The sequence below is a fragment of the Lepisosteus oculatus genome, unplaced genomic scaffold (assembly GCF_040954835.1).
Source record: "Lepisosteus oculatus isolate fLepOcu1 unplaced genomic scaffold, fLepOcu1.hap2 HAP2_SCAFFOLD_181, whole genome shotgun sequence".
NCBI lineage: Eukaryota > Metazoa > Chordata > Actinopteri > Semionotiformes > Lepisosteidae > Lepisosteus > Lepisosteus oculatus.
Genome location: NW_027167723.1, coordinates 41,719 through 92,882, shown reverse-complemented (window position 1 = coordinate 92,882; position 51,164 = coordinate 41,719). Strand labels below are relative to the sequence as shown.

At 45.0% G+C, this 51,164-nt stretch overlaps 11 non-coding genes and 1 pseudogene across 11 annotated transcripts; 7 read left to right on the top strand and 5 right to left on the bottom strand.

Annotated features, from left to right (window-relative positions):
* Positions 1 to 2,792: 2,792 nt before the first annotated feature.
* On the bottom strand, positions 2,793 to 2,874 carry trnas-cga (transfer RNA serine (anticodon CGA)). The gene has a single exon. It is a non-coding gene; the product is annotated as a tRNA-Ser (tRNA).
* Positions 2,875 to 14,193: 11,319 nt separating this feature from the next.
* LOC138226851 (U1 spliceosomal RNA) lies at positions 14,194 to 14,363 on the bottom strand. Its single transcript, XR_011184727.1, has one exon. It is a non-coding gene; the product is annotated as a U1 spliceosomal RNA (small nuclear RNA).
* A 5,261-nt stretch (positions 14,364 to 19,624) lies between these two features.
* On the top strand, positions 19,625 to 19,741 carry LOC138226865 (U5 spliceosomal RNA). The gene has a single exon (XR_011184739.1). It is a non-coding gene; the product is annotated as a U5 spliceosomal RNA (small nuclear RNA).
* A 230-nt stretch (positions 19,742 to 19,971) lies between these two features.
* On the top strand, positions 19,972 to 20,113 carry LOC138226863 (U4 spliceosomal RNA). The gene has a single exon (XR_011184737.1). It is a non-coding gene; the product is annotated as a U4 spliceosomal RNA (small nuclear RNA).
* Positions 20,114 to 21,453: 1,340 nt separating this feature from the next.
* On the top strand, positions 21,454 to 21,595 carry LOC138226862 (U4 spliceosomal RNA). The gene has a single exon (XR_011184736.1). It is a non-coding gene; the product is annotated as a U4 spliceosomal RNA (small nuclear RNA).
* A 3,775-nt stretch (positions 21,596 to 25,370) lies between these two features.
* On the bottom strand, positions 25,371 to 25,489 carry LOC138226861 (5S ribosomal RNA). Its single transcript, XR_011184735.1, has one exon. It is a non-coding gene; the product is annotated as a 5S ribosomal RNA (ribosomal RNA).
* Positions 25,490 to 27,267: 1,778 nt separating this feature from the next.
* Positions 27,268 to 27,431, top strand: LOC138226848 (U1 spliceosomal RNA). Its single transcript, XR_011184723.1, has one exon. It is a non-coding gene; the product is annotated as a U1 spliceosomal RNA (small nuclear RNA).
* A 635-nt stretch (positions 27,432 to 28,066) lies between these two features.
* On the bottom strand, positions 28,067 to 28,185 carry LOC138226873 (5S ribosomal RNA). Its single transcript, XR_011184745.1, has one exon. It is a non-coding gene; the product is annotated as a 5S ribosomal RNA (ribosomal RNA).
* Positions 28,186 to 29,973: 1,788 nt separating this feature from the next.
* LOC138226844 (U1 spliceosomal RNA) lies at positions 29,974 to 30,137 on the top strand. The gene has a single exon (XR_011184720.1). It is a non-coding gene; the product is annotated as a U1 spliceosomal RNA (small nuclear RNA).
* A 2,331-nt stretch (positions 30,138 to 32,468) lies between these two features.
* On the top strand, positions 32,469 to 32,579 carry LOC138226872 (U5 spliceosomal RNA; annotated as a pseudogene).
* A 1,667-nt stretch (positions 32,580 to 34,246) lies between these two features.
* LOC138226857 (U4 spliceosomal RNA) lies at positions 34,247 to 34,387 on the top strand. The gene has a single exon (XR_011184730.1). It is a non-coding gene; the product is annotated as a U4 spliceosomal RNA (small nuclear RNA).
* Positions 34,388 to 41,598: 7,211 nt separating this feature from the next.
* On the bottom strand, positions 41,599 to 41,680 carry trnas-uga (transfer RNA serine (anticodon UGA)). The gene has a single exon. It is a non-coding gene; the product is annotated as a tRNA-Ser (tRNA).
* Positions 41,681 to 51,164: the final 9,484 nt, after the last annotated feature.

Here is a 51,164-nt window from a genome sequence, read left to right as displayed (position 1 = left end):
ACATGCAGAACAGAACTGGAGAGCAGCTGAATTTGTGCTCAGTAGGGTGGGGAGGACTCAGCATTGCTATTGTTCTAATTGGCATGAACTGCAGGGGATCTGAATCAGAACATGTCAGTTAGTTCGATCATTGCGTCAATATGTAGGCCACATTAATACAGAATTATTACTTTGTCTGTCTCGTCTTTGTATATAGCTGAATGTCCCTGACAATTTCATGTTAGTTTTTAAGAACGACATTGGTGCTAATATATACATATATAGCATATAAGGAACACGTAAACGTTTAGTCCATGCTGAAAAGATAAGAAAATCGCCACAACGTTTCATCTTGGAATAAATCTTTACTTGTTGTTTTGCAGCCTACCCATTCTGACCTAACTCCTCCCTTGAAATTCCCTAACAGATAAGGGTACGTAACGGCTCATGCGATGCTCAGTTGCAATTTGTCCCAAAACAAACAAGAACAGCAGCTGAGGGTTTGAGTTTGAACATGCACTGTATTAAAGCAGCTTTTATTTCCATTGATAAATGCTAGATATTCCTACAGAGATTCTCCAGGTGAGTAAGCGATTCCTGTTTCTGTTTCTATTTCTGTTTCATATATATATACAGTATATATATATATGTTACATGTGTCTCTGCAATAGTATAAATGTGTTATACACTATCAGGGGCTGCTTTTTTGTGCACCTCATCTACAACAAGGGTTTTTTTCATTTATGTTTGTGGACCTTCACCATTTGAGGAAGTGAGTTAGATAAGAAAGTTACAGGTATGGTGAGCAATGACTGACAAAGGCACGTACTGCGTATTCCTTACAGAAGAGTAAGCAATTTGTTCTAAAAAACACCAGCTAAAGTCAAACATCGTTAGCAATCTTATTACTTAAATAGAATTAACATCAATAAACTGTAAGGTGCTGGTACATGCGAGTAGATTTGATCTTCTATTAAACAAAAATGCAATTACAGCTCTAAAAAGGTCAACCTAGACTTCTGTAACAGATCTGTTCAGGTCATCGCTGTTCCTCTGACCTTGTGAGTCTTTGGAATTTTAAAAGTGTATTTTGCTTGCCTTTCATGTGGTCTGTGTACAAGTCACTGTGGCGTATGCGGTCCTACACAGCCTTGCTATAGACGTGACGAGCCTCCGCTATGTTGCAATGGAGAACAGGTTCAGTACGGAGCTGCCGAGAAAATTCAGCTGGAAAGCTCGTTGTAGAAAAGCATCGGTATCTGTGTCCAGCGGCAAAGCGTCCTTCGTGGGTGCTGAAGAATCGATTTCACAGGCTGCGGGTCCAGGCGATTTAGAGTGTTAAAGGTCCCAGCGAAAACAAAACAGCGCTGGTCCTTTTTCATGCACGCACGAGAGCAAATGCAAAGGACACCATAGTCGGCAGGATTTGAACCTGAGCAGGGAGACCCAAACAGATTTAAAGTTTGTTGCCTTAACCACTTGGCCACGATTACAGTGAATATGCCAGCTGTTGGCTTCTTGCTACAATCGAACAGGGAGTGCGAGGCGGCGGCGGTGGCGGCGGCGGCGGCAACTTTTTTCAAGTTCGCTCTCCGTTTAAGAAACCTTTTACGCCATACGTGTAAGCAGACACACACCTCAGAGTACTTAAGGGTGGCTTCAAGTTGGAATGATAAAGTCTCCCCGTTCGGACATGAAAATAGAACTTTCTTAGACAGAAAGAAATCAACAACGGAGACATGTGGACGACGATTTCAGTCACTGCACTTTGAATAGCATTTTTACTCGAGTTACAGGAGATGCACGAATGGCCCTTGACCTACGCTCTTACGAATGCCTTGGAACATTCAAAGAGAACAGCCCTCAAGTCATGCGGTTTATTATAATGCTGTTGCGTGTCGAGGCAGTATTTGACTCCGTCCTACCGTTGAGACACGGGGCGTACTGTAAATGAACTGCACCTGACAGCTTTAGAAAAACACCTGGGCTCAGTACGGTGCTGAGAGCTCAGCGTTGCTGTTGTTCTAATTAGCACGCACTGCATCGGCTATGACCCGAACTTTTCAATTATTCCGATCAGTAAGTCAACACGTAGTCCACATGAAAGGTAGAAATATTCTCTTGTCTGTCTCTTGTTTTTATAGAACTGAATGTCCCTGACAATGTACTGTTAGTTTTAATTGAAGAACGGCATCTGTGTTCAAATATACCAGACAAGTTTACGTAACTGCTCATGCAACACTCAGTTGTAATTAGTCAAGAAATAAAGTCGAACAACAGCTGCGAGTTTGATTCTGAACGTATGAGATTGCAGCGCCTTTTACTTCCATTGACAAATGATAGATATTCGAAGAGAAATCCTTCAGACCAGCAAGCAAACCCACGGCTATTTCGGTTTTCTATCTAGGCAACGTTGGTGTCTGCAATAGCATACATGAAAGGGTGATGCAATTTCTGTGGCTACATTTGTTGCACGTCATGCACAGTAAGAGTGTTTCTAACACCAAATAAAAAGTCAACAATTAGCGATCACGCCTTCTCCTCAGTTAACCCACTGAAACCTTGCTGTTAACAGTTCTTTACTGCGTGCTTTACGAGCACCTACATATTGTGTCGGTTCTTTCAGCTTTATTCATTAGGTTTTCAAAGGCATAAGTAGAGCACCAGAGGTGCGAACACAAAGTGTGTGGTTACCTGAAGAATTGATTTCCATGGCAGCGGGGACAAGCGATTTAGCGTTTTTATAGCACGAGGAAAGGAGAAGCGGCACTACGCCTTTTCAGCGAAGGCACAAAGCGACGTGCGGCAGACGCCGTAGTCGGCAGGATTCGAACCTGCGCGGGGAGTCCCCAATGGATTTCGAGTCCATGGCCTTAACCACTCGGCCACGACTACAGCGAGTTCGCCGCTGCCGCATTCCTCCTATAATCTAACACGGAGTGCGAGGTGGCTGCGGAAACTTTTTCAAAGTCGCTCTCCGTTAAAAAAAAAAATACCTTTCACAAAATACGTGCCGGCAGACAGACACGCCTCAGAGGGTTTAAGGTTGGCTTCACGTTCAAATGATAAAGTCTCCCCGTCCAGATGTCAAAATGCAACTTTGGCAGACAGAAAAAACATCAACAAACCACAAATGTGGACAAGGATTTTACAAGCTGCACCACACTGCACTTTCAAAAGCATTTACATTCGTGTTAGACGCAGGAATTGCCTTTGATTTGCGCGCTTACGAACGCCATAGAAAACGAAACAAAACTAAAGCCTTCAGCTCTTGCATTTGATTATAATGCCGTTACGTGTCGAAGCAGTAATTTACGTCATCCCACCACTGCAACACGGGGAATAGAGGGAAATGAGCACAAGGTGAGATATTTTTAATCTGTAAGGCTTCTGTAGTTTCTTTTTGAAATCATTGTTACAACATATTATGTAAAAGCATGTTGAAAAGAATCTACCTGCATTCCAGCGGCCCTGAGCAAGAGGCCGCTGTCCAGGAGGAAGAGATGCCAGAGGCTGCTCTAGAAACTGAAACAGAAGCGGATAAGGAAGGGGAAGATGTGAGCTCTGAAGAACTCTATCAGCAGTAAGACTTTTTATTTTTCAGATGTATCTATTTTTTACTAAAATTCTATTTGTCTTATAGGTATAAAATGTTTAAACCGGTGTTTTATATCCTTACAGGCCCTGAGTAGTTAAAAAGTATCAGCAGGCCGGAAGAGAGTGGCCCAAGCTGGACTCTATAGAAAGCACTCCCTGGATGCTCCTCTCCTGATTGGATTCAAACAGTACCTTACCAAGGATCTGGGAGTGGCAAATTATTCTCAGGAGGTATTTATTTTTTAAAGGCATTAAAAATTAAGCAATGGTATCTTCATTGTAAATGTTTTTGTTTCTTAGCTTAAAATTCACCCATGTGAAATGATGTCAGCCATAAACATCATGACTCTATATTTCCTACCTGAATCTATTCTACTTAAATTATTACATTATACACAATTTGAGTTCATTTTAAAAAGTAAAAGGTAATGAAAGGAATGCATTTTCATAAGAAAGATAATACCGATATGCATGTGATAATCTTCCTTATATCATGTAGTGCGTCATTTGGACACTTTGTGGGCTTGAAATACAAAGAAAATCATGTTCTATGGTACAAGATAAATACCAAACTTAAGCTTTTATTTTAATTAGATTTGTTTATAAAGCATAAGCAATCATTTATTACATCGCTTCTTGAATTAAATCTTTTGACAAGAGGTAAGACTTCTATTTTACATTTAAACCCATGTTTAGCTGTGTTTTTTAGATTTAACTGAACCAATTTCTGTGTGTGATAATGTCCTTGAATTCTGACAACATCACACTAAATTACATGATATAAAACAGCTAATGTTTCTAGAGATAAAGTTTCTGGGATGCTTCTAATTACTTTTTATTACCAGGGACAGTTTAATTCATCTTGTACAGTACTGAAAGACCAAGATGCTTTTTTTAAAAGTTATTTAACATTTTATAGAACTTTGTCTACTATGGCAACATGATGAGCTTGGTGAAACTTGGAAAAATACTGCTTGGCCACTTATCTTAATATAAAGATAGGATAAAGGTTTATCTTTTGCACCTACCTGACCCCCAGGGAAGGCCAATGCTTTCTAAGTTGATGGTTCCCTACAGTAGACTGTACCTTATCTTCAAAGATAATGTATATTGACCCAAATCAGTTTTGGAATCCAATCTACTGACAAGATGGAGCACATCCTTTTTTCAGGATTTTAGCATCATACGTTTGGTATATTTAGTCCCTAATGCTGAAAGAAATGATCATAGAACATTTGGACACTTTGTGGGCTTGAAATACAAAGAAAATCATGTTCTATGGTACAAGATAAATACAAAACTTAAGCTTTTATTTTAATTAGATTTGTTTATAAAGCATAAGCAATCATTTATTACATTAATATATGTGAAAATAACATTTTAGCATCATACGTTTAGTATATTTAGTCCCTAATGCTGAAAGAAATGATCATAGAACATGACATCTAACCTTACCTGTGGCGTCTTTAATCCCTATTGCTCAATGCACGGTGAAAGCATTACATACATGTGTCTGACAATGAGGAATGGGCCCCTGAGACAGTCATTTGCATGTTTCACAAACGATCGTATATTACTAGAGATTCTGTTTGGGATTCAGATGTGCATTCGGACAGCAATCCCTTTCAAGAAATGATATGTTCTGGATGAGGTCAAAGGTGATGGAACACTGTATTTAGGATGTGTTTGCAGTGATTGTGTGTCTCCTGCTTCAACGCAGTGATATATAGATGTGCTCCTGTAATTTATTGGTACATGCCCAGGGCAGTAAGCAGTCTGAGGATTTATTTCCAGACGGCATAGAGCAGTGAAGCAGTGAAGTAGTGCAACACACTGGATCATTATATTATTAGAATCTATTCTACTTAAATTATTACATTATACACAATTTGAGTTCATTTTAAAAAGTAAAAGGTAATGAAAGGAATGCATTTTCATAAGAAAGATAATACCGATATGCATGTGATAATCTTCCTTATATCATGTAGTGCGTCATTTGGACACTTTGGACTGTGGGCTTGAAATACAAAGAAAATCATGTTCTATGGTACAAGATAAATACAAAACTTAAGCTTTTATTTTAATTAGGTTTGTTTATAAAGCATAAGCAATCATTTATTACATTAATATATGTGAAAATAACATTTTAGCATCATATTATTACATACAGGTCTCTAGCTTCAACACAGTGAGATATATATATGCTCAGTAATTTTTTGGTACATGCCCAGGGCAATAATCAGAATGAGGATTTATTTTCAGACGGGCTACAGGTAGTCTTGTGAAATACTTCAACACACTGGATCGCAGATTTAGACCCCCTGCACTCTTACTCCTTAAAAACCAAAGAAATGAAGATATGTAGCAATCACATTGTAACAGGGGTGACAGTGACTTAATGCTTATACTAGTGGACTTCTGGTACCTTTAGGGTACGGTGTTCCCTGAAGGGCTCTCAAACCCCGCATTTCAGATGCCTAGCTGTATCGCTGATGTGTTGCACCTCAGAATCACTTTTAAACCTTACCTCTGCTATCTTTAATCCCTATTGCTCAACGCATGGTGAAAGTATTGCATAAATGTGTCTGAAAATGAGCAATGGGCACCTGAGAGTCATTTTCCTGTTCCACATGCAATTTCAACATTTTCCTTGAGAGGTGTCAAGCCAGCAAGCCACTGCTGTGGTTCAGTGGCCAGTGTGGAGTTCAGTGGCCCTGTTGTACACAGAAAGCACATTGAGCTCCTTGGACATGAAAAGTTCCAGATAAAAGCCATTTGTCACCCTTTCTCTTGGTGTTGATGTTGCTATTATATGTAAAGGTGGCAACTTGCTCAGCGAGCAGGCGGAGCACACACCGAATGCAGATGTGTCTGAGTGGTGTGTCCAAGTGGCTGTCAAAGGACAGCTCTCCTGGGGCACCGTGGCTTAGTTGCTTAAAGTGCCTGTCTAGTAAACAGGAGACCCTGGCTCCGAATCCCAGCGGTGCCTTTTTTGTTCTTTCTTCTCGAACAGAACTGGTCATTATGGACAACCGCCTACGGCTAGACTTAATTAAATGCAAGCATTCATTTCCTGTCTTGAACGACTTGTTTTTCTTATAATGGATGCAACTTGCAAAACATGAAATACAAACCTTGCTAATCAGCACTCGAGGCTGGCAAAAAAAAAAAGAAGTCAGCAATGTTTTTTTCTTTAACCTTAACCCTTCTAATGGAGAAGAGTTAAACGACCGAGTCTATGCAGCTTAAACGGTCCGCACGTCGGGTTCTTAGCTGAAAGGGTGGTAAATCACGCTCACCCCAGTCCTTAATCTTTTAAAGAGGATACAAAATTGAACCTACAGATGCAGCCATTCAAAATGGGTGAGGTATTTCACGGCATACCGCGACACGCCCACCGGGGTATCACGCGGTATCACGTGTGTCATGTGACTAGCTATCCGGCGTCGCCTTGTAAAACCGCCAGGGGGAGCTTAACCTCTCATGTATAGCATTCGAGCCTTTAATTTTGAACTGTGTATTACAGCATGTTAATCATCAGTCATTCAAATGTTGGTATATTTTATGAAAGCAAGACTGCTCAGTTGGACAAAAGTACACAACCTACCTTTATCAGAAATATTTATGCATCAAAACCTTTACTGAAGATATTACTAATAGTATTAATAATGGATGACTTTGGACAAGCTGTATACTCAAAGTATAATTTCTTTAGCACATTTGTACAAGCACTTGGAATCTGTCCAAGCCATACTTTGTCAGGCATTTTGTTTTACTTCAACGGGGCATAAAAACTTCCTTGCTTTTAACAGGGCGTTTCATAATTTCTAGCTACGAGAATGATTTAAAATGCGACACCTATCATTCAACTAGAGCTTAAAATATCACAAGGAAAAATACACACCGGTATTCCATTTCTCCCTAAACATTGTAAGCTTCGAAGTCTTTAACTAACGTGATACCGGATACGTCAACAAGCATACTTTTAGAATTTGATTAAAAGGGAATATAATATGGAATCGCGTATCTAAAGAATTTAATAACGGTATGATTATATCCGTGTACTGCGGCAGAGCTATGTAGGGCTGTTTCGCCTACCTGGTCATGCGAGCTGTCTTGTAGCCTACTGGTCTAGGTGCGTGACTACCAACTGGCAGGTTGTGTGTTCGAATCCAGCTGGTGCTGGACTTTTCATTTTTATTTATTTATTTTTTAATCGCGTAACATAAACATATTGCCGTATGCAAACTGTACTGTATACAGTATGTATATGTATATTTAATGTCTTAACTGTGCCCGTTTAATTGAATTTAAAAAAAATATTTAACACGAACATTAAGCTGTTTACATCTTCCGCCTGAGAATAGTCACCCGTTGCTACCCAACGCAGAATGGTGATTGGCTGACACCATCTGACACCCCTCTGATTGGAGAAAAAAGACGTGCTGGTGTGCTATACCAGGAAGAGGATTTCTTTCTATTCAAAACGTGTATTTTAAAAGTTTAAGAAGTAAAAACCTTACAGCGTACACAGATTTCTAAACTGATCAGGATCGTTATCTTTGTCTTATGCATAATAATGTTCACCGCTCTGTCCAGCAAATTAATAATAAACTTTATTTTATATAGCGTTTTAAACGAATAAGTAATTAGATTGCTCATAAACCTAATCACTTGCTTTTTCTTTTTATTTAGGCTCAGATTTCAACTATAGATCGTATTATTAATAACCATAATAACAACCAACCAACAAAAACAACCATATAAACATAATGGTGGTGCTGGACCTTCCAGTTTTATTTATTTATTTTTTAATCGCGTAACATAAACATATTACCGTATGCAAACTGTACTGTATACAATATGTATATGTATATTTAATGTCTTAACTGTGCCCGTTTAAGTATTGAATATTCATATCTAATTTTACCACTGAAGGGAAATCTTAACATACAGTATATGGCTGGTCTCGGTACTTTAAAGAAAAAAATACACACCAGTATTCCATTTCTCCCTAAACATTGTAAGCTTCGAATGAAACCACTAAATAAAGACATAAATATAGAAATCTTAAGATTTGTTTTATTTAATGTTGGTAGCAGGATGAACTGTCAGAGTGTATATTTTGTCGCAAAGTTGCTACAAGATGTTAACAGTGAAAAAGGTATTTAGAAATGAGTTATTTCAAGATGAAAAAGAAAACATGGTTTAATTACGACCAGAATCGGTCTTGAGATATTTTTAACTTGATTTACAGTATTTGAGAGGTATGTCTTAACACCGATACTACAGTGCTTAAGTACTGCTCACGTATATGTTTCTAGGTTTATATTATGCATTTCATACGGCCATATTACTTTTGAGCAACTAATAAGAAGCGCTAAACGGTATGCGTTTTAGTTTCGTTTTGTGCTGGAACCCGTGGATTGATTAGAGATATCAAGTACATACAAGTCATTTTTTAAATGTTGTAGTTCGTCTTGAAAAAATGTTACGAGTACATCATCTATCAACAATTAGGTTCTGTTTCCATATTGCGGATTTTGGTTAGGTACAGTATTATCAAATCCAGTGGCGCTGTGTGTTACTTTACTGAGTCCCAATCTGTGATTGAAACCTGTAAAACCGGTTTAATTCGTCACAGCCAGCACTCTTCAGGTGTGAGGGTCTTCTGCTCAGAATGAAACGCTAAAATGTTTGTGTATATTCTAATGGTAGTGGGGGCAGGGTGTGTGGGAACAGGTTTGTTCTTCACACCTGAAAAATTTCTCTGAAAGGATTTTCTTCGCAGTTAACCGATCTTGTTACAGCATGTTACAGTTTACTATTATTAACCATATTAATTTTAAGTGCTTAATGTAAAATCTTGTAAAAATATATTTTCATTGTTCAAATATACATTAATATACATTAAGTCTGACTATCATATAATAAGTTAAATACAAAACTAAAGAAAAAATAGGGTTAAATATAATTCAAAATATTTTGCTAACAATGTTAACTGTTTATGAATAATAAAATGTATTAACTAAGGAGTAGGATGGCACAGTTGTTAGTATGTTTTTTGTTTTGTTTCTTTTTCATAAATACAACAGTAGTACCTGATGTCTCAGTGGCTTTCAAAATTAAATTATGCATGCAAACCTGTGAACTAGAAAGATAACTAAGATTTTAATACTAATTAAATGACCGCGGACACTTCCCACCCCCTCTACATTCTCAGAGTAGAACAGACTAACCTTCTAATGAAAGACGGTCCACCCCCCACGGACAGGAAAAGTGCCCACAGGCACTTAAACTTAATATGGTCAGTAACGGTAAACAGTAACATGGTAAGAAGGAGCACGTACAAACGTTTTCGAAATAACCACATGTAAGACTCTGATCCTAAAAATGTTTAGGGAGAAAGTGGAATACTGGTGTGTATTTTTTCTTTAAACTACCAATACCAGCCATATACAGTCTGTAAAGTAGGGATTTCTATATGTCTTTATTTAGTGTTTACATCAGTGACAAAGGCTAAACTTTTAGCTTCAGTAACGTGTACATATCTCCCCTTTTTATAAAACGACATGGTTGAAAACTGTTCCAGAGCCACTGTTGTTTCATCAGTGAAAAGTACATCATGAAATGCCTCTCCCTGTTCAATCCACTGGAAAAAAGAAAAGGAGCATAAAGCTTCTGATGGTCATAAACGATATTCATTTAGGAGCAGCATCAGAGGTATGTTTTTAACTGCACTGCATTGGAGAGAATACCATAGTGTGTTTTTTTTTACTCCCTGGCGGAAACTGGCTTCCAGAAGAATCAGTATGGCTCAGAGATTAAATAAAACTTCACAGACATTAACGAAGAGCATAACGCGTGTACTGTATACACTGCAAGTACTGTACAACCCAACTCTCTGCAGGAGTGCTGGCTGTGACGAATTGAACCGGTTTCACGGGTATTTTCAAAGTAGGAGGCGAGATTTCCAGCGAAAGACACCCCCCCCCCCAAAAAAAACCCAGTAAATACAGTACTTACTAGTTAAAGGCTAGGCTCCCGACTACGGCGAAAGGAACCCTTCTTTCATTAGAAGACAATGAACATATTTTAGCCCTGAATGAATTAATAGCAAACATGGTTTACATAAAAGACATTTTTCCAAGAAAGTTTAGCCTTAGTCACTAATGAAACCACTAAATAAAGACATAAATAGAAAAATCTTAAGATTTTTAAAATACATGACTTTGCTAAAATTTATTTGAAAATAAAAACAATTACAACCGCCAGGGGAGAGAGAGAACAGGGGAGGGATGTTGGTTTTGCATAAGGGGCGGGGCTATGTTTGGGTATGTTTGGGAATGTGTAGTTACATGTTCTGGCTGTTTGTGAATTATCGTTGTTGAGTATGGAGTGTTGTGGTATTGATTTTTTGTAATGCTTTATGTTGAAAATTGAGGTGGATTTTGTTTATGATAAACAGGATAAACTGGGATGGGAGGAAGGTTTGGTTTTGCATAAGGGGCGGGATTATGATAATTGGAGGACTTTGCGAGTGTAAAATGGTTTGATTATTTGATTTTGTATTGTGGTTGTTATCTATGTTTTTGGTTGGTATTATGTTTATATGGTTGTTTTTGTTGGTTGGTTGTTATTATGGTTATTAATAATACGATCTATAGTTGAAATCTGAGCCTAAATAAAAAGAAAAAGCAAGTGATTAGGTTTATGAGCAATCTAATTACTTATTCGTTTAAAAAACTATATAAAATAAAGTTTATTATTAATTTGCTGGACAGAGCGGTGAACATTATTATGCATAAGACAAAGATAACGATCCTGATCAGTTTAGAAATCTGTGTACGCTGTAAGGTTTTTACTTCTTAAACTTTTAAAATACACGTTTTGAATAGAAAGAAATCCTCTTCCTGGTATAGCAAACCAGCACGTCTTTTTTCTCCAATCAGAGGGGTGTCAGATGGTGTCAGCCAATCACCATTCTGCGTTGGGTAGCAACGGGTGACTGTTCTCAGGCGGAAGATGTAAACAGCTTAATGTTCGTGTTAAATAATTTTTTAAAATTAAAATTCATTCTATACAGCAATCGTATATTTGGGTACCGTTTCATAAAACTTTCATGCTTAAAATGTTTAGGGAGAAATGGAAGACTGGTGTGTATTTTTTCTTTAAACTACCAAGACAAGCCATACACGGTACAGTTTACATACATACAGTAATGTTTATGTTCCTAAATTAATATCGTTTATGACCTTCAGATGCGTTATGCTCCTCTTCTTTTTATGCTCAGCTACTAAAATTTCCCTTTAGTGGTAAAATCCATATAAATATTCAAAACTAAGCGGATTAAAATGTGCACAGTAAAGACATTAAATGATTAAATCTTTGCACTACCAACCAATGCACCACGAGTGCCCCTGTCGGTCATTTTGGCCAGCCAATCACTTGCCCTGCGGTACCCTCCGGTGCCCCGCGGTGGCTTGTGGGTAGGTTACCGTACCGCGGGTTTTTACCGCGCATTTTGAATGGCTGCATCTGTAGTCGCCACATCACATATATCCTGTTCAACGATAAAAAGGTAACGTCTATCCTCGCTCCAGAGTCAATCTCACGTTGAGGGCATATTTTTTTCCACTTTACCATGAGTCCGGCTCGGCTGCACAGAGGCGAGAGCAGAGCAATGAGGTCACGGGGACAGGGGAGTCACACGCTGGCTGTTTGAACACGGGGAAGATCACTGAGGGATCCACAGTATGTGGACCCTCCGTGCGCCATCAGTCCACACTCCGGACTCTGAATCCTGCCATCCGAGTTAAGATCTCGGCGGAACCTGAGGCGCAGTTCCTTCTTAAAACGTAATCTGGTGAGCATTTCTAGAATCGTACTTGTATAGATGCAGCCTTTAATGTGTTGCTAGGTTAAAATTGATGACTTCTTGAACTTCAGTAGGCAACTGCCCTCTTGAGTTCGGATTTAATTTCTTTATTACAGGGGCGCTTTTATGAAGACAGAGTCATGTTCAGGTACTTTGCTTGATGGAGGAAGCTCATTTCGGACTCTGTGATCTGCTCACCTGGAAAGGTCTGCTGTACTACTACAAGAGAGAAGTAGAGTCTGGAAGAAGGGACAATTTTATGATGCTTTGGAAGATAATGTTTTTTTTTTCTTTGAAATCGAAATGAATCAGAATATCAGTGCAAAAGACAAACTCTTGGTTTGGTTTAAAGAGATATGGTTTTAAAACAGACAAAATGTTGAAAACAGGTGTTTCTTACTTTTGGAAAAGAATGGACCGGGGGTAATATTTTACTAGTTGCAGTACTGATCTCACTGGGTTACAGTCCTGCAGTATCACACCAGGGCCAGTGGTGCAATGGATAACGCGTCTGACTACGGTTCAGGAGATTGCAGGTTCGACTCCTGTCTGGCTCGGGTCGTTTTTAAACGCATCGGGCTACTCCCTAAGTAGTCTGTGCTACTTACTGCATTGTAATCGTACCCAGTAAGAGATTTCCTTCATGTAAATGAACTGCACCTGACAGCTTTAGAAAAACACCTGGGCTCAGTACGGTGCTGAGAGCTCAGCGTTGCTGTTCTAATTAGCACGCACTGCATCGGCTATGAGCCCGAACTTTTTAATTATTCCGATCAGTAAGTCAACACGTAGTCCACATGAACGGTAGAAATATTCTCTTGTCTGTCTCTTGTTTGTATAGAACTGAATGTCCCTGACAATGTACTGTTAGTTTTAATTGAAGAACGGCATTTGTGTTCAAATATACCAGACAAGTTTATGTAACTGCTCATGCGACACTCAGTTGTAATTAGTCAAGAAATAAAGTCGAACAACAGCTGCGGGTTTGATTCTGAACGTATGAGATTGCAGCGCCTTTTACTTCCATTGACAAATGATAGAGATTCGAAGAGAGATCCTTCAGACCAGCAAGCAAACCCACGGCTATTTCGGTTTTCTATCTAGGCTACGTTGGTGTCTGCAATAGCATACGTTGGTGCCGCAGGCTTTGGGAGGAAAACCTGCAGGATGGAAAGGTGATCTATAGCCTCATCTCTAGAGATGTTTTGTTGCTGTGGCATGTGTGTGACCCATATTAAAAAAAAACAGTTTGTAAAACGAATATCGAAGCTGCCTCTAAATCTGCAAATGAAGATAAGTCGATAAACCACTTGTTTTTCGTATAACTAGACATATATTCATTTGTTACTGATTTCATTCATTGAGCACGGATACAATAGAGGTACAGCAATTCACTGTTTGACATGTCTGGTACAGAACCTACAGAACCTAGCAATCAGAAAACGGGTGAAACTGTCTTTAGACTCAGCATACAGTACCGAGGCCCCCCATGACCAAATAAAGGCTAACCTCGATAATCAGCCTAAAGAACGCAGACTACAGCAAAACGACTGACTTTGAAAAGGGAATGAACCTCCGGAAGGAGTAGTGGAACTAGCTTGAGATGTTTTTCCGGACCCCTAACTAAAAGCCACCGAGAACCAGCAGCGGCGTCGACTCCTTTCGAACCGGGATCCTTCCGCAGCCACGCAGTTCGTGGTGTCCTAACCCTCCCGTATCTGATTTTGGACCAAGCACATCAGGGGAGAGCGCGAACGCAGTCCCCCACTACCAGAAATTATGCAGTCGAGATTCCCACATTTGGGGAATTCGCAGGGGTCAGCACAGCCGGAGTGCAATGGCCGAGCCTCGCCCTGGGTGAACCGATTTCGATTTTTAAGAACTTGATTTTCTTTTCACAAAAAAATACAGGACATCACAAATCAGAAAGCTTTACATTAATATACATACTTAAAACAGTATATATGATCACATCTCATTACATTTTGACACGGTAACAGTTACATAGCAACAATTTTCTTTTTTTCTGGTGCAAATCACATTCTTTACTTAAACATGATAATGTTTTTCAAAGTTTCTTGAGATATTGACCTATGCTCTCTATTTCCCACAGATTTTCTGCTTCCTCCCTCCCTTCTCTCCACAGATCTCTGAGGTAATAGTTCTCTCAGGTGATGAACAGGGCCAGGCTACCTGCTGCCTTGAATGGGACCTCTATGCCTTTGAACAGCCCCATGTTCCTCACTCTCCACAGGGCGTCTTTCCCACTGTTCACCACGGCCCAGATCCTGTCAAACATGTCAGGAGGAAGTTTGACAGGAGAGATGCCGTATATGACGAAAGCAGCGGTCAGGGTAAATTGGGGCGAGAGAGCCTGCAACCAATCTTCAAACTGTGCCCAGAAGGCCTTAGCAAAAAAGCAGGACCACAGGAGATGGGTCACAGTCTCCTCCTCGCCGCAGCCCACCCTAACGCAGCGAGGTATGGGGGTGAGGCCCCTACGGAACAAGAAAGTTCGTACCGGTATGAACTGGTGGACGACACTCCAGGCAAAATCTCTGTGAATGTTGCACAGAAACTTAGAGGATGTGTGTTTCCACACCTTCCTTGTTTGGGCTGATGTTAAAATGCCCACAGGGGTCTGCCTGTTGTTCTGGGGTGCAATGAAATCTTCCAGTTTTTGAACTGGACATCTCGGAGGGGAATATGGCCAATTGGGTGAGATCTTAGAAAACTTTTAACTGTCCCATAAATTGCAGGGCATGTGTCAGAGAGTGGGACGTCCAGCTTGGGTCTGACACCCCACGCTCTGAACACCTCCTTACCTACCCAGAGCCTGGAAAAATAAGTCCAGGTACGCGCTGCAGGTGCTGTTGCAAAGCCTCTCAGCACAGAGGCCAGGAAAATGCACAGCAGCTTCGTAGCAATATCTGGGACAGACTTCCCCCCTGAGGGTAGCGGCCTGTACATTATTTCCCTTCTGAGTCTTTCCTGCTTCCCACCCCATAGAAATTGAAACATCAATCTCCTCAGCACCGCCGCAACACGGTGTGGGATTGGGAAGGTAGAAGCCAGAAACTTCAAGACAGGCAAGAGCTCGGCTTTGATGACCAGCACCTTCCCTGTCATGGTGAGGTCTCGGTCCTTCCATTGCATCAGTTTTTTGTTTAAGATTGGCAATTTGTTCTGCCAATTTACTGTTCCCATCTCTTCTCCAAAATACACCCCCAGGACCTTAATTCTCTTCTCTTGCAGCCTGAGATCATGTCCTTCTTTTGGCTCCCTCCAGTTCTGATAAAAAATCTCACTCTTAGATTTGTTAATTTTTGCGGAGGAAGCCAAAGAGAAACGCTCACAACACTGCAGAGCTCTGCTAATTAAGGCATTGTCAGAGAGGAGCAGGGTGAAGTCATCCATGTATAGAGATGTCTTTACCTCTCCTCCCCCACTTCCAGGCACTGGTATCCCATTAATGGCCTGATCCTGGCGCAAGGCACAGGCTAAGGGCTCCATAGCCAAAACGAATAACAAGGGGGATAATGGGCAGCCCTGCCTCACCCCTGAACAGACTTCAAAGGGGCGTGATCTATTGCCATTAACCATTACTCTGCTGTTGCTACCTGTGTACAGCAGGTTAATCCACTTTCTCATGATGGGGCCAAACTTCATGTGCTCAAGTACCGATGTTAAGTACTGCCGGTTTAGGCGGTCAAAGGCCTTTTCTAGGTCTACACCTAAAATGCACAGAGGGAGGGAGCGATCCTCTGAGTACAGACAGACATCCCTCAACAAGGCCAGGTTGTCGCTCATCAGGCATCCTGCTATCCCACAAGTCTGTTCTTTCCCTACCAGTGAGGCCACTACATTTTGTAGGCGCAGGAAAAGGGCTTTGGACAGGATCTTAGTGTCCACGCCTAACAGGCTGAGGGGTCTCCAGTTCTTTATGTCATTCTTTGCTCCTTTCTTAAACAGGAGAGAGATAGTGCCTTCTCTTAAGGAGTCAGGCAGCAATTCTGTCTTATAGCTTTCCTCGAATAGGAGCAGTAGCGGATCCTGAAGCAGATCCCAAAAGGTGCAGTAAAATTCTTTAGGGAGCCCGTCAGCACCCGGAGTTTTCCCCTTCTGTAAGCTCTCCATAGCCTGTCTCAGCTCTTCTACTGTCAAATCCCTCTCAAGTACTTCCCTATCTTCTTCACTCAAAACGTTTGCTAGCTTTGAGGTAAAAAAAAGAATTTCTTTATCCTTTACCTCTGTAGAGCTGTACAGTCTTGAGTAGAAGGCCTCGGTGCAGGAGAGGATAGCACTCGGCTCTGTTCTCTCTCGTCCCTCCTCATCAACTACACTTTCCATGACAGACTTGGAGCCCACCACTTTCCTGAAAAAGAAGCGAGTACACTTTTCATTTTCTTCCAAGAACTGCACTCTGCTTCTTAACAGCACTCCTCGACTACTTTCTTCGGCTATGCTCCCGATGTCCTTTTTTAAAAGGGTGATATCCTCGAGCACATCGAAGCCACTGTGCAGCATCGTGTAGAGACGCTGCAGCTGCCTCTGTTTCCTGGCTAGCACTCCTCTCCGTCTGGCAGCAGCCTTCCTTCCCTCAGCCATGAAAAAGGCCTTTGTCCTCACCTTCACCTCCTCCCACCACTCTCCTACTGACCCGTACAGACACTGCAAGGACAGCCACTGTGATAGTTTCTCCTTGTAGCGGGATACTACCCCCTCGTTCTCTAGCAGCTTTGTGTTGAGTTTCCAGAGGCCTGGGCCAAAGACAGTCCCGCCCTGGAGTTCCACTCTACACCCTAAAGCCTGATGATCTGAGAAGAAGACAGGCTGAAGAGTGACCCCAACAACTTTCACTCTCTCTGAGACAAAGCAATAGTCAATTCTGGAGCTGCTATTCCTCCCTGACCATGTATCCTGCTGTTGTGGGATATATACATCTATATGTGTCTGAGAGTTTAAAGTCTTGAACTAAGTTTTGCAGGGCCAGTGAGCTGGAATCCAATTTTATCGGCGAGCTAGACTGCCTGTCTGTGTGCTCTAAGATACAATTAAAATCCCTTCCCACTATCACGTCTGTGCTACATAACAATAGGGGGGAGAGTGCCTTGAGTAGCTCCACCCTTCCTCCCACGTCAGTAGGACAATACACATTGATTAGCCGCAGGTTAACGGTCCCCCATTCCACATCCACACAAAGCAACCTGCCATCTATGACCCTCTGAATACTTTTCAATTTGAAAGCCCATCCTTTGAAAAGAATGGCCACGCCAGAGGCTCTGTTGTTATTGTCCCCTGACCAAACAGAAGGCCCTTTATCCCACCTATCTTCAAAGGTTTTATACCTCTCTTGATAGGCTAAAGCACACTCCTGCAACATCAACACATCTCCCTCTCTCTGCTGGAGGTAATCAAAGACAGACTGGCATTTAACTCTGTCATTGATACCTCTGGTGTTAAGAGATATTATGTTTAGATCCATATTACATAAGAAAGTGGAACCAGTCTTTACAAAACACATTTCTCTTCGGTCTCACCTGTTACCTTCTTCTTTTTCTTTTTCTTCTTACCAATTTCCTGCCAGCCATCCTCTGAATGAGCCTTCATCAGGGTGGCAGCAGTAAAAGCATTCACGGAGTCCATTTCAAGGAAGGGGGTAGAGGGAGGGGTGGAGGGGTTCCAGCTGTCCCCATCGCCATGCTCTCCTTCCTCCTCGCTCGGGGAGAAAACAGAGTCATTTTTCCTTTTCCTCAAGTCCAGCTCCTGGGAGCACTGAGGGGAAAGGGGTGCAGCCGATGCACCAGTCTCCTCTTCCCCCTCACCCACCAGCTGCTGCAGATCCTCCGTGATGGACTGGATGGAGGAGAGGAGGGCATCTGTAGCACTTGCAGAGTCTGAGAAAAGCAGCTCCTCTGAATCCTGGGTATCCTCGCTGGACCCGCTCCACCGGGGGGCCCCACACTGGCCCTCGTTCTGAGGAGCAGGAGTGGGGGAGGGGTCCTCGCTGTTCTCGGGGGTTTTCAAACCCTCGTGCTTGTCTGGTGCAGTCTGCGGTTGTGGGAGCGTAGTGGATTTCTCTTCCACCGGCCCCGGAGCCACAGCAGGACTGATCCTGGCTGGAGGCTGAGAGTCTTTGTCCAACAAGGGTTCTTTGTTTGACTTGTTGTTTGCTTTGGCTTTTCGGGCTGGTTTGGCTGAAACAAGCACTGCCTCATCCTTTCTCATTTTGAGTTTATTGGCGTAGGCGTGAGGGCAGTTCTTAAAAACGTGTCCTTCCGAACCACATAAATTGCACTTTGGCAGCATTGAACAGTCAGAGGCTAAATGTCCCTGTTTGCCACAGGTCTTGCAGCATTTCACAGTGCAGGACGATGCCAGGTGTCCCACAGCACCACAGCGCCGACACACCTTTGGTTGTCCCACATAAAAAACATAGCCATTGCAGGCGCCCAGCCGGATTGTAGAGGGCAGGTGCCTTAAGCCTCCATTTACATTGTCCGGTAGCAAGCGAACCTCGAATTTCCTTGCTCCTGTTTTTATACCGTCAACATCTCTAACCTCAGTTCCATGGTGGACGGTGCAGTACTGCTTAAGCCAGGTGTGAATGTCCTCCGTCTTTGCCAGTTCCGAGAACATAACAACATGCACCGTTTTCCTCTCTCTCTGTGTCAGAGGCTGCAAGTTGATCTTCTCAAGGGCAGGAACTTTCCCTTTTTTTGCCTCAAACACATCCACACATTGTTCAAACAGAGAATAGGTAGCAAAAACAACCTCAAATGCTTTCTGACCTGGGAGAGCGAAAATGAAATCCAAGTGCCGAGGTTCAAAGCCAAGTTCCTTCTGTAACACTTTTCTGCTGAACTGCATACGATCCATGAAGAGGTCATCCAAAAGCTCAAAACGTACAGCATTCTTGCGGGATCCAAAGGTTGCCATCTCAAACTGCAAAACAAACACTGCTTCCACAAAACAAGAAAACAATCCAACTACTCTAACTACAGGCTGATCAAGGTATCTCCCCTGCCAGGTAAGCCGAGAGCCGCAGGCGATGAGCCCGGAGCTGAACGGGCCCCACTGGCTCGTTTGTAAGGCCAGGTGCATTGCCAACCACGACCGGCAGGGCAGAGGCTTTGAAGGCGGCCTGGGCTCCTGCAGCTGTGCTGCCACGCACTCTGGTTTCTCTTCATCTCGTACAAATCTTTTGCCTTTTACTAAAGATTTCCATGGAGAGGAGCATGAATGAGTTCCATACAATTTTTGTGCTTCCCTGCCTTCGGGTGGGGCGCAGCTGGGCTGGTCAAAGAGAGAAAACAAAATCGCTCACAATCGCTCTTATTATGGCGACTGTGGCCGTCTGCTCTGTGAGTCCTCGGTCTCCGCCTGTCTGATTGGCGCTCTTTTCTTTGGGGGGCGGGAAGTGTCCGGCCGCAAATATGAAGCGTTACAGCAACGACATGCCATGAGACGATTGATAACGATTTCCATAGGATCCCCGCGGTTGCCTGGCAACCGTCAGCTTTGCGCAGTGGCAGTATCGTAGCCTGTGAGGTATAGCCGAGGCGCGATTATTGCTAGTTGAAAACTTTTCCCAATACCCCGCTTCCGCCTGTTTGCAATACAATCGGCGAAAACAATTTTCGACAGTCTCGTCAGAGACTGAGCAAGGTGTTTAAAGACAGATTTTGTCATGGTAACATCATGGTAGAAAGAAACAAGCTTCTTACGTCTCAACAGAAACGCTCTTTAGCTCTTTCAGCGTTATGCAGAGAACAGCGTCTGTCGAGATCACTTTTGAGTCAGCGCGAAACGCCATGTGCTGTCAGTTTGATTTCATATTGCTCGTAGGGCGCCCGGCTTTTGTCTGTCAAACGTTAGGTTGCGCTTCTTCATGCTGCATCGTCGGCATGAGTGGAGCTTTTTAATTGTCTGTACTTGTCTTACTGCGCCCCATAAGAAATCGTTTGTCCCCGTTCAAAAGAGATTGTGCGATGTCCTGCAGCGTTCGCAAAGCAAACCTTTGACAGTTTGAAAAGAGGAATTTATTCTGCTTCCTGTGCGTGCAGTAGTTACAAAGTTGAACGTCTTTACACGATCTGCTGCAGTTTTCAGTGGGCGGGCTTTGTCAGATGGCTTGGAAAAACGCACTGTGTTTCGGCTCGGGAAACATCATGAGCAGTGTCCTGCATGTTTTCTGTGTATAGCTGTCTTTTAACGCATACAGAATTCATTCGAAATCATTGATTTCTCCAATTAACAAGGGACCTCCCTTTTTGAACCTGCGAGAAGCATTCTTTCAATGTAACAGATTTACTCCGAGGAAAGGCAGCATGACATTGAGAGTAGCTCAAGCTTTCAGCACCCGTATCGGGCTGCGTGTATGCAGACACCGCTCAGAATCCCCTGTAAGATTCTCCCTCACTTCCGTTGTGCAGTGCTTTACCTCTTTCAAAAGGCTTCACTTTCCTAGTCACATTCCAAGGCTCATCGAACCCGGGCTGTTTCCTCCAGCGGTATAGTATTGCAGTGAGACAGCACGATGCCTGCAAGACTATGTCACGCTAAACGCCACAAATTGTGTTTGTCCGTTCGTGTCAGTCGTCCTGCAGCCACGGGAAGTGGGACACAAACATGCTGCAATGCTTTCAGGACGTTAGGATTTGTTTATGCAACATCCGAGAAGAGTACTTGTGGCTTGAATGTGAACTGTACGTTCCCGCCCCCTTTCCTCTGTAGTGCATGAGTTCCTCCCGGCATGCCCTTCGTCATTGTTCTGTCATCTTGTATTTAAAGGGTTGTATTTCTGCTGCTGAAAATAAGCAACGGTTTTCTCACAACGCCCTTTGTTCCCGACGGAGCCCTTGTCTGTCATGAAATTCTTCAAAACCTCAAGCTAGAAGAAGAAGAAGACGACAAATATGAAGCGTTATAGCAACAACATGCCATGAGACGATTGATAACGATTTCCATAGGATCCCCGCGGTTGCCTGGCAACCGTCAGCTTTGCGCAGTGGCAGTATCGTAGCCTGTGAGGTTTAGCCGAGGCGCGATTATTGCTAGTTGAAAACTTTTCCCAATACCCCGCTTCCGCCGGTTTGCAATACAATCGTCGAAAGCAATTTTTGACAGTCTCGTCAGTGCGTGACATAGTCTTGCAGGCATCGTGCTGTCTAACTGCAATACTATACCGCTGGAGGAAACAGCCCGGGTTCAATGAGCCTTGGAATGTGACTAGGAAAGTGAAGCCTTTTGAAAGAGGTAATGTCGACGCTTTTTTAACAGAGCACCAAAAAAGCGTCTTTTTTGAAGGCCCGGGCACTGAGCATTGTTGGTTTAGTGGTAAAATTCTCGCTTCCCACGCGGGAGGCTCTGGTTCAATTCCCAGCCAAAGCAGTGGCTTTTGCAGCGAGCTGCTCCATCACTTGCATCCCCTTGCAACTCGCAACTGAAAACACACTGAAGCTAAGCAGGTGTGAGCCAGGTCAGTACCCGGATAAGGGTGAGCTACAGGGAAAAACAAAGTTTCCAGCTGGAAGCGGTGTTAATGGTGCCGGCGGGGGGGCGCTCACCCTGAGGTCTGTGTGGGTCCCAATGCCCCAGCATAGTGACGGAGACGCTGTGTTGTAAAAGGGCGCTGTCTCTTGGATGAGATATAAAACCGAGGTCACAGCGCTCTGTGGTCATTAAAAATGACCACCAAAACCTTTGACAAAAGCTCTTGGTAATTGATGGTCTTCAATAATGCTTCTCCTTTAGGTACATTTTAAATCAGCTGAAAAATGCTGTGAAATGGGGGGGCACTTCACGCCAGTGTAGGATTTGGGTTACAAGAACCATAAAACTGCACGAGAAAGCCCGTACACTGAATTACACGGCTTTCAATTCAAAGGAGGGCAAAAGAAATTCCCTGAGTTCGATTTTTTGCAGCACAGAGAGGATTGCTGTCGTGAGGCTGGTTAGCTCAGTTGGTTAGAGCTAATAACACCAAGGTTGTGGGTTCGAGTCCCGTACAGGCCAGGTCCTTTTCTCCTCTCTTACAAAAGCTGTTAGGTTCCTTTCCGTGGTGAGATGGGTTGTCATGCAACGCTGCTACATAGTGCCGACAGACAATTAAATGACAAAAATGAAGAGAGTTAAAGCAGCTGGAAAGATTTTCTTACAACTTTTGAGCTGACACAGTTTTGGAAAATGTTTTCTTCACGCTGCACTGTACCACATAGGCAGCCAAGAGTCTCCAAAACAAAACAGAATTGACAGTCATATAATGTCCATTAACCCCGGTTTTAAACACAGCATCATGTCTGCCATCATAAGAATATGACTCCAATATTTTAGAATATAGTCAGAATGTCTTCTAACCTTACCTGTGGTGTCTTTAATCCCTATTGCTCAATGCATGATGTACGTACTGCATACATGTGTCTTGAGAATGAGGAATGGGCCCCTGAGACATTTACCTGTTTCACAAATGATCGTATTTTACTAGAGATTCTGTTTGGGATTCAGATGTGCATTCGGACAGCAATTCCTTTCAAGAAATGATACGTTCTGGATGAGGTAAAGGTGCTGGAACACTGTATTTAGGATGTATTTGCAGTGATTGTGTCTCCTGCTTCAACACAGTGATATATAGATGTGCTCCTGTAATTTATTGGTACATGCCCAGGGCAGTAAGTTGTCTGAGGATTTATTTCCAGACGGCATAGAGCAGTGAAGCAGTGAAGTAGTGCAACACACTGGATCATTATATTATTAGAATCTATTCTACTTAAATTATTACATTATACACAACTTGAGCTCTCAGCACCGTACTGAGCCCAGGTGTTTTTCTAAAGCTGTCAGGTGCAGTTCATTTACATGAAGGAAATCTCTTACTGGGTACGATTACAATGCAGTAAGTAGCACAGACTACTTAGGGAGTAGGCTGATGTGTTTAAAAACAACCAGCGCCAGGCAGGAGTCGAACCTCCAAACTCCTAATCCATAGTCAGACACATTATCCATTGCACCACTGGCCCTCGTGTGACACTGCAGGGCTGTAACCAAGTGAGCTTAGCACTGCAACTAGTAAAATATTACCCCCGGTCCATTCTTTTCCAAAAGTGAGAAACACCTGTTTTCTACATTTTGTCTGTTTTAAAACCATATCTCTTTAAACCAAACCAAGAGTTTGTCTTTTGCACTGATATTCTGATTCATTTCGATTTCAAAGAAAAAAAAAACATTACCTTCCAAAGCATCATAAAATTGTCCCTTCCTCCAGACTCTACTTCTCTCTTGTAGTAGTACAGAGGACCTTTCCAGGTGAGAAGATCACAGAGTCCGAAATGAGCTTCCTCCATCAAGCAAAGTACCTGAACTTGACTCTGTCATCATAAAAGCGCCCCTGTAATAAAGAAATTAAATCCGAAATCAAGAGGGCAGTTGCCTACTGAAGTTCAAGAAGTCATAAATTTTAACCTAGCAACATATTAAAGGCTGCATCTATACAATTACGATTCTAGAAATGCTCACCAGATTACGTTTTAAGAAAGAACTGCGCCTCAGGTTCCGCCGAGATCTTAACTCAGATGGCAGGATTCAGAGTCTGGAGTGTGGAATGATGGCGCACGGAGGGTCCACATACTGTGGATCCCTCAGTGATCTTCGTGTTCAAACCGCCAGCGTGTGACTCCCCTATCCCCCTGACCTCATTGCTCTGCTCTCGCCTCTGTGCAGCTGAGCCCGACTCATGGTAAAGTGGAAAAAAATATGCCCTCAACGTGAGATTTACTCTGGAGTGAGGATAGTTGTTACCTTCTTATCGTTGAAACGGATGTATGTGATGTGGCGACTAGGTTCTTCTCCATTAGCAGGCTTAAGGTTAAAGAAAAAAACATTGCTGACTTCTTTTTTTTTTGCCAGCCGCGAGCGCTGATTAGCGAGGTTTGTATTTCATGTTTTGCAAGTTGCATCCATTTTAAGAAAAACAAGTCGTTCAAGACAGGAAATGAATACTTGCATTTAATAAAGTCTAGACGTATGCGGTTGTCCATAATGACCAGTTCTGTTCGAGAACACAGAACAAAAAAAGGCACCGCTGGGATTCGGACCCAGGATTTTCTGTTTACTAGACAGGCGCCTTAACCAACTAAGCCACGGCGCCCTGGGAGTGCTGTCCTTTTGCAGCCACTTGGACACACCACTCAGACACATCTGCATTCGGTGTGTGCTCCGCCTGCTCGCTGAGCAAGTTGCCACCTTTACATACAATAGCAACATCGACACCAAGAGAAAGGATGACAAATGGCTTTTATCTGGAACTTTTCATGTCCAAGGAGCTCAATGTGCTTTCTGTGTACAACAGGGCCACTGAACTCCACACTGGCCACTGAACCACAGCAGTGGCTTGCTGGCTTGACATCTCCCAAGGAAAATGTTGAAATCGCATGTGGAACAGGAAAATGACCCTCGAGTATGAGGGAAAAAAAAGAAAAAGATCAACTGGAGTGCGCCAACCCATGTCAGGACAGCCCAGTTTCCTAGACGAGGTGGCCGAGTGGTTACTGTATGCTGAGTCTAAAGACAGTTTCACCCGTTTTCTGATTGCTCGGTTCTGTACCAGTGCAGACATGTCAAACAGTGAATGGCTGTACCTCTATTGTATCCGTGCTCAATGAATGAAATCGGTAACAAATGAATATATGTCTAGTTATACGAAAAACGAGTGGTTTATCAACTCATCTTCATTTGCAGATTTAGAGGCAGCTTCGATATTCGTTTTACAGACGGGTTTTTTTTTTTAATATGGGTCACACACATGCCACAGCAACAAAACATCTCTAGAGATGAGGCTATAGATCACCTTTCCATCCTGCAGGTTTTCCTCCCAAAGCCTACGGCACCAACGGCGACCCCTGCTGGCCGGGAGAGCAAAAGCTTACAGCACCTGGTATTCCCAGGCAGTCTCCCATCCAAGTACTAACCAGGCCCAACGCTGCTTAGCTTCCGAGATCAGATGAGATCGGGCGTGTTCAGGGTGGTGTGGCCGTAAGCGAAAGCCCCAGCGCCTGACTCGTTACTTGAAGCTGTGTGTGGCGGGGGTTCCGTGCCCCCCGAGCGGGACTGAAGGATCGTTCGTGTGCAACTCTTTGGAAAGGAGCTGCTTTCCAAATCGCATTGCGTGCCTGGATGTTGGCGAATGCGCTCCCTTGTGTTGGCTCATCCCGCACTGGAGGAGGACAAACAATCTGCACGGAGGAGCACCAGGCAAGTCTTCACCAGACAAAAACCTCCAGTGCACAGCACTCTGGAAACATTTCGGGGCTTTCGCGTGTTTATTTCAGCACGTAAAGCGCACCGGGTCAACACGTCGGCCGGGCGCGCTGTGCCTCCGCCCTCTTGTGGCCTTGCCGCGTCAGAGCAAGAGGCTCCTTCTCGCTGCCCTTCCGCTGTGTTGCAGGGCCCCGAGAGGGAACCCGGAGTGCGCACTTTGTGGGGGGCGGGGGCCCCGGACGGGCCCCCGGTCTCTTGCGCGAGTACTAAATCTCACGGACAGGGGGGCCTCGTCATTGATTGTTACAGGTGAGACGGGGATTAGGAGGAGACCCCGACTGATGGGTAAAGGGGAGCACTAACACCAGAGGGACACCCCCGGCGTCTCTTTTTGAGAGACGCCCTGGGGTTTCCTAATGTCCAAGGAGGGTCGGGACCTCGGTTTGACCTCTGTTTGTGCAGCAGAGTGTCGCCATCAGGAGGCTGGGGCGTAAGAGAGCCACACAGCCCGCAGGGTGAGCGCTCCCTACTGGTCCCAGTCACACCTCTTGCAGGAGCAGCAGCAACCGGAGCTTTTCCGGGGTGGAATCTCCTATCCGGGTGCCGGCCAGGCTCACACCTGCTGGGCTGCCCCGGGGGTGAGCCCAGTCGAGAGTCGCAGGGCCAGATCTAGTCACCGGCGAGAAACGATACAAGTGAAGGATTGCTCGGCTCTCGGCACTTGAAAAGACCGACAAATGTCTCGTTCCCGCCGGAGCTGAATGTACCCGCATGTGTGGTGTCGTCTTCTTCCCCCGCCCCGCTGTGTTTGCTGTATTGTCTCTGAAGCCGGCCCCCCCGAGACGAGACGGGCTGTTCCTGTGCCCCAATTAACACTTTACAGGTGCCATTCCCCGGCATTGTGGCCATTGTCGGTGCTCACACGCGATAAGATAAGGCGGAGGAGAGCGGGGCATGCCCAGCGGCAGACATTCAAGGAGGGGGTAGGGCGAGGTGAGGTGAGGTGCGACACGCCGGAGCCCCGACGCAGCTAATGCGGAGCACTTGTTGGACTGGCATCGAAAGGACGTGTGCGCACGGAGCGAGCCTTCCCTGCGGCGGAGCGTGGGAACTTTCTCCCCCCCTCCCGCTGCAGGAGTTGTGTGCACTGCAGCGGTGCCGAGAGAAAAGCACAGAAGGCAGCAGACTCTGGAGAGCAGGTAAGAGACGGAGCCTTGTGGGCAGGCGAGCAGGCCTGTTTTTTGGAAATTGCTGAAAAGGTTTGTTCGGTGTGTGGCAGGCGCACGTCGCGAACTTGCGTGGCGATCTGCCGGTCTGGAGTTATGCAAATGAGGCCGAATTGCATCCACATGCTGCGAATGCGCAACGGCGACTGCAGATGTGTAGGAAACGGCGCGCTCGTTTTCTCGTTTTGCCCACACTTTTGAGTGTTAGTGTGGCGTGTGAGTGTGTGAAAGAGTGGGCCCAGCAGGAGGCGGTGGCGTGCGGGGTGAGGAGGTGGCCTAGGCTGCGCGATTTGTGCTGTGGGTGCGGGCCGCTTGCAGGGGCCTGTTTAACTCATACTTACCTGGCAGGGGAGATACCTTGATCAAGAAGGAGGTTCACCCAGGGCGAGGCTCGGCCATAGCACTCCGGCTGTGCTGACCCCTGCGAATTCCCCAAATGTGGGAATCTCGACTGCATAATTTCTGGTAGTGGGGGACTGCGTTCGCGCTCTCCCCTGATGTGCTTGGTCCAAAATCAGATACGGGAGGGTTAGGACACCACGAGCTGCGTGGCTGCGGAAGGATCCCGGTTCGACAGGAGTGGACGCCGCTGCTGGTTCTCGCTGGCTTTTAGTTAGGGGTCCGGAGAAGCATCTCAAGCTAGTTCCACTACTCCTTCCGGACGTTCATTCCCTTTTCAAAGTCAGTCGTTTTGCTGTAGTCTGCGTTCTTTAGGCTGATTATCGAGGTTAGCCTTTATTTGGTCATGGGGGGCCTCGGTACTGTATGCTGAGTCTAAAGACAGTTTCACCCGTTTTCTGATTGCTCGGTTCTGTACCAGTGCAGACATGTCAAACAGTGAATGGCTGTACCTCTACTGTATCCGTGCTCAATGAATGAAATCGGTAACAAATGAATATATGTCTAGTTATACGAAAAACGAGTGGTTTATCGACTCATCTTCATTTGCAGATTTAGAGGCAGCTTCGATATTCGTTTTACAGACGGGTTTTTTTTTTGAATATGGGTCACACACATGCCACAGCAACAAAACATCTCTAGAGATGAGGCTATAGATCACCTTTCCATCCTGCAGGTTTTCCTCCCAAAGCCTACGGCACCAACGGCGACCCCTGCTGGCCGGGAGAGCAAAAGCTTACAGCACCTGGTATTCCCAGGCAGTCTCCCATCCAAGTACTAACCAGGCCCGACGCTGCTTAGCTTCCGAGATCAGACGAGATCGGGCGTGTTCAGGGTGGTGTGGCCGTAAGCGAAAGCCCCGGCGCCTGACTCGCTACTTGAAGCTGTGTGTGGCGGGGGTTCCGTGCCCCCCGAGCGGGACTGAAGGATCGTTCGTGTGCAACTCTTTGGAAAGGAGCTGCTTTCCAAATCGCATTGCGTGCCTGGATGTTGGCGAATGCGCTCCCTTGTGTTGGCTCGTCCCGCACTGGAGGAGGACAAACAATCTGCACGGAGGAGCACCAGGCAAGTCTTCACCAGACAAAAACCTCCAGTGCACAGCACTCTGGAAACATTTCGGGGCTTTCGCGTGTTTATTTCAGCACGTAAAGCGCACCGGTCCAACACGTCGGCCGGGCGCGCGGCGCCTCCGCCCTCTTGTGGCCTTGCGGCGTCAGAGCAAGAGGCTCCTTCTCGCTGCCCTTCCGCTGTGTTGCAGGGCCCCGAGAGGGAACCCGGAGCGCGCACTTTGTGGGGGGCGGGGGACCGCGTTCGCGCTCTGCCCCCGGTCTCTTGCGCGAGTACTAAATCTCACGGACAGGGGGGCCTCGTCATTGATTGTTACAGGTGAGACGGGGATTAGGAGGAGACCCCGACTGATGGGTAAAGGGGAGCACTAACACCAGAGGGACACCCCCGGCGTCTCTTTTTGAGAGACGCCCTGGGGTTTCCTAATGTCCAAGGAGGGTCGGGACCTCGGTTTGACCTCTGTTTGTGCAGCAGAGTGTCGCCATCAGGAGGCTGGGGCGTAAGAGAGCCACACAGCCCGCAGGGTGAGCGCTCCCTACTGGTCCCAGTCACACCTCTTGCAGGAGCAGCAGCAACCGGAGCTTTTCCGGGGTGGAATCTCCTATCCGGGTGCCGGACATGCTCACACCTGCTGGGCTGCCCCGGGGGTGAGCCCAGTCGAGAGTCGCAGGGCCAGATCTAGTCACCGGGGAGAAACGATACAAGTGAAGGATTGCTCAGCTCTCGGCACTTGAAAAGACCGACAAATGTCTCGTTCCCGCCGGAGCTGAATGTACCCGCATGTGTGGTGTCGTCTTCTTCCCCCGCCCCGCTGTGTTTGCTGTATTGTCTCTGAAGCCGGCCCCCCCGAGACGAGACGGGCTGTTCCTGTGCCCCAATTAACACTTTACAGGTGCCATTCCCCGGCATTGTGGCCATTGTCGGTGCTCACACGCGATAAGATAAGGCGGAGGAGAGCGGGGCATGCCCAGCGGCAGACATTCAAGGAGGGGGTAGGGCGAGGTGAGGTGAGGTGCGACACGCCGGAGCCCCGACGCAGCTAATGCGGAGCACTTGTTGGACTGGCATCGAAAGGACGTGTGCGCACGGAGCGAGCCTTCCCTGCGGCGGAGCGCGGGAACTTTCTCCCCCCCTCCCGCTGCAGGAGTTGTGTGCACTGCAGCGGTGCCGAGAGAAAAGCACAGAAGGCAGCAGGCTCTGGAGAGCAGGTAAGAGACGGAGCCTTGTGGGCAGGCGAGCAGGCCCGTTTTTTGGAAATTGCTGAAAAGGTTTGTTCGGTGTGTGGCAGGCGCACGTCGCGAGCTTGCGTGGCGATCTGCCGGTCTGGAGTTATGCAAATGAGGCCGAATTGCATCCCGGGACATGCTGCGAATGCGCAACGGCGACTGCAGATGTGTAGGAAACGGCGCGCTCGTTTTCTCGTTTTGCCCACACTTTTGAGTGTTAGTGTGGCGTGTGAGTGTGTGAAAGAGTGGGCCCAGCAGGAGGCGGTGGCGTGCGGGGCGAGGAGGTGGCCTAGGCTGCGCGATTTGTGCTGTGGGTGCGGGCCGCTTGCAGGGGCCTGTTTAACTCATACTTACCTGGCAGGGGAGATACCTTGATCAAGAAGGAGGTTCACCCAGGGCGAGGCTCGGCCATTGCACTCCGGCTGTGCTGACCCCTGCGAATTCCCCAAATGTGGGAATCTCGACTGCATAATTTCTGGTAGTGGGGGACTGCGTTCGCGCTCTCCCCTGATGTGCTTGGTCCAAAATCAGATACGGGAGGGTTAGGACACCACGAGCTGCGTGGCTGCGGAAGGATCCCGGTTCAACACGGTCTCACTGCAATACTATACCGCTGGAGGAAAGAGCCCGGGTTCGATAAGCCTTGGAATGTGACTAGGAAAGTGAAGCCTTTTGAAAGAGGTAAAGCACTGCACAACGGAACTGAGGGAGAATCTTACAGGGGATTCTGAGCGGTGTCTAAATAAATAAATTCTTCAGCGTCCGCGGATGGCATTTTGCAGCTGGAAGCAGATGTCGACGCTTTTTGCACAGAGCACCAAAAAAGCGTCTTTTTTGAAGGCTCAGGCACTGAGCATTGGTGGTTCAGTGGTAGAATTCTCGCCTGCCACGCGGGAGGCTCGGGTTCGATTCCTGGCCAATGCAGTGGCTTTTGCAGCGAGCGGCTCCATCACTTGCATCCCCTTGCAACTCGCAACTGAAAACCCACTGAAGCTAAGCAGGTGTGAGCCAGGTCAGTACCCGGATGAGGGTGAGCTACAGGGAAAAACAAAGCTTCCAGCTGGAAGTGGTGTTAATGGTGCCGGCGGGGGGGCGCTCACCCTGAGGTCTGTGCGGGTCCCAATGCCCCAGTATAGTGACGGAGATGCTGTGTTGTAAAAGGGCGCTGTCTTTTGGATGAGATGTAAAACCGAGGTCACAGCGCTCTGTGGTCATTCAAAATGACCACCAAAACCTTTGACAAAAGCTCTTGGTAATTGATGGTCTTCAATAATGCTTCTCCTTTAGGTACATTTTAAATCAGCTGAAAAATGCTGTGAAATGGGGGGGCACTTCAGGCCAGTGTAGGATTTGGGTTACAAGAACCATGAAACTGCACGAGAAAGCCCGTACACTGAATTACACGGCTTTCTATTCAAAGGAGGACAAAAGAAATTCCCTGAGTTCGATTTTTTACAGCACAGAGAGGAGCACTGTCATGAGGCCGGTTAGCTCAGTTGGTTAGAGCGTGGTGCTAATAACGCCAAAGTCATGGGTTCGAGCCCCGTACGGGCCAGGTCCTTTACTCCTCTCTTACCAAAGCTGTTAGGTTCCTTTCCGTGGTGAGAGGGGTTGTCATGCAACGCTCCCACATAGTGCCGACAGACAAGAGTGTTGCGGGAGAAGAGAAAAGTGTTTGAAGACTTAAGAGTGTTTTAGGTGGAGCCAAAATCAAGTGTCACAAATGCAAGTGGTTGGATTTCCAATGTTTAATATGGTAAAAATAAGCGGAAGTTATCTGCTGGTCCGGCACAGTCTGCCATGCTTTTGTCAGATACTGTAAAGTGGTGTCGAACTGGGTGTCGAACTGGAGCAAAACCGTTTGCATATGTGAGGCTCCAGTTAAACATCGAGTGTCACATTAAATGACAAAAATGAAGAGAGTTAAAGCAGCTGGAGAGGTTTTCTTACAACTTTTGAGCTGACACAGTTTTGGAAAATGTTTCCTTCACGCTGCACTGTACCACATAGGCAGCCAATAGTCTCCAAAACAAAACAGAATTGACAGTCATATAATGTCCATTAACCCCGGTTTTAAACGCAGCATCATGTCTGCCATCATAAGAATATGAGTCCAATATTTTAGAATACAGTCAGAATGACTTCTAACCTTACCTGTGGTGTCTTTAATCCCTATTGCTCAATGCATGGTGTACGTACTGCATACATGTGTCTTGAGAATGAAGAATGGGCCCCTGAGACAGTCATTTACCTGTTTCACAAATTATAATATTTTACTAGAGATTCTGTTTGGGATTCAGATGTGCATTCGGACAGCAATCCCTTTCAGGAAATGATACGTTCTGGATGAGGTCAATGGTGCTGGAACACTGTATTTAGGATGTGATTGTGTGTCCCCTGCTTCAACGCAGTGATATATAGATGTGCTCCTGTAATTTATCGGTACATGCCCAGGGCAGTAAGCAGTCTGAGGATTTATTTCTAGACGGCATAGAGCAGTGAAGCAGTGAAGTAGTGCAACACACTGGATCATTATATTATTAGAATCTATTCTACTTAAATTATTACATTATACACAACTTGAGTTCATTTTAAAAATTAAAAGGTAATGAAAGGAATGCATATACATGATGGGAGCTAAAACAGAAGTTAAGAGAGAGCAAGGACGCCTACAGGAGGAAGGTATAGGACAAGCTGCAAAGGAAAAGCTACAACCCCCGACAGCTACTCACCCACCCATCCCACACAGGTACCACTCTCCAACACCTCCGCCATTAACACCTCAGGGACTGAAAGTGCTATGTGCACCATCCCCCAGGCCAGGCTGACCAGGCCAGTGCAACACACTGGATCTTTATATTATTAGAATCTTTCGCCTTTTACTAAAGATTTCCGTGGAGAGGAGCATGAATGAGTTCCATGTAATTTTTGTGCTTCCCTGCCTTCGGGTGGTTGCAGCGGGGCTGGTCAAGGAGAGAAAACAAAACTGCTCACAATCGCTCTTATTATGGTCGCCTGCTCTGCGAGTCCTCGGTCTCCACCTGTCTGATTGGCGCTCTCTTCTTTTGGGGGCGGGAAGTGTCCGGCCGCAGGGGATCTTCGGACCTCGCTTTGCATAGCGGCTTCCCAGAGTGCGCCATTTCTGGCACAGTGTGGCCAGGTGTTTTCCAAGTTATCACACGGATTGGACAGGCCCGCAAGCCGAGAGCTGCAGGCAATGAGCCCAGAGCTGAACGGACCCCACTGGTCTCCCATCCAAGTACTAACCAGGCCTGACCCTGCTTAGCTTCCGAGATCAGGCGTGTTCAGGGTGGTGAGGCCGTAAGCAAAAGCCCCGGCGCCTGACTCGCTACTTGAAGTTGTGTGTGGCGGGGGCTCCGTGCCCCCCGAGCGGGACTGAAGGATCGTTCGTGTGCAACTCTTTGGAAAGGAGCTGCTTTCCAAATCGCATTGCGTGCCTGGATGTTGGCGAATGCGCTCCCTTGTGTTGGCTCGTCCCGCACTGGAGGAGGACAAACAATCTGCACGGAGGAGCACCAGGCAAGTCTTCAGTGCACAGCACTCTGGAAACATTTCGGGGCTGTCGCGTGTTTATTTCAGCACGTAAAGCGCACCGGTCCAACACGTTGGCCGGGCGCGCGGCGCCTCCGCCCTCTTGCTGCCCCTGCAGCTGCTTCACTTTTCCCTTTAGTTGCCATCGATTTTTTTGTAGTGCTATACATATACGATTGAGGTATCTTAGAGTTCTCCTTCAAAGACCCAGCACTCTCTTTTCTTTTCCCAGTGTTACTCATATCGGACTTTTTAAACCTAAAAAAAAATCGTTTTTTTTTTCTTTCAATTATAACTGAAGTTTAACAACTAGTGTTAAGTCCTTATTTTTCTGTAGTCAAAAAAAGCAAAAATTAACATTCAGGTCATGAAAAACTCAAAAAAACTCCCCAACCACTAAACTTTACCTCCCACCTGAGCGCCATCTTGAACGCCCCTACCACCAGAGAATGCTCACGATTTCGGAAGCTGTCTCCGGGACGTGCTGATTCCACACATCCTGAATAAATCATGATATTGTTAGTTGCTGTAGCTAGACGTTTAAATGAGTTTCATGGCCAGATGGACTGTTTCCTCCAGCGGTATAGTATTGCAGTGAGACAGCACGATGCCTGCAAGACTATGTCACGCTAAACGCCACAGATTGTGTTTGTCCGTTCGTGTCAGTCGTCCCGCAGCCACGGGAAGTGGGACACAAACATGCTGCAATGCTTTCAAGACGTTAGGATTTGTTTGTGCAACATCCAAGAAGAGTACTTGTGGCTTGAATGTGAACTGTACGTGCCCGCCCCCTTTCCTCTGTAGTGCATGAGTTCCTCCCGGCATGCCCTTCGTCATTGTTCTGTCATCTTGTATTTAAAGGGTTGTATTTCTGCTGCTGAAAATAAGCAACGGTTTTCTCACAACGCCCTTTGATCCCAACGGAGCCCTTGTCTGTCATGAAATTCTTCAAAACCTCAAGCTAGAAGAAGAAGAAGACGACAAATATGAAGCGTTATAGCAACGACATGCCATGAGACGATCGATAACGATTTCCATAGGATCCCCGCGGTTGCCTGGCAACCGTCAGCTTTGCGCAGTGGCAGTATCGTAGCCTGTGAGGTTTAGCCGAGGCGCGATTATTGCTAGTTGAGAACTTTTCCCAATACCCCGCTTCCGCCGGTTTGCATACAATCGGCGAAAGCAATTTTTGACAGTCTCGTCAGAGACTGAGCAAGGTGTTTAAAGACAGATTTGGTCACGGTGATATCATGGTAGAAAGAAACGAGCTTGTTACGTGTCAACAGAAACGCTCTTTAGCTCTTTCAGCTTTATGCAGAGAACAGCGTCTGTCGAGATTACTTTTGTGTCAGCGCGAAACGCCGTGTGCTGTCAGTATGATTTCATATTGCTCGTAGCGGCGCCTGGCTTTGGTCTGTCAAACGTTAGGTTGCGCTTCTTCATGCTGCATCGTCGGCATGAGTGGAGCATTTTAAACGTCTGTACTTACTGCGCCCCATAAGAAATCGTTTGTCCCCATTCAAAAGAGATTGTGCGATGTCCTGCAGCGTTCGCAAAGCAAACCTTTGACAGTTTGAAAAGAGGAATTTATTCTGCTTCCTGTGCGTGCAGTAGTTACAAAGTTGAACGTCTTTACACGATCTGCTGCAGTTTTCAGTGGGTGGGCTTTGTCAAATGGCTTGGAAAAACGCACTGTGTTTCGGCTCGGGAAACATCATGAGCAGTGTCCTGCATGTTTTCTGTGTATAGCTGTCTTTTAACGCATACAGAATTCATTCGAAATCATTGATTTCTCCAATTAACAAGGGTCCCTTTTTGAACCTGCCAGAAGCATTCTTTCAATGTAATAGATTTACTCCGGGGAAGGGCAGCATGACATTGAGAGTAGCTCAAGCTTTCAGCACCTTTATCTGACTGCATGTATGCAGACGCTGCTCAGAATCCCCTGTAAGATTCTCCTTCAATTCCGTTTTGCAGTGCTTTAGCTCTTTCAAAAGGCTTCGCTTTGCTAGTCACAATCCAAGGCTCATGACAGCATTTGAAAACATTCGCAACTGCGTTGGCCGGGAATCGAACCTGGGTTAACTGCTTTGAAGGCAGCTATGCGCAACACTGGCTCGCTCCAGAGTAAATCTCACGTCGAGGGCATATTTTTTTCCATTTTACCGTGAGTCAGGCTCAGCTGCACAGAGGAGAGAGCAGAGCAATGAGGTCACGGGGACAGGGGAGTCACACGCTGGCGGTTTGAATACGCGGAAGATCACTGAGGGATCCACAGTATATGGACCCTCCGTGCGCCATCAGTCCGCACTCCGGACTCTGAATCCTGCCATCCGAGTTAAGATCTCAGCGGAACCTGAGGCGCAGTTCCTTCTTAAAACGTAATCTGGTGAGCATTTCTAGAATCGTACTTGTATAGATGCAGCCTTTAATGTGTTGCTAGGTTAAAATTGATGACTTCTTGTATTTCAGTAGGCAACTGCCCTCTTGATTTCGGATTTAATTTCTTTATTACAGGGGCGCTTTTATGAAGACAGAGTCATGTTCAGGTACTTTGCTTGATGGAGGAAGCTCATTTCGGACTCTGTGATCTGCTCACCTGGAAAGGTCTGCTATACTACTACAAGAGAGAAGTAGAGTCTGGAAGAAGGGACAATTTTATGATGCTTTGGAAGATAATGTTTTTTTTTCTTATACTGAAAATGAAAGGTAGTTGTTTCTATATGGACTCAGTCTTTGGAATTCGTATATATATATATTTCAGTGATCCCTCAGCCATTCCTTCTGTATTGTAATTCAATTTCTCTTTTAAAATTCCTTCCCCACTTCTAGGACCTGCAGTTGCTGAACTCCACAATGGCTTCTATTGGAAAGTCTGTGACTGAGACCAAGTAAGTGTTCACTTTTTTATGAAACCATTATTTATTTTGGAGCAATGAGCAATTCTTATATAAATGCAATAAAATCATTATGCTCAAACTATGAGAGAGAATTTTAAGGATAATTTAATAAATCAGTCTTAGCTTGTTTCTATACACAGATGGTATTATTTATTTTCAAAGGAAACCCGCGAGGATTCCCCTGGTGTGCAAGATTTGCCTGAATACTTTTGATCAGCTTCCTGCTCACTTGAAGAGGGCGTGTATGAAGCACGCCACGGCAGAAGAGATCAGGATGGCCTCTCAACAGGCGAGGGAGGACATGATGAATCACCTGAAGAACGGGGTCATCGTGGATTACCACAGAATAGAGATCATGTCTGGTGAGGCAAACAGGATAGTGGTTGTAAGACTGCTAGAGTCCTTGGGCCTTTTTGTACATGGGAAGCCTGAAGACACATTGGCAAGGTGAGATATTTTTAATCTGTAAGGCTTCTGTAGTTTCTTTTTGAAATCATTGTTACAACATATTATGTAAAAGCATGTTGAAAAGAATCTACCTGCATTCCAGCGGCCCTGAGCAAGAGGCCGCTGTCCAGGAGGAAGAGATGCCAGAGGCTGCTCTAGAAACTGAAACAGAAGCAGATAAGGAAGGGGAAGATGTGAGCTCTGAAGAACTCTATCAGCAGTAAGACTTTTTATTTTTCAGATGTATCTATTTTTTACTAAAATTCTAATTTGTCTTATAGGTATAAAATGTTTAAACTGGTGTTTTATATCCTTACAGGCCCTGAGTAGTTAAAAAGTATCAGCAGGCCAGAAGAGAGTGGCCCAAGCTGCACTCTATAGAAAGCACTCCCTGGATGCTCCTCTCCTGATTGGATTCAAACAGTACCTTACCAAGGATCTGGGAGTGGCAAATTATTCTCAGGAGGTATTTATTTTTTAAAGGCATTTCAAATTAAGCAATGGTATCTTCATTGTAAATGTTTTTATTTCTTAGCTTAAAATTCACCCATGTGAAATGATGTCAGCCATAAACATCATGACTCTATATTTCCTACCTGAATCTATTCTACTTAAATTATTACATTATACACAATTTGAGTTCATTTTAAAAAGTAAAAGGTAATGAAAGGAATGCATTTTCATAAGAAAGATAATACCGATATGCATGTGATAATCTTCCTTATATCATGTAGTGCGTCATTTGGACACTTTGTGGGCTTCAAATACAAAGAAAATCATGTTCTATGGTAGAAAATACAAAACTTAAGCTTTTATTTTAATTAGATTTCTTTATAAAGCATAAGCAATCATTTATTACATCGCTTCTTGAATTAAATCTTTTGACAAGAGGTAAGACTTCTGTTACATTTAAACCCATGTTTAGCTGTGTTTTTTAGATTTAACTGAACCAATTTCTGTGTGTGATAATGTCCTTGAATTCTGACAACATCACACTAAATTACATGATATAAAACAGCTAATGTTTCTAGAGATAAAGTTTCTGAGATGCTTCTAATTACTTTTTATTACCAGGCACAGTTTAATTCACCTTGTACAGTACTGAAAGACCAAGATGCTTTTTTAAAAAGTTATTTAACATTTTATAGAACTTTGTCTACTATGGCAACATGATGAGCTTGGTGAAACTTGGAAAAATACTGCTTGGCCACTTATCTTAAGATAAAGATAGGATAAAGGTTTATCTTTTGCACCTACCTGACCCCCAGGGAAGGCCAATGCTTTCTAGGTTGATGGTTCCCTACAGTAGACTGTACTTTAATTTCAAAGGTAATGTATATTGACCCAAATCAGTTTTGGAATCCAATCTACTGACGAGATGGAGCACATCCTTTTTTCAGGATTTTAGCATCATACGTTTGGTATATTTAGTCCCTAATGCTGAAAGAAATGATCATAGAACATTTGGACACTTTGTGGGCTTGAAATACAAAGCAAATCATGTTCTATGGTACAAGATAAATACAAAACTTAAGCTTTTATTTTAATTAGATTTGTTTATAAAGCATAAGCAATCATTTATTACATTAATATATGTGAAAATAACATTTTAGCATCATACGTTTAGTATATTTAGTCCCTAATGCTGAAAGAAATGATCATAGAACATGACATCTAACCTTACCTGCCGTTTTTTTAATCCCTATTGCTCAATGCACGGTGAAAGCATTGCATACATGTGTCTGACAATGAGGAATGGGCCCCTGAGACAGTCATTTGCCTGTTTCACAAATGATCGTATTTTCCTAGAGATTCTGTTTGGGATTCAGATGTGCATTCGGACAGCAATCCCTTTCAAGAAATGATACGTTCTGAATGAGGTCAAAGGTGCTGGAACACTGTATCTAGGATGTGTTTGCAGAGACTGTGTGTCTCCTGCTTCAATGCAGTGATAAACAGATGTGCTCCTTTAATTTATTGGTACATGCCCAGGGCAGTAAGCAGTCTGAGGATTTATTTCCAGATGGAATAGAGCAGTGAAGCAGTGAAGTAGTGCAAAACACTGGATCATTATATTATTAGAATCTATTCTACTTAAATTATTACATTATACTCAATTTGAGTTCATTTTAAAAAGTAAAAGGTAATGAAAGGAATGCATTTTCATAAGAAAGATAATACCGATATGCATGTGATAATCTTCCTTATATCATGTAGTGCGTCATTTGGACACTTTGTGGGCTTGAAATACAAAGAAAATCATGTTCTATGGTACAAGATAAATACAAAACTTAAGCTTTTATTTTAATTAGATTTGTTTATAAAGCATAAGCATTCATTTATTACATTAATATATGTGAAAATAACATTTTAGCATCATATGTTTAGTATATTTAGTCCCTAATGCCGAAAGAAATGATCATTTGTTTAACATGCACGGGTCTGTCTCAAAGGATGCAGTACTCCTGAAGGGTCTCAAACCCTACATTTCAGATGCCTAGCTGTATCCCTCACATGTAGCACCTCAGAATGACTTTTAACCTTACCTGTGGTGTATTAAGTCCCTATTGCTCAATGCACGGTGTACATACTGCATACATGTGTCTTGAGAATGAGGAATGGGCCCCTGAGACAGTCATTTGCCTGTTTCACAAACAGGGACCTGGACCTAGACCTGGCCCGTACGGGGCTCAAACCTGCGACCTTGGCGTTATTAGCACCACGCTCTAACCAACTGATCTAACCAGCCTCACGACAGTGCTCCTCTCTGTGCTGCAAAAAATCAAACTCAGGGAATTTCTTTTGTCCTCCTTTGAATAGAAAGCCGTGTAATTCAGTGTACGGGCTTTCTCGTGCAGTTTCATGGTTCTTGTAACCCAAATCCTACACTGGCCTGAAGTGCCCCCCCATTTCACAGCATTTTTCAGCTGATTTAAAATGTACCTAAAGGAGAAGCATTATTGAAGACCATCAATTACCAAGAGCTTTTGTCAAAGGTTTTGGTGGTCATTTTGAATGACCACAGAGCGCTGTGACCTCAGTTTTACATCTCATCCAAAAGACAGCGCCCTTTTACAACACAGCATCTCCGTCACTATACTGGGGCATTGGGACCCGCACAGACCTCAGGGTGAGCGCCCCCCCGCCGGCACCATTAACACCGCTTCCAGCTGGAAGCTTTGTTTTTCCCTGTAGCTCACCCTCATCCAGGTACTGACCTGGCTCACACCTGCTTAGCTTCAGTGGGTTTTCAGTTGCGAGTTGCAATGGGATGCAAGTGATGGAGCCGCTCGCTGCAAAAGCCACTGCATTGGCTGGGAATCGAACCCGAGCCTCCCGCGTGGCAGGCGAGAATTCTACCACTGAACCACCAATGCTCAGTGCCTGGGCCTTCAAAAAAGACGCTTTTTTGGTGCTCTGTGCAAAACGCATCGACATCTGCTTCCAGCTGCAAAATGCCATTTGCAGACACTGAAGAACTTATTTCCAAGGCAGCGGGTACAAGCGATTGGGTGTTTTAGAACCACCAGGAACAGCAAAGAGGCGCTCTTCTTTGCTTGTGCCGAAACACACCGACTGAAGGCGGACAACGTAGTCGGCAGGATTGGAACCTGTGCGGGGAGACCCCAATGGATTTCTAGTCCATCGCCTTAACCACTCAGCCACGACTACAGAAAGCCCCACCGCCGCTGCATTCTTGCTACAATCTTACCTGGATCGCGAGGCGCCGGCGGAAGCCTATTTCAAAGTCGTTCTCCGTTTCAAAAAAACATTTCCAAAATACAAGCCTTGCAGACAGACACGCCTCAGAGGACTTAAGGGTGGCTTCATGTCGGAATGATAAAGTCTCCCCGTCCGGACATGAAAATGCCACTTTGTTACACACAAAAAAAGAATCAACAACAGAGAAATGCCCACAAGCATTTGAAAAGCCGCACCACGTCGCACTTGAAATAGCTCTTACATTAGTGGTAGACGCAGGAATCGCCTTTTTATTTACGCTTTTACCAACGCGATGGAAAGCAAAACAAAGCAAAGCAGAGCAAAACAAAACGAACAAACGAAAACCCTCACGTCCTGCACTTGCATATAACGCCGTTACGTGCCCAAGCGGTATTGTACGTCATCCTAGCACTGCACCCCGGGTCGTACGGTATATTGGAACGAGCACACGCCACGAATCGTCTCGAATCACTCCCTACAGCTGTAAGGCGCCTTGAAGCGTGCACCCCCAACATTCTTCTTTGCGCATCTGTGAAAGGTAAACTCTTGAGCAAACTCTGAACCAGCTCTAAGGAAACTAATCCGATTAGACGTTACTTTGACTCATCTTCTTACGCTCAGTGCCGGATTGCTCAAACTCCAGCTAGGGTTAGGGTTAGCATTCCCACGCTACTTAGACACTTTGTTTACGCTCAGTGCTGGATTTTGGGAACTTCAGGACGAGTGGGAATTTTCTCCTATCTGTCCATTCTGTTTTGTTTTGGAGACTCTTGGCTGCCTATGTTGTTCAGTGCAGCGTGAAGGAAACATTTTCCAAAACTGTGTCAGCTCAAAAGTTGTAAGAAAACCTCTCCAGGTGCTTTAACTCTCTTCATTTTTGTCATTTAATGTGATACTCGATGTATAACTGGAGCCTCACATATGCAAATGGTGAGGCTCCAGTTCGACACCCAGTTCGACACCACTTTACAGTATATGACAAAAGCATGGCAGACTGTGCCGGACCAGCTGGTAACTTCCGCTTATTTTGACCATATTAAACATTGGAAATCTTCCCACTTGCATTTGTGACACTTGATTTTGGCTCCACCTAAGACACTCTTAAATCTTCAAACACCTTTCTCTTCTCCCGCAACACACTTGTCTGTCGGCACTATGTGGCAGCGTTGCATGACAACCCATCTCACCACGGAAAGGAACCTAACAGCTCTGGTAAGAGAGTAGAATTACCTGAAGAACTGCTTTCCATGGAAGCAGGTCCCAGCGATGTAGCATTTTTATAGTACCAGGAAAGGAGAAGCTGCACTTCGCCTTTGCCGCACAGGCACAAGGTGACGTGCGGCAGACGCCGTAGTCGGCAGGATTCGAACCTGAGCAGGGAGTCCCCAATGGATTTCAAGTCCATCGCCTTAACTACTCGGCCACGACTACAGCGAGCTCGCCACCGCCGCATTCCTCCTATAATCTAACACGGAGTGCGAGGTGGCTGCGGAAACTTTATTAAAGTCGCTCTCCGTTAAAAAAAAAATACCTTTCACAAGATACATGCCGGCAGACAGACACGCCTCAGAGGGTTTAAGGCTGGCTTCACGTTCAAATGATAAAGTCTCCCCGTCCGGATGTCAAAATGCAACTTTGGCAGACAGAAAAAACATCAACAAACCACAAATGTGGACAAGGATTTTACAAGCTGCACCACACTGCACTTTCAAAAGCATTTACATTCGTGTTAGACGCAGGAATTGTCTTTGTTTTGCGCGCTTACGAACGCCATAGAAAACGAAACAAAACAAAAGCCCTCAGCTCCTGCACTTGATTATAATGCCGTTACGTGTCGAAGCAGGAATTTACGTCATCTTACCACTGCAACATGGGGAATAGAGGGAAATGAACACACGCTACGAATCGTCTCAATCACTCCCTAGAGTCGTAAGGCACATTGAAGGGTGCACCCCCATCATTAATCGTTGGGCCTCTGTAAAAGGAAAGCTGTTGAGCAGTCTTTGAAACAGCTCGGATGAAACACTTGATTGCTTCCATGTGCATCTGGAGCCCACTTCTTATTTTCACTTCACGCCGCCCAAAGCATTTCTAAAACAGGAGATTCGCGTTTGGGAATGCGCCCTGCCCTACAAATAAAACAGGTCTACGGGTCTGAAACCTGCTCCACGGAAAACAGTTCTGTTGCGCTTTTGATCCAAGGGAGATTCTCTGTTCTTGCTTTTTGATGACATAACACCCAAAGGGGCTTCTTTGGAGCTGGATTCCAACCAGCATCCTAAAGTTTCTTGGCGGTATCCTTTACAGTCCTCTGTTCGGTCGACAAGGAACAGAAGGGGGCAGCTTTCCTCACACATACAGTGCAATGTACTGTAGTGTTCCCCTTCATTGAATTCGCAGTTCTGCATCAGACCTCTAACTCGTTTCCTTAGCTTGGATTTAAGCCACGAAGCAGGCTTATACTGTATAAACGTCTAGAGGAATCACAAACTATTTGAGAGGCCATCATCCCAGGGGGAACTGACAAAGTCTATCCCTAAACACCTAGCGCAGTCTCTCGAGAGACTGTCAAAAATCGCTTTCTCCGTTTGTGCTGCAAGTAAGTGAAAACGCGGTCTCAACCCAGAGCCACTTGGCAGCAGCGGCACGTAAATACTGTTACTGTCACTGCTCGATACCAACGTTAGCCTACTATACCATGTTCAGCCACCGCTAGAAAATGTAAGGCTCTAGTACTGGAGCAAACAACAGGAGAGCCAACGTCAAACGTAGAGAGCGACAAGGATGGGATTCAAACCCATGCGTGCAGAGCACAATGGATTAGCAGTCCATCACCTTAACCACTCAGCCACCTCGTCGATGAAACTGGGCTGTCCAGACATGGGTTGGCGCGCTCCAGATGATCTTTTTCTTTTTTTTCCCTCGTACTCGAGGGTCCTTTTCCTGTTCCACATGCGATTTCAACATTTTCCTTGGGAGATGTCAAGCCAGCAAGCCACTGCTGTGGTTCAGTGGCCAGTGTGGAGTTCAGTGGCCCTGTTGTACACAGAAAGCACATTGAGCTCCTTGGACATGAAAAGTTCCAGATAAAAGCCATTTGTCATCCTTTCTCTTGGTGTCGATGTTGCTATTGTATGTAAAGGTGGCAACTTGCTCAGCGAGCAGGCGGAGCACACACCGAATGCAGATGTGTCTGAGTGGTGTGTCCAAGTGGCTGCAAAAGGACAACACTACCGGGGCGCCGTTGCTTAGTTGGTTAAAGCGCTTGTCTCTTAAACAGGAGATCCTGAGTCCGAATCCCAGTGGTGCCTTGTTTGTTCTGTCTTCTCGAACAGAACTGGTCCTTACAGACAACCGCCTACGGCTAGACTTAATTAAATGCAAGTATTCATTTCCTGTCTTTAACGCGACTTGTTTTTCTTAAAATGGATGGAACTTGCAAAACATGAAATACAAACATTGCTAATCAGCGCTAGCGGCTGGCAAAAAAAAGAAGTCAGCAATGTTTTTTTTTCTTTAACCTTAACCCTGCTAATGGAGAAGAGTTAAACGACCGAGTCTATGCAGCTTAAACGGTGCTCACGTCGGGTTCTTAGCTGAAAGGGTGGTAAATCATGCTCACCCCAGTCCTTAATCTTTTAAAAGGATACAAAATTGAACCTAGTCGCCACATCACATACATCCTGTTCAACGATAAAAAGGTGACATCTATCCTCGATCCAGAGTAAATCCCACGATGAGGGCATATTTTTTTCCACTTTACCATGAGTCGGGCTCAGCTGCACAGAGGCGAGAGCAGAGCAATGAGGTCACGGGGACAGGGGAGTCACACGCTGGCGGTTTAAACACGCGGAAGAAAACTGAGGGATCCACAGTATGTGGACCCTCTGTGCGCCATCAGTCCGCACTCCGGACTCTGAATCCTGCCATCCAAGTTAAGATCTCGGCGGAACCTGAGGCGCAGTTCCTTCTTAAAACGTAATCTGGTGAGCATTTCTAGAATCGTACTTGTATAGATGCAGCCTTTAATGTGTTGCTAGGTTAAAATTGATGACTTCTTGAACTTCAGTATTCAACTGCCCTCTTGATTTCGGATTTAATTTCTTTATTACAGGGGCGCTTTTATGAAGACAGAGTCATGTTCAGGTACTTTGCTTGATGGAGGAAGCATATTTCGGACTCTGTGATCTGCTCACCTGGAAAGGTCTGCTGTACTACTACAAGAGAGAAGTAGAGTCTGGAAGAATGGACAATTTTATGATGCTTTGGAAGATAATGTTTTCTTTTTCTTTGAAATCGAAATGAATCAGAATATCAGTGCAAAAGACAAACTCTTGGTTTGGTTTAAAGAGATATGGTTTTAAAACAGACAAAATGTAGAAAACAGGTGTTTCTCACTTTTGGAAAAGAATGGACCGGGGGTAATATTTTACTAGGTGCAGTGCTGATCTCGCTGGGTTACAGTCCTGCAGTGTCACAGCAGGGCCAGTGACGCAATGGCTAACGCGTCTGACTACGGATCAGGAGATTGCAGGTTTGACTCCTGCCTGGGTCAGGTCGTTTTTAAACGCATCGGGTTACTCCCTAAGTAGTCTGTGCTACTTACTGCATTGTAATCGTACCCAGTAAGAGATTTCCTTCATGTAAATGAACTGCACCTGACAGCTTTAGAAAAACACCTGGGCTCAGTACGGTGCTGAGAGCTTAGCGTTGCTGTTCTAATTAGCACGCACTGCATCGGCTATGAGCCCGAACTTTTCAATTATTCCAATCAGTAAGTCAACACGTAGTCCACATGAACGGTAGAAATATTCTCTTGTCTGTCTCTTGTTTGTATAGAACTGAATGTCCCTGACAATGTACTGTTAGTTTTAATTGAAGAACGGCATTTGTGTTCAAATATACCAGACAAGTTTATATAACTGCTCATGCGACACTCAGTTGTAATTAGTCAAGAAATAAAGTCGAACAACAGCTGCGAGTTTGATTCTGAACGTATGAGATTGCAGCGCCTTTTACTTCCATTGACAAATGATAGAGATTCGAAGAGAGATCCTTCAGACCAGCAAGCAAACCCACGGCTTTTTCGGTTTTCTATCTAGGCAACGTTGGTGTCTGCAATAGCATACATGAAAGCGTGATGCAATTTCTGTGGCTACATTTGTTGCACGTCATGCACAGTAAGAGTGTTTCTAACACCAAATAAAAAGTCAACAATTAGCGATCACGCCTTCTCCTCAGTTAACCCACTGAAACCCTTGCTGTTAACAGTTCTTTACTGCGTGCTTTACCAGCACCTACATATCGTGTCGGTTCTTTCAGCTTTATTCATTAGGTTTTCAAAGGCATAAGTAGAGCACCAGAGGTGCGAACGCAAAATGTGTGGTTATCTGAAGAATTGCTTCCCATGGCAGCGGGTCCAAGTGATTTCGCGTTGTTATAGTACCAGGAAAGGAGAAGCGGCACTTCGCTTCTGCCGCGCAGGCACAAGGCGACGTGCGGCAGACGCCGGAGTCGGCAGGTTTCGAACCTGCGCGGGGAAGCCCCAACGCATTTCGAGTCCATCGCCTTAACCACTCGGCCATGACAAAAGTGAGCTCGCTGCCGCCGCATTCCTCCTATAATATAACACGGAGTGCGAGGTGGCTGCGGAAACCTTTTTAAAGTTGCTCTCCGTTAAAAAAAATACCTTTCACAAGATTTGTGCCGGCAGACAGACACGCCTCAGAGGGTTTAAGGCTGGCTTCACGTTCAAATGATAAAGTCCCCCAGTCCGGATGTCAAAATGCAACTTTGGCAGACAGAAAAAACATCAACACACCAAAAATGTGGACAAGGATTTTACAAGCTGCACCACACTGCACTTTCAAAAGCATTTACATTCGTGTTAGACGCAGGAATTGCCTTTGATTTGCGCGCTTACGAACGCCATGGAAAACGAAACAAAACTAAAGCCCTCAGCTCCTGCACTTGATTATAATCCCGTTACGTGTCGAAGCAGGAATTTACGTTACATTGGTGTTAGCAGTGGGATGGGATAGCCCTTCGCCGGGGACGGCGATTTAAGCGGGGGAGAGTGTAACGCTTACGGCCGACAGGCACTGTGTAAGAGCCGGCGTACCAGAGCAGGTGACGTCGCCGCCCTTCCCTGTGATAGCAGGACTACAGCTACTGGGCTGTTGAGAGATCTCTCTTTAGCTCACGGGGCTAGGTCGCTGCAGAGAGACGCGGAAGTCCCAGGTTCGAGCCTCCAGTCGGGATGGGGCCGACCAGATGCGGCAAGGGCGCCCGCCTGAGCCCCCGTTGCGTTACATCTCTATTCCCCGTGTTGCATGTGATCTTATCTTTATCTAAGTCATAATAATTAATAAAGAGAGTCTGATTTAACAAACAACACACGCCCAACATTTGACATTGCTGTTTCTTTATTGACCAAATGGTTTAAACAATCAAGGTCATTGATGGAAAAAGTACGTGAACCCTTATATTAAGGAGCTAGTGGAACCTCCTTTATGACAAAAACCTCAACCCCCACTTTCTGTAGCGGCTGGTCAGACCTGAGCAGCGGTTAGGAGGTATTTTGGCCTATTCCTCTATGCAAAACTGTTTCAGTTCATGTATATTTTTGGGATGTCTTGCGCTGAACGGCCTGCTTCAGATCACGCCACAGCACTTCAATGGGATTGGGGTCAGGACTCTTACTTGGCCATCCCAAAATACGGAATTTCTTCTGTTTCAGCCACTCTGTTGTTGATGTACTCCTTTGTTTTTGTCATGCTGCATGACCCAGCGTCTTTCGAGTTTTAGATCACAGGCAGACACCCTGACATTCTGCTGTAGATTTTCCTGATACATCTTGGAATTCATCGGTCCCTCGATGATTGCAAGCCGTACAGCCTCCGCTATGCTTCCCAGGTGGGATGAGGTTTTGGAGTTGGTATGCAGTGTTTTGTTATCTCCAAACATAACGCTGTGCACATTTACCAACAAGTACCCTACCCTACCATTTTGTATATAGTATTCTCCGGTTTTATCTCTTGTGTATATAGTGATTCTGAATTTCCTTCTCTGGTTGTATATAGCCTGTGCTTGTGATATTCTTGTTGATAGTATTGCTCTTATTTTTTTTTAATTGTGTAGGGCGTCAGGAGCCGCCCTTGAAGGGGGGGGGTACTGTCACGCCCGACATCCCTCCCTAGAGGGCGCTCCACTGCTCCCATTATTGTTTGTGTGATTTAGTTCTCCAGGTGTACCCTTTTAGTGTTATTATTTAAAGACTAGCTCCTCCAGTCCTCGGGGCTCATCATTAGGGTAAGATGTCGCGAGGCCCGCCTAGCACCAGGAAACCCTACATCCGTCTCCTGAGGGCAGAGGCCTCATCCCCGACGCCTCCCGTTTCCTGAGCCCGGGGTCTGGAGGATCTCGCCCCGTCACCCTTGGACCTCCATGTTTCGTTTGTCTGTGTGCTCCCCCCTCCCGGGGATTTTAACTTTGTCGCGTTCCAGGATGGATTTCCAGTTTATGGACTTTCGGACCGTGCTTTGACCTGCCCTTGGACCCGTTTGGATTTGGATGCCGTTTTGTCTTCCCCATACACTGTCTCACGGACTGTCACTATTATTTTGTGCACTATTAAACCCCTGTGTGTTCCTTTTTACCACGCCTCCTGTTTTCTCCAGCTCTTACTGCATCGCATAGGGTCTTCTATAAGATCTGACACGGATTCCAGTCCGTGTCCGTTACAGGACCTATAATTAGTATGATGAATGTATCGCTTGCGTCAGGCGTTGTACCTGATCAATTTAAGGTAGCGGTTGTTAGACCGCTCCTTAAGAAGTCAAATTTGGATCCACAAGTTCTTAACAACTACAGGCCTGTCTCAAAGGTCCAATTTCAATCTAAAGGTCTTGGGAGAATAGTTGTTGCCCAACGTCAATCGTATCTGGATCCAAATAATATACTTGAGAAATTTCAGTCTGGTTTCTGAAACTGCATTAACAAGAGTCGTAAATGATATTCTCTTAGCTACTGATGCGGGGAATGCAACAGTGCTTGTGCTTCTAGATCTTAGAGCTGCCTTTGACACGGTTGACCTCTCTGTTTTGTTACACAGGCTTGAGTTTGAGGTTGGCTTTTCTGGAACCGTCCTTCAGTGGTTTACTTCACATTTTACTCATCGTTTTCATTATGTTCAAATATCTAATAATTGTACTGCTTCATCAATGTCACCAGTTCAATTTGGGGTACCAGAAGATCAGTGCTGGGACCAATATTGCTCTCTCTCTCTACATGCTGCTGCTAGGTAGGATAATATGAAAAAATAATATGAACTTTCATTCATATGCTGATGACACTCAAATAAACATTTTGTTTACACCAAACGACAACTCTTCTATTATCAGTTTAGTTAAATGCATTAAGGAAGGAAATACTTGGATGTGTGAAAACTTTTTGTTACTCAACTCTGAGAAAAATGAGGATCTGTTGATCGGAGGCAACAATACTGATAGGACTACTATAACTTCAGCACTTAACTCAGAGGATTTAAACATTTGCCTCAAAAAGACAGCACGTAACCTAGGCGGCATATTAGACACAAGGCTCTTAACAACTTGCATTGTTAAGTGCCTTGGGACAACCTTGTTGTGAAAGGCGCTATATAGAAATACATTGATTTGAATTGAATTGACAATGTAAAATGTTGTGTGTGTTGTTTGTTAAACAAGACTGTCTTTATTTATCAAAAAATAAAGGAATTTGCTAGGAATGCAAACGTTAGGTTGCGCTTCTTCATGCTGCATCGTCGGCATGAGTGGAGCTTTTTAAACGTCTGTACTTACTGTGCCCCATAAGAAATCGTTTGTCCCCGTTCAAAAGAGATTGTGCGATGTCCTGCAGTGTTCGCAAAGCAAACCTTTGACAGTTTGAAAAGAGGAATTTATTCTTCTTCCTGTGCGTGCAGTAGTTACAAAGTTGAACGTCTTTACACGATTTGCTGCAGTTTTCAGTGGGCGGGCTTTGTCAGATGGCTTGGAAAAACGCACTGTGTTTCGGCTCGGGAAACATCATGAGAAGTGTCCTGCATGTTTTCTGTGTATAGCTGTCTTTTAACGCATACAGAATTCATTCGAAATCATTGATTTCTCCAATTAACAAGGGTCCCTTAAAAGATTAGTCAAAGTAACGTCTAATCGGATTAGTTTCCTTAGAGCTGGTTCAGAGTTTGCTCAAGAGTTTACCTTTCACAGATGCGCAAAGAAGAATGTTGGGGGTGCATGCTTCAAGGTGCCTTACAGCTGTAGGGAGTGATTCGAGACGATTCGTGGCGTGTGCTCGTTCCCATATACCGTACGCCCCGGGGTGCAGTGCTAGGATGACGTACAATACCGCTTGGGCAAGTAACGGCGTTATATGCAAGTGCGGGACGTGAGGGTTTTCGTTTGTTCATTTTGTTTTGCTCTGCTTTGCTTTGTTTCGTGGTCAAGAGGCGTAAGGTAAGTCGTAATTCAGGGAGAACACTGGTGGCAAACAGTCCGAGGTGAGAGGCGAGGTCCAAAGTCGAAAAGGCAGAAGAGGAGTCCAATATCCAGAATAAACGAGGTAATGGAAAAAACGCCAGGTAGAGCTCTCAAGGAGTAGACTCAATACCAGCGGGAAGCAGGTAAAGATGGTAAAAATAGCACTGCGTACCGCACGGTGGAGTGTGTGCAGGTGGGTTAACTCGTGCGGCGGCCTTTGTTAATAATCACCCGCTGCTGGTGCTGTTTAGATTGCTTAAGAGTTGGTCTTTACTGCCTGGCGGTCATGACAAGCTCCCCTTTAAGCTGTGGTTTAGTTTTGCATTCATGTGTTTCTAGAGCAGTTATTTATGGGGGTGGGTGGGTCTTTCACAGAGGCTCAGGACAAATCCCCTGCATGAAAGTCTACTGTGTGCGTTCAAGCAGTCACAGGTCAAGAGCCAGGCAGGAGGACAATGGACAGAAGAAGCAACGAACTAAAAATAAAAGAACGAATATGAAAAAGCCACCATCTTTTTCTTTTTGACATTTTCCGACTTTCATGCAAGCCAGGACAAAGTTGCTCGTAGCTACTTGTGGATTCAAATACTCTATCGAGTGCTTTGATGAGTTTTTGCAATTTGATTGTCGTCCTGTCAGCCTGTTTCTGTTTTTTTTTTCAATCTAGTGATGGAAAGTAAGAGGGAAATGATGGAGCAATCAATAACCGCTCCGGAAAAATGGCAGAAAGAAATGGCCCGTCACTAAGGACATTTGCGAAGCAGAGGAGTGACATCACCACAAAGGCGACTTATTCTGCTGATCGTTTTGGTGAATAATGATTGAGGCGTGTTAAGAGAAAGGTAGCTGCGTCAGCATGCTTAGGCTGCAAAGGATAAAGCAAAGGTTTACTCCATGCTGAAAAGAGAAGAAAAGAAGCACAACGTTTCGGCTGTGGAGCCTTCTGCGCCATCTTCTTTAGCGAGAAGGTGATGATGTTTACATTGGAAAAACTGAGACACGCATACTGGAGGGGCTTGAACCACCAACTTTTCAGCACCACAGAGTCTGACAGTCTTTTGTGCACCCTACATTTGCAGGTTTATGGTCAAAGAAAACAATCACTAGCGCTTCTTGCAGCCGGCAATCTTTTTCCACTGACAACCAAGAAATGGATTTCATCTTTCACAAGCTGTATGGATTTCTTCAAAAACAAGTTATTCCAGAAAGGAAATGAATTCTTGCATTAAACTGAACCAAGCTGTACATGTTTGTCTGAAATGAGACATGCGGCACAACAAGACACGGAGAGAGGCACCGCTGGTATTCAGACCCAGGATCGCCTGCTTACTAGGCAGGCACTTTAAGCCACTAGGGAACAGCGCCAGCAGAGCACCGCGCTTTTACAGACACTTGGA